This window comes from Artemia sp. Qi Xiang Cuo, chromosome 15 (assembly GCF_049724085.1).
Source record: "Artemia sp. Qi Xiang Cuo chromosome 15, ASM4972408v1, whole genome shotgun sequence".
NCBI lineage: Eukaryota > Metazoa > Arthropoda > Branchiopoda > Anostraca > Artemiidae > Artemia > Artemia sp. Qi Xiang Cuo.
The window spans coordinates 30,427,346-30,493,826 of NC_142808.1; the positions used below are offsets into that span (position 1 = coordinate 30,427,346).

General features: G+C 34.8%; 3 protein-coding genes across 4 annotated transcripts in view; 1 reads left to right on the forward strand and 2 right to left on the reverse strand.

The window, feature by feature from the left end:
- The window catches only part of Vps16A (vacuolar protein sorting 16), a 156,473-nt gene extending 143,065 nt beyond the window's left edge, over window positions 1–13,408 (reverse strand). The window contains exon 1 of one of the 2 annotated variants that reach the window (XM_089101677.1): window positions 13,330–13,408. In XM_089101677.1, coding sequence (XP_088957803.1) covers window positions 13,330–13,379 — 50 coding nt within the window. In that variant the 5' untranslated portion in view covers window positions 13,380–13,408. The remainder of the gene's footprint in view (window positions 1–13,329) is intronic. The other variant, XM_089101676.1, reaches the window with a different exon arrangement.
- A 4,077-nt stretch (window positions 13,409–17,485) lies between these two features.
- ND-B14.7 (NADH dehydrogenase (ubiquinone) B14.7 subunit) lies at window positions 17,486–49,038 on the reverse strand. Its single transcript, XM_089101441.1, has 3 exons — window positions 48,882–49,038; window positions 28,919–29,134; window positions 17,486–17,747 (listed from the first exon to the last, which is right to left on the reverse strand). The coding sequence occupies exons 1-3, from the start codon at window positions 49,003–49,005 to the stop codon at window positions 17,536–17,538; spliced, it is 552 nt and encodes a 183-aa protein (XP_088957567.1). The 5' UTR covers window positions 49,006–49,038; the 3' UTR covers window positions 17,486–17,535.
- A 15,429-nt stretch (window positions 49,039–64,467) lies between these two features.
- Window positions 64,468–66,481, forward strand: part of LOC148943541 (transforming growth factor-beta receptor-associated protein 1-like) — a 29,299-nt gene continuing 27,285 nt past the window's right edge. Inside the window, exons 1-2 of the mRNA XM_089101163.1 lie at window positions 64,468–64,533; window positions 64,565–64,575. Of these exons, the coding sequence (XP_088957289.1) occupies window positions 64,468–64,533; window positions 64,565–64,575 (77 nt within the window). The remainder of the gene's footprint in view (window positions 64,534–64,564; window positions 64,576–66,481) is intronic.

Here is a 66,481-nt window from a genome sequence, read left to right on the forward strand (position 1 = left end):
TTCACTCGAATGAGCCCCCTTTGAAGTTTATAAGACGACCCCTTCCATATGAAGTGCTTATGAAAAAAAACATTCAAGCCTTATAGCCTTTACTATAGGCAACGCTATAGTGTTGCCTCTGATTCCAAATGTATAAAATCCATAAAGTTGAATGTTACCAATCAAAAGTTATGAGCCAGAATCAGTTTGCCTGATTTTTGAAAAAGGGGTGAAACATCCACAGAAAGTCAAGGATTATTAATGGAAATCGTACAGTCAGATTCAGTATGTCAGAGAACCCTACTTCAGAGGTTTCAAGCTCCTATTTCAAAAATCTGGAATTTTGTATTTCTTGCCAGAAAGAAGTTCATGGATGAGGATTTATTTTTTTTTTTTCTTGTGACTGTATGAAACCAATGGTAATAGAAGATCAGGAGAGGGCTCATTTGAATGGAAATTAAAAGTTCTATTTCCCTTTTTAAATGACCAAAAAATTGGAAGGCAACTAGCCCACTCCCATCCCTCTTTTTTACCTAACGCCATATGATCAAAATTTTGAGATTTTGTTCAGCATAGTTAAAAGGTTCAATAACTATGCCTCTGGGAATAACATGACCCCAACAGCCCCAGAGGAAAAGGGCTGTGAGTTATGAAATTTGTCATTGAATGAACTATACTAGGTGGCTTTGTTAGATTTTTTAAAGAATGCTAGATGGCAGATAAGTACCGTGTCCCGCCTTATACCCCTTACCCCTAATTGTTATTGGGAACTACAGAGACATTTTACAGGGGAGCAGCAAATTTTCTGTGGAAGGGGGTTTTCCATGAGAAAAATTGTCTGTGGGAAGGGGAATTTTCCAGGGGTGAACTTTCCAGGAGAAATTTTACACAGGGAGAACTTGCCAGAGTTCTTACATGAAATTCATTTTAACTGTCTTAATTTCTCTTTGGTAACTCAATTTTACATGTGGAGATGTTAAAGAGGAAATTTTCAGTGGGGCTGGAATTGTCTGGGAGATATTTCTGTGAGGGATGAATTTTCCGTGAGAGAAATTCTCCGTGAACAGAAATTATTCCACATTTGAGGGAGACTGCCCCCTCCTCAATACCTTGACCTTTACACTTAAGTTTGACTTTTTGTCCCAATTCTTTAAGAACAACTCCTGAAGCACAAATGCCATCGAATTAGAATAAGAAGGATTTTAAGTACACAAAAATTTTAACGTGAAGAAGAAGGTATTGAGGAGGGGACAGCCCCCCTCATTAGAGGATAATTTCTATTCATTTTACTTTTTAATGTTGTTCCTTACTTTCAGTTGAAAAGACTTGTTGTTATGAACTTAATACAGTCAGGCTCAAACAAAATATTGCATACTAGATGGTATATATGTTCTTTGCTTTTTTCTTCTTAAACCAAATTGATGATCATCTGTGTAACAAGCCAATTAATTTTGTCCAGAACTAGAATTCAAAAATCTTACATAATACCAAAGCAACAGCAATTGGTTAATGGGAAGCCCACTGCAAGGGATCTTTGCCTAATTTCAAAACAGGGTTAATGAGCCCAACACTAAAAAAAACCTAGCACTAGACTAGTAGCAAATATTGTTTGTTAAAATAAAGTTAAATGCTCCATCAAATATACTACTAGCAATGAATCTGTGTTGATGAGCTTTGGCCAAGGATGCTACAAGACAAAAACTTTCAGCAGATTCTTTTCATATCAAATTCAGATTCATAGTTAGTATCAACTTGCAGATTGTGGAGGGGGGTAAGAACTCAGAAGATAGATATTCAATCAGATTGACTAAGTATTCTTCAGAGGGACTAAGAAGCAAAAGGTTATCGGATAATTTATTATATAATATTCCAAATATCGCTGGGTTTGTTTTCTAAGCAAGCATTGAATTCTTCTGTAATACAGTTTGAATGCTTCTGAAGACACTTGGAAAATTGTTGCATAGTAAGCACAAAAAAGGACCAGACCTTGGCTTCCCATTACCATGCTACAGCTTAAATCCAAATTTAGAAAAACATCTGGATTCAACAGGTTACATATTTTGATTCCATTTTGGGGCCTTAGCTTCAATTCAAAATTGTTGCCTAGGCACAGCAGCAGCCTCAGCAGGATTCAAGGCATCCATAATTTTAGCCCAATATGCATTAAGTGAAATCTGCATATCTTGTCAATTTTGGTTGGAACCAGCCAGATGGAAGTGATTATGAACTTTAATTTTTGATAGTACAGATTCAGAAACTGACTGGTGAGCAGGTAGATTAACTTTCTCCTAATCAAGTCTTCCATACCCAACTTTTACTATTACTTGAAACACTGCTTGGAGGTTACAAGATTTCAAGACCATTTGAAACAGGGAAGTGGTCATAAAAACTGATGGAAATATCAACATAAATTCAAGAGATCCATAAAATAATTTCTTAAGTTAAGCAAATGCAATTTGAGTTGAATTGATTTGTTACCATCAATTGTTATCTAAATGATTGGTTTGAAAACAATTCAGTTGCCACAAGATAACAGGTACTTGGTAGTTTAGTAGAAGATGTAAGGAATAGAACGAAAATAATATCAGCCTGCTGGCTGATATAAAGGCAAACCAAGGATTTGCTTTGCCACTGACTTATTTTACAAGCTTCCTTTATGCCTTGATTTAAGCTTACAGCAAGGCATAAGCTGGATACCAAACAGGCATGAAGAAAACTTATTTTAAGCTTTTTGCTTGACTTTGGTTTGCTATTGATGACTTGGGTATTAGTGCAGCGGTCACCCTCAATCAGAAAGAAATACAATAAAGTTCTGAAAATTATTTCATGGATTTTCCAATTGCTTGACGTTCTCAATTATACTTGTTTGCCATTTGATCTATTTGAAGAACATCCTCAATGGGAAATTCATGGAGAATATATATAGAAAGAAATAAAGAAAAACGAGCAAAAATGGGGTTTTTAAAGGCAAAATGAAAATACTGAAAAAAAAAACACAACAAAGCAAACATTTTGAGAGGACAAACGCCTCTCTTCTTCAGCGTGAAAAACAAAATAATGTATCCAAGGAAAGTGCCGAAGAAAAAAAAAATAATAAAAACAATAAAAAACAAACGCGGAAAGTCAATGTGAAAAGAACCAAAAAAACAAAGAAAAAAACAAAAACTTAAAAGATGAATAAAATTGAATAAAAGCCAAAAATTATAAGAATTAAAACCAAATACCTAACAACTATAAAAGCGAGTTATTCGCCAATATCCGCGATTTGCACAAAATCCAAAAAATTATGAACTGCCATCGACGGATACTAGCGAACATCTAAAGAATAAAAGAGAACAATTCATTCACTCAAAAACAAAACGAGCCAGCAATTAAATAAGTTGGAGAACTATGTCATCTGATTTCGGATCTTAATTATTGCATTTCTTGCAGACACTCTTTGAGACCTAAGAGGTTGTTCACGTGTTTGATTATATGACAGGGAAAGGGGTTCAAGGTTTATTTTAGGGATTACTAAAGTATCGGCTTCTCTTTTGAGAAAACCGAAATATGACTCGTTTATTCTTAAATCACCGGAATCCCTGTTCAAAGCTAAACCTGAATGTTGGCATTTATAAATTACAACAGCTTTTATGTAGTGCTGGACAATACCTTTGTCATGCGAAATTAGGCTAGCTTGATTAAACAAAATAGTATGGTCTGGGTTTTCAAAAAAGTGCTCTGCAACAGCGGAGCCAAAATTTTCTGTTGTTTTCCGCTTTTTAAGTGTATTATTAATTGAAGTAGAGTGCTGAGTTAATCTATCCGTGAGTCGCTGATCAGTTCTTCCGGTATACCAAAGACCACACAAACAAGGAATTTTGTAGACACCAGAGTTTTCACCTATCGGGATAGGGTCTTTACCTTGATAAATTGGGACCTGATAGTTTTTCTGGGTCTATAGTAAGTGTAAATGTTATTTTTTCTTAGATTTTTTTGAAATGTGGTCTGAAACCCCTTTAACGTATGGGAGACCAAGATAAACTGAATTTTCCGTTTGATTTGTGTTTTCTGTATAACTATCTGATAATCTTTTAATGCGTTTTGCAATTACCGAATTTATTAAACTAATTGGATAACCATTCCCAAATAAAATATCTCTAAGGTGGTTGAGCTCTAAATCCAAGAAGAAGGTTGAACAAACCAACTAGAGAAGTGACAACTACTCTTTTCACAGCAACAGAATGATTTGAGGAGTATTTTAAGTAGTGGTCACTATGTGTAGGTTTTCTATGGACACCAAACTCGAAACAGTCATCATCTCGGTGCACCAGAACATCTAAGAAAGGAAGACGCTTTTCTACCTCTGATTCCTGAGTAAATTTAAGTTTTGGATCCAAGGAGTTGAGCAAGTGAAGAAAAGAACCCAGAGACTCGTCATCATGTTCCCACAAATAAAAAATATCATCTTTAAAACGAACCCAAAATTCAGGTTTACAAAAACTTTACAAAATAGCCCTTTCTTCAAGGTCTTCCATGAAGGTATCAGCCTGTATTAGAGAAAAAGGGGCACCCATGGAAAGCCCATATTTCTGTCTATAAAAAATACCTCTATGATGGAAGTAAAAAGAATTTCTGTTACAAAGGGCTGTAAGTGAAAGAAGTGTCTGATTCGAAAGAGTAGATTTTTCTGATATAGATGGGTTAGAATTAAGTTTATGCTCTGAAATCAGTTCGGCCTTTTGAGGATCACAATTGGTATACATTGAATCTGCATCAAAACTGCCAATTTTTGTATTTGGTTTAACCGAAACTTGCTTTACCTTGGAAACGAAATCAGCGGAATTTTTAATACAGGATTTTTGAGCCTGAATTAGTGGGCGAAATACAACTGATAAGAAGTTCCCTATTTTTGCTGTAGGAGAATTAAAAGAAAAAACAATGGGTCGAAGTGGATTACCGGGCTTATGAACTTTAGGAAGACCTTAAAAGCAAGGGAACGTGCATCTGCATGGGTAAAACCTTTTGTACAACTGATCTGTGATTTCACCTTTTCCTTTTAGATAAGAAAGCTCTTTTCGGACTTCCTGGACGAATTTTTCTGTGGGATCGGTAGCTAATTGTTCATATGTGTTAGAATCATTTAAAATTTCTCTGACTTTTTTGTCGTAATCATCTGAATCTAATACAACAACAGTATCGCCTATATCGGCTTTCGTAATAACCCTAGAATGATCTTTATGTAGTGCGTGTCAGACCAAGTGTTCATTTTTACAAAAAAAAAAAAAATTAAATTTGGATTATTAACAGAAGGCGAATCTAACAAGGTTTCAACAAGTGTGCTCTAACCTCAGCAATCTCTCCAATCTCCGCACGAGAGTCATGAAATGCCCCCTCTGTGTTCGCGATAATTTCATTATAAGGTATTTTCGAAGGGGCTATCTTTGAAAACCCAGACCATACTATTTTGTTTAATCAAGCTAGCCTAATTTCACATGAAAAAGGTATTGTCCAGCACTACAGAGAAGCTGTTGAAATTTATAAATACCAACATTTAAGTCCCCCTTTAAACAGAGATTCTGGTGATTTAAGAATAAACGAATCATATTTCGGTTTTCTCAAAAGAAAAGCCGATACTTTAGTAACCCCTGAAATAAACCTTGAACCACTTTCCCTGTCATATAATCAAACACGTGAACAACCCCTTAGGTCTCAAAGGGTGTCTACAAGAAATGCAATAATTAAAATCCGAAATCAGATGACATAGTTCTCCAACTTATTTAATTACTAACTCGTTTTGTTTTTGAGTGAATGAATTGTTTTCTTTTCTTTTATTCCTCAGTTGTTTGCTAGTATTCATTGATGGCAGTTCATAATTTTTTGGATTTTGTACAAATCGCGGATACTGGCGAATAACTCGCTTTTATGGTTGTTAGGTATTTGGTTTTAATTCTTATAATTTTTGGCTTTTATTCAATTTTATTCATCCTCTAAGTTTTTGGTTTTTTCTTTGGTTTTTGGTTCATTTCACATTGACTTTCCGTGTTTGTTTTTTTGTTGCTGTTTTTTTTTTTTTTTTTTTTATTCGGCACTTTCCTTGGATACATTATTTCGTTTCGTGCTGAAGAAGAGAGGCGTTTGTCCTCTCGAAATATTCGCTTTGTTGTGTTTTTTCAGTATTTTCATTTGGCCTTTAAAAACCCCATTTTTGCTCGTTTTCCAATCTTTATGTGATGTCAGGCCAATATGGTTTAAGAAATTATCATAGAAAGAAATATACATAACACAAGAAACACATACATATACATATAATATACATATACATAAAGAAAGAAAAAACGATCCCAATTTTATTTTGTTGGTTTTTTTCTTTGGCACTCTCATTGAATATATTTTTTCGCTTCTTGCTGTAGAAGAGAGGTGTTTGTCCCCTCGAAATATTTGCTTTGTTGTGTTCTGTCAATATTTTCATTTGGCCTTTAGAAACCCCATTTTCTTCATGATAAAGGGGGATGGAAGCAAAGTAAAGAGAAGTTACTTTTAGAAATGTTTTCAAAATGTTACAAAGTTTTTTTTCTGATGGCAACCACTGCACTACTACCATGGCTTGTTGCAAGCTAATTAGCCTTTGATAAAACCTTGAATTAAGGTTGATTTAATAGAACTTCAAGTTAAATAATTGCAGCCATTACAACTGCATCCCAGCACTCTTTAATGGGGCCAGATATAGCCCTGGGCTACACACAAAAGTTCCTAATTGTGTTTGTCTGAAATAATCTCTTGTACTTATTTTGGTAAAATTCTAGTTTAGTGGCTTCTTATTATCTTTAAAAGTAGTCAAGTTAGGGGAGTGAAACTTCCAGGAATGAATCCACAGCCCAGGAAGGTATTGTCAAGCAACTATGTCTGCTCTTTTCTGATTTCTAGGGCTTAGAAGATTGTATATACAATAAATCTAAATTAACCTATCATATATGCAGAGCCTGTTTGAATTCAAACAAAAAACATTATGTAATAATCTTACTATCCTTTCTAGGTGCTGTTAACATGAGTTTCCAATATAAATCTTGAATTACTTACACGGTGTCAGAAGTATTAAAAATGGAAACTGCCATACCATACCCCAAAATGGACAGGGGAAGTCCTAATAAAAAAAGAAGCATGGGCCCATTTTAAGAACCTGATCAATTAGCACATTCACCCTTAGAGACAATAAGATAATATAGAAGCCTGTATGAAGAAATTTAGTGGCTATTTCAACCCAATGGAGGATATTTTTCACCAGCACAACACTGTCCTGCAAATGGGAAAATATGCAGCAACTGCAAAAAAAACAAACAATCATTTTGCTAGGGTATGTAAAAGTGTAAAGAAAGCTGTTAACACCACCTACCAGGTCCAACATTCAGACCCTTCACAATGTGAAGAACTTCTTATTGATACTGTAAATGCAGTTTGATCAGGCAAATGACCATTCATAAAGATACTTATCAACAATCAGCAGTAGATTGAATTCAAAGCTGATACTGGATATCAAACCAATATCCTACCAAAAGATCTATTCACAAAACTATGACCAATTCCAGAATGGCACCCCACAGCCCAAATCCTAATGAGCTTTTGTGGGCAGCGGATTCCAGCCACAAGCATATGCAACCTGATCTGCTCCCACCACAATGAAAGTACCAAGTCTGAATGTTTCTTCATTATGAAAGATACTTCATCTTCAATCCTAGGACTTAAAACAAGCTAACAATTGAATCTTGTCAACCTTATCCTTGAAATAAAAGAAATCAATCCATCATTGCTGCAATCAGAACATGAATGAATGGAAGATACTCAACCAAAAGCAGTTCCAGCAAGACAGATCCCCATTTTGCTCAAACAACAATTCAGAGAAGAGTTGGACATTGCCCTATGCCAAAATCTGAAGAGGCCATTCTAAGACAATCAGGTGCCAAGTGTTTCACCCAACTAGATGCATGCCATGGCTATTGGTCACTGGTACTATCCAATGTGTCACCTGATTTAACAACATTCAATACCCCATTTTGCCCACAACAAATTCCAATGCGGAATGGAGGAAGCATTCTCAGCATTTGCCCCACTGGTTTACACCATTATTACATTACATTATTACATTACACCAGCATTTACACCATTATTGTTGATGAAATTATCATTTTTAGGCAAAACACTTGAAGAGTATGAAGAGAATAAACAAACAGTACTTCAGAAAGCTAGCGAGAGGCATTTATGTCTGAACAAATCTAAGAGTATATTCAGGTGCACTAGCATACCATACTTTGGGCAGATCTTCTCATACAATGGCATGCATTCTGATCCTGAAAAGGTAATAAAGCAAATGAGAGCCCCAGCAAACAAAGAAGAGCTCCAGACCTTACATGGCATAACAAATTACCTATCAAGATACATCAATAACTTATAAACAGCAAATCACCCACTGAGGGAACTTACCAAACAAAAGACTTTTGTATAGAAGCCTGAACATCAGAAGGCCCTTGACACATCAAGAGCTCACTTTGCCAGTCATTGTGATTTTTTATCCAGAAAACAATGAAGTGGAAACACAGGTAGGTGCCTCAAAGTTGGGTCTGGGATCAACTCTTCTCCAAAAAGGAAACATCAATGTCTTTGCCTGATCACTGAATGCTATGGAACAAAATTACTCACAAATAGAAAAGGAGATGTATGCTATAGCATATGGGTGTAAGCAGTACCACCAGTACCTTTATGGATGGATAGTCGCTGTCATATCAGGTCAGAAGCCCCTTAAATTAGTCCTAAATTGTCCAATTGCAAAGTCATTTCCAAGGCTAAAGAGAATCACCCTGCAAATCCAACCATATGATTTCTGTATCACTATTTGGCAATGCAAGGACATTCCCATTAAAGACACCCTATTCTTCTTACACATCCCAGGAGATAAGCCTCTACTCAAAAATAAAATTGGATCTTTATGTACATATATTCATGAGGCTGCTACCAATCAGTGGTGAGAAGTAAATTCAAATAAGAAATGAGACAAAATCTGACCAGAGTCTTTTAGCAATATTATAGATCATCCAGAACTGCTGGCTGCAACTGCTGGAGAGTAAAGACCAAGTTCCTTTGAAAGTAAGCTTAGGCTTCCTGTTGTTGACTCAGTCATCCTTAAATACAATTTACTGCTCATACCCACTAGCCTGCAAAGTGACATGTTAAGAAACCTCTATGTTCTTCACAAAGCTTAGAGCCAGATCAGTTGTTTACTGGCCTAGGATGACAAAGGCCAGCAAGTGCAGCCTTAGTTTGGGCATTATTATTGCCCCAACAAGGTATTAATAATTTTGCTTGTTTTAAGTTTTAATGTTGCTCCTTACTTTCAGTTAAAAAAAACTTGTTTCTTTTATTTAATTTCTTATCTTTTTTATATAATGCCAGGAAATATGGCTCTACTTCCATAGAAATATCCTTTAGACAATTCAATACCAGTGAAAATTTACCCCAGACAATTACCCTAACAACCCCATATGTAAAATTGAGTTGGAAAAGAAAAGGCAATGCACATAAAAAAGGGAGAAGGACTGGAGGTAGGCACTTCAAAATACCTTCCTGGAACATACTCATGGGCGCCCAAAAGGGGGGGGGCAGCCCCCTCCCCTGGCTGAATGACGGTGTCATATATTTGTTTTAATTTAAAAAAATTCCACAGAATAAGTTTTCAAAGAAAAGTAAAGAGCTCTGTTAAGCCAAAAATGGGCAGAAATAAAGTAAAATAGACTTCCAAGTGTAAAGCTACCACAAATCACCATCAATAATTCAATGAAACTCAAAACAAGCAACAATTAACATTATTAGGGCTGACAACACCCATGCCTTCTCAAGACCAGAACATAACTTTGGTTTTACTGAAAAAAAAATGACTGTGGATTGTCAGTTTAATATACTTATACTGATATTTATTCCTTAAAATAAAAAGTGGGTAAAAAGTTTTTTACTTATTTAAGTAAAAAAGAAAAAACATTTAAACAAATTGTTTTCAGTAAAGTACAAATTGTGTTATGGTCTTAAGAAGGCATGGGGGTTATCACCCCTACTAATGGTAATTTTTGCTTCTTTCAAGTTTGACTTGGCTATTTATTCTAATTTCTGTTCATTGTTGAGTCATGTGTTGAGTTTCCTTTATTTATTGATAGTGATTTGTGGTACTGTAGTTTCATGCTTTGATGATTACTTGACTTCATTTCTGCCCATTTTTTGCTTAATAGAGCTCTTTACTTTACTTTGAAAAGCTAGTTTTGTGGAAAAAGTTTTTTAGATGAATTTCTGTTCACTTTTTATTGACAAAGTCATTTTCATAAAAAAAATTGCCCAATGTTTTTTATTGACACAGTCATTTTCATAAAAAAATTGCCCAATGGTTTAACATGCCCAATATCCCTAAGGACATAGTTGCTGGACCATTCTACTATGCTGAACAAAATAGTTGTCTCAAAATTTTCTCTAGATGGGTTTGGGAAATAAATTGGCTTGAGAGACAGGCTGATTGCCCTCCAATATCTTTTTACTCTTAGAGAGGACACCAGAACTTTTCATTTTGAATCAAATTAGCTTCTTTAAATGTTTCAATGATATTTCTAGCTATAGTAGAGTGGTGCTGTCTATGATATTATATGCCTTTTTGAAAACCTACATGTATACAGTTTTTTTTCATTGAATTGGATTACCCCCTAAACACTTCCTAGAAGTTTCACCTTAATACTCTTAGCATCATTAGTAACAGTAACTGTAGTTGTAGTATATAATTTGGAAGACCACACTGCCTTTCCATGACAATGAAATAGAAGTTCAAAATAGGGATAAAATCCTTTTTAATAGACAGTGTATAGAAATTCACAAAAATACCAGATATTTTGGTCACATATACAGTGACTGTCATCAGTAGTAAAAGAGTCACTGTATATGTGACCAAAATATCTGGTATTTTTGTGAATTTCTATACACTGTCTATTAAAAAGGATTTTATCCCTATTTTGAACTTTTATTTTGTAGTTATAGTACTAAAAGTATACACATAGTGCCTTCTGGCTAGTTCAAAAACCAAATATTTCTTATATTTGATTACTGAAGACATTGTTATATTCTCTTTGGAGTATTGGCTACAAAATGGCTGTCTTACATTTTTGATTGAATGTATTTGGGGAAAAGATGATATCAGGGAGAGAGAGGGGGGGCTATTTTCTATCCATCACACTTGACTCTTAAAATAGAACTAGAATCAAACCAAATGAGTCTCCTCTCAAGTTCACAAGACCACCTCTTCATAAAAACCTTTCATCACCCAGGGCATAAATTAAAGCCCTTATCCCCATACTTTTTTTTTGGGGGGGGCAGGTTGTGTCAACCCCAAAGGCTTTGTTATGAGATCTTTGGACTATTTTTGAGCAAATGGCTATCTTAAAATTTCTATCAGATGCATTGGGGGAAAATATGGTACTGTTCTATTAACCAGACTCTTTTATATAGTGCTAGTTTCATTAATGCTAATGAAATAAAATAGAATGACTATATAATAGCTTAGAAACAAATTTGAGCTATATATTTGCACATTAGGAGGGGTGAGGGCAAAGCATAACCCATATTAAATACATAACCTAACCTAGGTACCTCCCCCCCCCCCAAAAAAAAAACAACAACACTTTAAATATTGTATATGCAATAAAAACCATGCTATACATTGTATTTCTCTACAGTTGTGTCTTGTATTGTCCTGTTGAAAAATGGGTTTTTCAATACATCTTGAGTTTGAGATATAAAAAGAGTCTGGTTAATAGAACAGTACCAAAAATATGACATGGAGGGGGGTGTATAGCTGCCCTCTGATAAATTTGACTCTTAAAAATGACTCTTCAAGTTCTGATTTCCAATCCAATGAGCCCCCTCCAAAGTTTATGCAACCACTATTTCTATAAAAACCTTATACACCCCCAAGGCATAACTTACAACCCTTGACCTAAGGGCTGTATGGGGAGAGGGAGTTATCCTCAAAGACATAATTTCTGGACCTTTCAATTACACTGAACAAAATGGCTATCTAAAAAAATTATGCTTGAATGTGTTTAAAGAAATGATTGGTATATGGGGGGGCTAGATGACCTCTAATCACTTTTGGCTGTTAAAAAGGCCAGTAGAACTTCTGACTACCAATCAAATCAATCCCCTCTGAGGTTTATACAACCACTTTTTCTATAAAAAAAAAACTTTACATCCCCACAGGGCATAACTTACAACCCTTGCTCCGAGGGTTGTGGGGGGCTGTCATTCTCAAAGTCATAATTTCCAGACCTTTAAACTACACTGAACAAAATGGCTATCTCAACATTTTGATTGGATGTGTCTGGGGAAGTGATTGATGTGAGGGAGGGGGAGTTGGTTGCCCTCCATGAACTCTTTTGAGGTTCCTATGATATTTTTTTCTATAAGAAGTGCCTATGATATTTCTCTCTATAAGAAGTGCCCTGGTCTAAAAAATATATATATTGTGCCCACATTGCTCTTTACTTAGGCAGCATGATACATGCTGCCTATGATATTTTGTCTTGAGATTTCAATTATACAGCATTGGAAGTGCCAATTATACCAGGTAAGCCCCCCCCTAAAATTCAGCCTATGGGCACCCATGAACATACTTTAGCCTGTAGACCCATCCCTGAAAGTTTCATTTTCTTTTCAACACCTTCCATAGATAGTTAAAAGTAGCAAAAGTAGAATTTGGTAAATATCTACCAAATCATATTATTGACTTAGGCCTATGCATAAAGTGAATATACAACTTAATGCCTTTTTTTATGCCGATTACAAATATAATAATCATTTCTATTAGATAAGAATATCAGCCCCCCCCCCTATACATGCCAATTCAGGGTATATATTTCTACATTAGGGGGTGGGGGTAAAGTTTAAACTTACCTCCCATTTACATCAGAAACAAAATTTGCCCCCACCCCCCCTAATGTAGAAATATATACCCTGAATTGGCATATATAAGGGGGGGGCTGAAATTCATTTCCAATAGAAATGATTTATTATATTCATAATCAGCATAAAAAAAGGCATCAAGTGGTATATTCACTTTATGCGTAAGTCAATAATATGATTTGGTAGATATTTACCTAGAATTTTACCAGCTTTAGTTTAGAATTTAACACAAACGCTACTAGCGTCCCTTTTGATTTATATAAAAGTTAGCAAATTCCTGCAGCCCAGAGTTGTTATCCTTCATTCATTTTGTTTGACCTTTTTTTAGTTTAAATCAGTTATGGCGATTTATTTTTTCCACATTATCATGTATTATAGTAATATCAAAACCTATAAAAATGACTTCTTTCAAGCTGAACCCAATCCGCAGTATGTAACATCACATAAAAAATGCAACTTCTCAATTTTTCAAAATTTTCGCGAAATACTTACCATCTAAGTTAATAAAGAATAGATAACGCTTAGTACATTTTAATAGCTATTTTTACAAAAATATTGTCTTGAAGCTTTGTGAAAAAGTCTTCGGAGTATGACGATTGGCACAAATTTTGAGGACAAGCTTAATATTAGACTATAATACATCTATAAATTCATGATACCCATAGAAAATTGCTAATACATTTTCTGTCTCTTTTAATTCCAAAAAATTATGTCGTAAATTTCACTTTGCTTGTGGCACAGTTTATATAATTATCCAGTATGATCTTTCCCTATCTCACCCATTATAAAAACCCGGACCGAGGTGCGAGTGCTCCAGATAACGTTTTTGCAGATATAAATATAAGCGGCATTAGATCTTTTCACGGGTAGACAAAGAATATTCACCTACGGAACAAGTACTGACAAAACCACATGGCCGGCTCAACCAATAAATGGACAATAAGTGCAGAAATAAGTGGGAGGAGCTTTTTGTTCGCACCGAGAATGAAGAGCCAGAAATCATTTGCGGTAAACTTACTGGATAATTTTATAAACTGTGGCTTGTGGTCAGCGTAAAAATTACATTGAATATATCCCATCCCAGCAAATTACGCACAGGATACAATATTGACACAGAAGTCGTGCTTAATTTGGTCTTGATCCACAATTGTTACTACAGCGCGGATTGGGCGTTAGGAGGGACAGATCTTTGCATGCAATAAAATGAAAAATTTGTCTGCCGCCTCCATCAAATTCCCAAAATATCAGAGTTTCGTTTGCACTCTAATAGAATAAATTGCTTCAAACTTTGTCAGTGGATCTTTTAATTTTTTATTTAGCTATCAAAACCCTATATATACAATTTGAATGAATTTAACCAAGTAATGGTACAGTTGATTGATATTTGTTTGGCCACACTAGGCCTGGGTTCGATCCCAGCTACAGCAATGCCTGAAATTGCAAATAAACTATGCACTAGCGTCTCAAAATAATCAAACAAGAAGAGGGAAATGATATAATAGATATAAAAAGACGATGAAAATAAATGTCTTTTCCAAATAGCGAAGCTAAATTAATAGTATGTCACAGGTAATTATTTGGTAAAAAGAAAAAAAAAGAAGTGTCTTCCTAATTTAGTAACTGAGATAATTAACACTTGCTTTACAGTAAACGCAATGGTTTTAAATGGGTTTACATCGAAAAATCTTGTAATGTTAATTAGTTTACATACTTCAGTTAATATTAAATAAATACCATTAGTAGCACCTAACTAAAACCTATATGGTTTTGATTCAGAGGAGGCGTAGCATACACGAGGTTTGACGAAAATGTATCCACTGGCAACTTCTAAGCTATGGAATTTATAAATCATTGCACAATTCTGATTCCAGCGAGCTGGGCGAGGAGGAGACCAAGGAAAATATAATTTAATCTTTATCTTAATTGACATAATAATTAATAGTCAAATATATTTAAGAAGTATTTTTTATATCTAAGCAATATTTCCCCAAATCTATTTAACTTATGCACCAATGACATGCAAGATCTTTTTTTAAGAGGCTGGTCTATCCTCTATTTTCCTTGATAGTTTCAACTTGTCTTTGGTTCTATTTGCTGATGATCGGGTACTTATGGCTGAGCTGGTGCAAGAACTAGAAGTTTTTTTTTAATATTAAAAAAATGTAGAAGTATCAACACTTTTTGTTTAACATAAAATAACAGAACAGTTATGTTTAGTAACAGAATATTCCTTTTTCTGAAGATATTAATAAGTTTGCCTTCGAAACTAGACTCAGAGCATTGTAGCCAATTTAAAAATTTGGATATCTTTTTGACAAATAATGAGAGCTAAAAGATCATATGAAGGATGTGGTACAATGAGCCAATGTGTCCTTGCAGGTAATATTAGATAACATGCCAGTTTTTAAAAACAGTTATTTACTTTAGAACCTTACTTACTATGGTTTATGGATCGTAACTATGGAGCCCGGCGCCTCACCTTGAACCAATACAGCACCAGCGTTTTGAAAGGTTTATAGGTCTACATGTTACTACCCGCACACCTAGCATTTGAAGCCATCTTGGTACCTTCACCGATAGTACTTATTGAAAATTTCTGGCTAGAGTTGGCAAATTTGCCCAACCTAGGTACGCTAAATTGACCTGAACTCAGACCTTAAAGACTAAAAAGCCTAAACCTTTAGTGCTTCATAAACATAAGTGGTGGGCAAGCTTGGATTTCCAAATGTATGGAATATTGAACTTGACCCATCTGAAAAAACTAATATGAGTAACAATATGTGCAAACGCAAATTGAGGATCAAGAAATTCAGTTGTGGCATAGTCTAATTAATAATTCTGAACTCTTAAATAATGCCGAAATATGACAAGTATTTTCTTTAGAGTTTTACGTTAAGGTTTATGTTCCCTGTGAATCACAGGGTTTTCCGATAAGCTTGCAGCAATAAAATTTTGGTATTTCTTAGATTTTCTTAAAGATTGATTGAAACTTGCAAAAAAAACAAATGTCCCTATTTTTTACATGTTTCTGGTGTATTTTTCAAAAAGAGAAAAATAAATAAAAATGTTAAGTTAAACTTAGCTCCTATTCCTTTAGGGACGTGGTTTCAAGTCCCAGTGTACTCTATTTCGATAAGTTTCGGGAGTAACGTTTACAAGAAAGAAAATAAGGTACCAGTAGGAGATTATTCTTGCCTGTGGCGTGGGGCAGGAAGGGGGCTGAATATATTTCAAGTAAGTGGGGTAGTCAGATACTTCCTTTAGAAAGAATCACTTATTTTTTGTTTCCCGCACGTTGCCAAGCTGTTCAATTTCTTTCTTCTTCTGTATGACCCTTTTGGCTAAATATACAAGTCCATCATCTATCTATAGCAATGCTATTTTATTACCTTTTCCATAAAAGATAGTAAACGCTTATGAGCAAATATTTTACGTATTATGCCAACCCGGTATGGAAATTGCGCTAAGTGAATTTTAGCGTAAGGTTCGAAAATTTGGTCTAAAATATAAACACCTCCAATGATCAGATTTTATTTAGTTTTGGTGACTATGGCCCGATTCGACTTTTATCCTAACAATCTTATTATATTTGTTTTTTACTGCTGTGTTTATTTTTTCCCTTAAGATCAAATGTGGCCTATTTCGGCACGAGTTAGCCATTTTTCGAAAATAAATCTTATATTGTGTCTTTTACCATTTTAGGCTATTGATCTGTACGTTTAGACAGTTTCCACATACAAATTCAAGCCTGAGAGACATTACGTTTTAAGGCAGAATCTAAGTTCTTTCTTGATTTTTTAGGTAAAATGTAATGCATTCTCTTGAAAAGATTGACTTAACTTAAAAAAAATGCATAAGAATGATACGCATTAGACTTATAAGTCCAGAGCTAATCAAGTGCTTTGACTTTAAAATATGGAAACATGAAAAACTGGAGTCAATGAATTTAGTTTTTGAGGGGCTTGTATATTTCATACTTCTTTTTTCTTTGGCGGCATCATTTGAATGGATGGGGACTGGCAACATGTGCCCACCCTCAAATTTTTTACCTACCTAGATTAAAAAAAAACCTTTTATGGTGGAATTTTCATTGAAATGGGGCCTTTTTTGGTATTTCAGCTGACAAAAATAAAAAGCGACTTCTTCTTACATCGGATGCCTTTGAACCTAATTCTCTCAGTTCAAGCTTCATGTTGATTCAGTGCTCTCTGTATAAGTATGTACTCTCGGTATAATCACTTGCCGCAACATAGCAAACAACAGATACTTGCTATGTCATACCTAGTATCAGCGGGACTCAAAACCACGATCTACTGCGTACTGCGCAAACGTGATACTACTCAACTATGAGGAAATTTGAAAAAAAAGAATGGCATAAAGTCAAACAACAAGAACAGGGTCTCCATCTATTTATGTTCCCCACGGGAAATTTCTTTTTAACATGACTTTGGTGCACTATCACAAGTTGAAAGAAAACTCGTTTTTAATGACTACGGGAACTCTATATAAGGGGTTAAGGAATCCTTCCTAAAATACTTGCATACAGTACGTCAAATCGATTTTATTGATGAACCATATTTACAAAAACAACACTAACTACTCCTTTTTTCCTTCCAGACCTTTGTGTGCAAAGCTGAAATCGTACTGGGAAGGATGATTTCCATAAAAGAAAAGACGATCGTTGCCTACTGCAGTGCCGTCGCAAAATATTTTTCCGCCCATGTAATTATGCTCAATTGACTTCCTTTTCATTATCACACCACCAAATATTAACAGAAATGACATATAGCCCAATCGAAAGTTTTTACCTGGAAAATATTAAATAAAATTATAATATTGCTGTCAAGCCTAAAAGTTCTGTAGACGAAGGATGAAAGATTGCCAAAGATTGTCTTTGTTAGCCAACCATCTAGGTCCAAGTGAAAAACAGGTCGTCCCCGAGTAGGATGAAAAATCACAAGGGAAGATTTAAGGTTAATTGCAACTTCCTGTGAGGGTAAAAAGAGGGAGGATTTGAAAAGATTGTATGGAAGAGAAGCGTTCGTAGTTGTGCTGGCCTCAGGCGGCTTGGTGCTGCAGTGAGTTGTTAGTACCAGTAGTAGTCATATATATATATATATATATATATATATATATATATATATATATATATATATATATATATATATATATATATATATATATATATATATATATATATATATATATATATATATATGATGAGAGAGAGAGAGAGAGAGAGAGAGAGAGAGAGAGAGAGAGAGAGAGAGAGAGAGAGAGAGAGAGAGAGAGAGAGGAAAACAAGAAATTTTCCCAGTTATATCTCAGCAAAAACAAAGGTAATGGCAGCAATTGACCACGCCCCCAGGTAATTTACAGCTATTCTCAAGATACCTTCCCATCGTTATCTCCTAAAGTGTGTTGCCATTGATAAGAACGCCTTGGTTTAGTCTATTTACATTGGAAGTTTCACGCCGATCAGAGAAAAACAATATTTACCGATTTTGAAGTTACATGAATTGATACTACCCAGTTGTTTTTCAAAATATTTGTTTCTTCTTAGGTTTGTTTGGACTAGTATGCCCAGTAATTTTCGCATTGAAACTACCTCAACAGGTAAGCTCCAAAATTGTTAGAAACTAGGTCGTATTACTCCTGTGAAAAAGGAAAGTATCAGGGACGATTTTTACGGTATCTGAATGATTAAAAATTACTCCAGTTTTCACCAAGTTATATGATAGCTATCCAAATCACTATTGAATAGCTATTCTTCTTTGATCACTCAGCTAAAAAGCCAGTAAGAAAAGTCAGGCTTTTTTTTCCTCCGTCGAATTGTAAGCTAATATAGGCAACTTCAAATTTTCTGAAAGTCAGTAGAAACACAAATTTTGCCCAAGAAAAATTGTTAGCTTAATGACTTCCAAAACATATATTTGGACAATAATGCAAAAAAAGAAGAAGAAAAAATACAAACTAAAAACAAATTCAACGCCAAAAGCCAAATAAGCTATCCTTCCCCCGAAGGTCTTTTTAAGAAACTAGACTTACAGAATCCTACAAAAAGAAATCTTATGAATGTAATGAAATTAGGATTTTATTTTACATTAGTTTTTAGTTAGAAAAGAAATCTTGCATCAATGTTATCAAAAGCAGTAGGCCATTGTAGCAATAAAGTAGCATAATCTTCTTTTTGGCAAACAAGAAGTATGTAATCTGACCAACCTATATCTGGAGCCAAACCTCCACTCCACCTCCCAGCAAAATTTGCGAAATCTCTAGCTACAAACGTACCCAGAAAAATAATTGAAAGAGAAACTACAAAGTAGTTGCAAACAGTCCAACTTGAACAATAAACTTGGGTGCCACTGTTTGTAATAGATAACTTTCAGAAAACATTCTGGTAGCAGCGATATCTGGAACGTAGTACAGAAGGAACCATAGCCCATAGATACGAGTTTAAAAAAAAAAGAGTTATAGCCCCTCACCTTGAACAGCAAGGAAAATTTATTTTACATAGGAGGCACTGATGTGTCTCTTTCCCTCTTTTTATCTTTTTTTTTTGCTCGCCAAAAAATCTGGAACATCATGAAGACCTATTTAAAGGCTCATTTGAAAACTAAATTTTATATCTACGTGCTTTTTATAGATTTGAATTGATAATGTTATTATAAAATGTGAGATGGTACCCAAAATGGCAGTTTGGGTCCTGTCGTAACAACCGTATCGCCCCAGGTCCTGTCTTAGTCAAATTTGCTAGTTAAGCTGATTCTGAGCTTGTCATGCAGTGCGGCGGTAAACTAAGGGGTTCGACCATTCGGGGTTGCACAGATTCGCCGCCCACGCTGAATTCCATACGAAATGAACTTTTGGCAAAAGCTAGGCACATGAAGGATCTTGGCACGATAGTAAAATCGCGAGTTAAGCACCGTGGTATGGAAGTATGGGTTGAAGTGAAAAATGCGGATTCTTCGCCCTGGGCGAGAGATCACGATAAAGTTTAGTTATTTGAGTTTCGGGTTATTTTTCTTATTTTTTTTTGTTTTGTTCTGCAATAGCTAAAAGAAATTGAAGAAATGTTTCTCTTATTTTTTACCTTCATTCATTTATTCTCGTCTTCATTTTTCTTTCTTTTTCTTCTTTGTGTGCTTCAAAAAGAAAAAAAAGGTTCAGTTTTGCTGCTGTTTTCTTGTCTCTTACAGTTATGTCATTCATTCAACTGCTGCGACGTCTACCACCTTTATTGCTTATTTACATGTCGGATCGGAGACTCATCCAAAGATAATTTTGGTTGGCAAGTTTTAAATAAGAATTTAAATATGGGTGGGGTTCAGACCAGCCGGCTGGATGCTTCTCCATTGAATTTGAAAACCTTTTATTTGATTATAGTAATGATGTTGATAATTATGATAATGCGTTGAATCTTCTTCCGCGAACATTTTATTCAAGTCCTAGTAAAATTAAGCAAAAAATGAATATATCTGATCTGAGGTTGGCAGCGATCAACTGTCAAGGTCTACTAAGCAGTTTAGATTATCTATCATCGTTTTTGCCTTCGGCGGAGTTTGATTTGGTAGGTATATCAGAAACGTTTCTTGATCATATTTCTAGTTCATTTGTATCTATGAGTGGATATAAATTTTTTAGTAGGGTCCGTACTGGTAGGAAACGTGGAGGTCTTGCTTTATTTGTAAATAGTAGTATACCAGTTCGATTAATTAGTGAATTTGATTTGTTTTATGAAGAAATGGTTTTTGAATTTTTGCCTGTGGAGATAAATTTAAATTTTAAGTCAGTCCTGTGTTGCGTAATTTATCGTCCACTTAGTTCTTCTGTAAGTGGATTTGTCCAAAAACTAGATGCATTTATTCCACAGCTGAAATTGAAATATAGGAATCTTATATTCATGGGTGACTTCAACATCGATCTGTATCCAAACCGTGATGGTGACCTGTGGGATGGTTTGCAGTCAGTGCAATTTTTATCTACTATCCTAGCCTCTGATTTACTTCCTTCGTGCAGTATCCCCACGAGAGTTACAGAATTGTCAGCATCGCTCATTGATAATATTTTCACGGATTTTAAGGTAATTGAAAGCAGTGTTGTTGTCGACGATATTTCTGATCATTTTCTTGTTTTAACAAGTGTTGATATTGGACGGTCGAAAAATCAAACAAAAAAGAAAAAATGTAGGAAGCTGGATGAATCGTCTATTCAGAAGCTGAGAGTTACACTGGAAGAACGGGGTTTTTCTGAGGGTTTTTTCTTGTTCAAATGCTAATGAGGCAGGGCAGGTTTTTGTCCAAAGATATAAGGCAGTTCCGGATGAAATGTGCCCGCTGAAACCGTTAACGTGCCGGAAGCATAAAGTCCCGTTTAAACCGTGGATTACGAATGGATTTTTAAAGACAGTAAAGACAAAAATTAAGCTATATAAGCGTTTTCTCCAGTATCCTTCTGATGAAAATAAAGATATTTATAAATTATAAGAATACTTTCCTCCGATCTGCAAAGAAGATTTATTACTTGAAAACTTTCGACAATACGCAGGGATGCCCAAAAAAGACATGGGATATCAAATACTCCTGATTTGGAAAAAATAATGACAATTCACTTCCACATGAGATGATGTCTCCGGATGGGGTAAACAGAGTTTCAGGCAAACAGGAGGTTATTAGCTTGCTTAACAGCCATTTCACGACTATTGGCGAGAGAACTGCTCCACGCGGCCCACCTTCACCCTCTTCTAATTCTACAAATACAGAATCACATAATTTTTCAACTTACCTACCTTCCCCCAGTCAAGACTCGATGTTTCTTTCCCCGGTAACAGAACAGGAACTTATTGGCATAACAAAGTTACAAAAAAATGGAGCTTCCGAAGGAAAGGATTGGTCATCAACAAAGCTGCTGAAGGCAATAATTTCCGAGGTTGCAGATGCACTGACACACGTGATAAATCTATGTTTTACCACTGGATCATTCCCCAGGATTTTTAAGTCGGACAAGGTCATAGCCTTACAAAAAGGAGATGACCTCCTAGATCCTACTAATTACCGCCCAATATCTATCTTGTCAGCATTTTCAAAGTTGATTGAGCGGTGTCTATACAACAGGATAGTATCTTATCTGTCGGAGAAGGAATTTTTCTCCCGTCCCAGTTCAGATTTCGGAAAAACCACTCGACTGAGCATGCAGTTTTAATTATTACCCAATTAATCATGATGCTCTCGATAATAATGAAATCTCTGCTACTATTTTTCTTCATATAAAGAAGGCATTTGACACCATTTCACACTTTATTTTACAGTGTAAACTTGATAACTGTGGAATCAGAGGCCCAGTGAAGGATTTAATCATGTGTACCTAACAGACCGGTCTCAATTTATGAGTGATCGCAATATTGTTTTCTGTGAAGTGACCCAGTCGAATGTAGTTGCTATGCCCCAGGGCTCAATTTTGGGTCCTCTTTTATTTCTCATTTACGTGAAGGATATTTCTAGTGCTTTAAAAGACCTTGGATTAACTGTGTTGTTTGCTGATGACACTGCTTGCAGTGTTAAAGTTAATGATGAATCGCAACTACACACGAATATCGTAAGTGCTTTGAAGTGTCTACTACAGTGGTTCCAAGAAGACAGGCTAATGGTTACTTGTTCTAAGTCAAATTTTGTGATTTCCCCTCGAGTTGGAGTTTGCCTGCCAAGCCTGCGGTTTGTGGTCATTGACTATCTTAATAGTGTTTCTAGAGCTGAGAACATTAGGTATCTCGGTATCCAGCTAGATAGTAATTTGTCATTTAAATCTCATACAGATAAAGTGAAACTAAAGATAAGCCGAAATGTTGGAATGATGTATCGCTTTCAATTTCTCCTATCTTATCATGCTAATCGTTCTGTATATTTCTCCCTTAGTCACTCATACCTTAGTTATTACTTGAACATCGTTCAAGTTCGTTTACTTGAACACCTTCACTAGTCATCTGACTCTTCTATAGAGGCTTCAGAATAAGGGAATCCATGTTCTAAAAGAGTTTGGTTCATCACCCTCGTCACAGCCAGATTCATATCCCGTAAAGAGTGTCTGATAATTTCTGAACATCTTGCCTCTCTCTCAATTTCTTTAGTTATTTTAGATAGTTTTGTAGCGATACTTCTTCAAAATTATTCTGCTTTAAATAATGTATTCTCTCGATCTGCTTCCTACTAACCGTGTCCATCATCATAACACTCGTTTTGGTTCTAATCCTCGTCAGCCTCTGATCAGATATGAGAGACCTAGATTCAGTTTACGTAATTACCTTACTAAATTTTTTTTATCATTGGATGGTAAAGAAATTGTTCGCCTTTCCCTCCCCTTGTTAAAAAAAAGTTTGAAGCGTCCTCGCTGCCGGGCAAGTTTATATATTTAGTTGTGCTTTATTTTGAAGATTAAACCCTTGAACCCTGAACCTTCATAATATAGATGACCGAAAACCCTAGCCCCTAGATTTACAATTCTCCCTAAATAATTTCTGAGACCGCACTGGCTAACCATGACAAAACGAAAAAAAAAACATATTAAAGAAGAGAAAAACAAGGATCATAAAAGCCAGTGACAAACATGTACACTGCAAATATTTCAGTCAAGACTTCTGCTTGACCGTCCTCAGTGTACGATAACAAAATAAAGCATTACTGATAAAAATCCAAAGATAATATGGAAAACGAAACCTTAAAACAAACACAAAAACTAAAATATAAAGACCCTCTCAAAGTAACGGTGAAAGGATAACTGAATTAAAATACAATACTGAATGGCAATTCAATTTTTCAATTAATGCAGAAGATTTTTAAAAGCCAATCGCTTCCCAGGTAAGACACCATCACAGATTCAGTTAGGTTGCAAAATAGGATTTTGCTGATTTATATAAAAACAGTCAAAATCAACTAGTTCATTATAATAAACTGTGATCCTGTGGTAGAAAAGTGGGTTGATGTTCTGCTTAGCAATACGGGGCTTAGGGATTGATCGCTATGGCAGGGTTGGGCAACATGTTAGCTATTGTCCCAGTAAAAAAGACCGAGCAAAAGAAACGTCGATTCAGCGTTCTATTTGCCAGCAATGACTCTGGAGGATCTTTAGCCTTTTTTAATAAGAGTGATGGACAACAAAAAAAGGTATAGAACAAACACTATTAAACATGATGTAGTGGTCTAGTAGTTAGGACCCTACGTTATGGCCGTGGTAACCTCGTTCTGAAATTTTTTTTGGAACAGGTACTCATTTTTTAGCGCCCCACTAGTGGCGAAGAAAAAAAGAAAGAAGAATGCAAGGAGATACTTCAGTGCTTCCCATGCAAAAAAGTTATCTTCCTCGTTGTTCGGGTGAGGAACTGTTATTATCCTGTATAGGTTATGCAAAGGTACAATTTTAATTCTAATGATCAATTCTTCTTCAATGTAAAAATTCAAGAAGCAAAAATAATGACAGTATACTTTCTTGTGAGAAGTTCAAAATTATTTGTAGCATTACGGCAGAAAACTTGCAATAATAATAACACAAATTTCTGTAAATTATATTAGCTACAAATCTTTTAACATCCTTAAGTTTTACAAAATCTGTATATATTTATATTTCATGTGGGCAATATTACGTAAAAAAATGTTTTTTTTATCTACAACCCCCAAAGACGCCAAGGATAATATTTCCCACGGATTCTTTATGAGATAAAATTGCAGATTTTTTTAAGGCGAAATTTAAGAAAGATGCGAAGCAAATTCTATATTTAATGTCCTATTTTAACAAAACTCATGTCAAATTTTATAATTTCTTCACCATATTTGGACCAAGATCTTTTTGCAAGGTTTATTGTTTATAATTTAAAAAACCTGAAAAAGACAGAAAATAAAAATAAATCAAGGTTTTTCAGACGAAAATAGAGAGCAACTTGAAACTTGAACAAACAAAAATTACTGCTTCGCAGTTTTATGCAACATATTTTTGAAAATCTATTTCAAATAAACTGGCTCGTAACATTTCTATTTATAGACCCCTGAAAAACCAGCATTTTACACAAAACTAAGCTAGCTTGTGTTTTTTTTTAGTAGAACTTTTTGATTTCATTAGTAGAACTTTATGAGATAAAATTGCAGATAAAAAAGGCGAAATTTAAGAAAGATGCGAAGCAAATTCTATATTTAATGTCCTATTTTAACAAAACTCATGTCGAATTTTATAGTTTCTTCACCATAGTTGGACCAAGATCTTTTTGCAAGGTTTATTGTTTATAATTTAAAAAACCTGAAAAAAAACAGAAAAATAAAAATAAATCAAGGTTTTCAGACGAAAATAGAGAGCAACTTGAAACTTGAACAAACAAAAATTACTGCTTCGCAGTTTTATGCAACATATTTTTGAAAATCTATTTCAAATAAACTGGCTCGTAAAATTTCTATTTATAGACCTCTGAAAAACCAGCATTTTACACAAAACTAAGCTAGCTTGTGTTTTTTTTTTAGTAGAACTTTTTGATTTCACGCTTGATAGAAGACTATTCAGATTTGTATAAATTAATCTTTTATTTATAGGCTACTTAAGCATTTTCTGCTCCTAATCCCATTTTCTAATGTCAATTTTGTGCTTTCAGTAAACAGCTAATTTTTTAGAATTCAAATAATAATTTTTTATTATTTGAAACAATTTTTCAAACATATGCTGCAAAAACTGTGAATCAGAAATCTTTGGAAATTTTATTTAAGCTTCATTTGGTTGAGTTGATACATTCGAGTTTGAGGCTCCATATAACTATTTACAGAAATGTATACCAGCTGTATATTAGTTTTCTATACTTCTGAATAAAACAAGAATAAAAGGAAAAGATTTAAGGGAAATGGGAACTTCTTGGGAGCGTGTAAAGAGAGGCTTTAACTAGATTGGGATGGAGGAGGAGCGTGCGTAGCTGTGTTGGCCACATGCGGCTTGGTGCTGCAGAAAGTTGTGAGTTGCAGTAATAGTAGCAAACCAAACTTATCATCAAAAAATACCTACATTAAGACATTTCTTTTCCTCTTGGACGAAATTATATAAACATATAAAACAAAAGAATATTCAGAAGGGGCGGTAGCCTATTTCTTATCTCCAGTCATTTCTGTCTGTTTTGTTTGACTTGACTATTCATTTTAATTTTTGTTCCTTTAGGTTTTAATATTACTCTCTGATTTTTCTTTAGTTAACACTTTTTTCCGAAAAACGCTGTTTCATCTCGTTTGAGACAACACATCCTGTTTTCACACACTTACTTTTTTTTTAGTTTTAATTAATGTAGTTCAGCCCTTTTCCTATTTGGTTTGACCAGTACCAGGTCTGACTTAAGACTATTTTAAAGTCGTTTCGAACTAAAATTTTGCATCAGTGTTTCGAATTTTCAAGAGAAAAATTATTTTTATTTGATCAAAAGCAAGGATAACAAATCTGAAAGTCTTAATAATCAATGTAAATAAAGTACACAGTTTGTAATGACAGGCAGCACGTAGCTTACGAACGCTTCTCAAAAGGAAAAAGAAGATATTCCCTTTGACGATAGTTCGCAAGGTATGCATGCGACAACCATGGTACGGTTATCTAAAACATATTAGAAACAAAAGAAAAGCAAACATATATAACTGACAAAAAAAAAAAAAAAAAAAAAAAAAAAAAAAGACAACGAAAATACGGCATTAAAATGTCACAAAGAAGCCTGTGGTATATCTAATCTACAAGTAATCCTAAGAAATTAACGAAGGCCCATAAAGCTACTTTGTAAGTTTCTCAGTTGCATAATCAAAGCAAAACTGACCAGAAGGAGAGGCTATATAGCAAGAGTTACAAGACTGAACACTGGTCAGTAATCATAAATTAAATAAAAAGAACTTTTATATTATAATAAAATTTAATCCAAATATATTGTTTTGGTATAAATAAAGAGAGCATGCCCCTCATCTTCTCATTTCTATTCCTTTTTCTCTTTTCTATTCTCTATAAGGAATTTTCTATTCCTTCTCATTCCTTTTTCTCTTCTCAACAAAAGTATGTAATTACAGTATCTCTTTGCGTAGAAAAATAAAGCCCCCATGCAAAAGTCCTCCATCTTACAATCTAAACTCATGTCCATCCGAAGGGAAAAATATTTGCATCCAAAACTTATCCCCCTTCTTTTAACACTGAAATTATGCATATTTTTGGGAATTGGGCGGACATAAGGGTTAAAATTATCCCCCATACCCTCTAGAAAAGTGGGCATAAAATACAATTTTTGAAGCACCAAATTCTCCCCTTTGCCAAAAACTATAGCCTCTTTCCAACTTTTGATGGTATTGTGTAAACATGCAATACCACAATTAGCCACAAAAGAAAAAAAATATTTTTAAAGTCATCATCCATACAAAAAAATTATGTTTACATAGACTGCATAATACATTTAGGAGCAAAATACACAACTGTTTGGCAATGTGTTCTTAACTTAGAGCTTCTTTTAGACACGGTTCTTGGATACTTATAAATAGTTCAGACAGCTATGACCGTCCAAGATCTCCAAAGACAGGCAGACGTGATCGCTCATACAATAAAGCTGTTTAGTATGCAGATTAATGAAAAAAAACTAAAGTCACAATTACATCATGCCAGAACACCTTCAACCCCATTCTATAATGATCGATGGGGAACAAGTATAAAAAGTAGACCAATTTCTCTGCCATGACATGTTTCTAACAGCTAATAATCACCAAACTGCTGACCTTAAATGTTGTCCAGTCCTTACCAGGTCTAGTTTCAGAGGATTCAAAATCCAGCTGCCTTTAGAACAATTTGAAAGTTACCTTTTCAATAGCCTAAACTTAACTTTTGCTCTGGATGGATGTGAGTGATAGATAGTAAGAGAGAAAAATGAGTGCAACTTTATCGAATTTGAAACGCGATTCCCTACACTAGATAATGAAGATTAGACACACTGACCATATCATGAATAAAAAGGTCACAAGAAGACTAAAATCACCAAACACAGTTCTAAACTAAGTTAGAAGACAGCAGCTGAGCTGGTTTGTGCACGTCAATAGAATGAATCTTGTTCACGTCTGAAAGATATCCCTTGAAAGAAAAGTTGAGGGACATTGATCACAAGGGAGACCTCAAGAGAGGTAGTTAGATAACTTTGGCAGGCAGCATATTATTCAACTATCCAGAAGTTACCTGAAAGGGCAGCATATTGAGCACTAATATTTGAAATTTTAAAGTAGCCCCAAAACGTCTCATAGGGTGGATAGAACTTAAGTAAGCAATCAGTGTTAGGTTTAAACAGTTCAGGACAGCAATGTTATCATCGCAGCATTAGATAAGGAGTTGGATTTAAAGAAAAAGAAGATGGACAATTTGTACAGTATAAAACCTATTCATAAACAACAAAAACAAGAAGAACAATAGGGAATTCTTTTCGTAAGACAGTGAAGATAATTTGAATGAATATTTCGGCCCTATGTCCAAGGACCGTGCTCAGCAAAACAAAAATACATAAAAGAAGAAAAACTCACAACAATATGCGACCAATAAAACTAACAAGTATGAATTTTCAAAACAGTCCCAGCATCCTTACTTCAAAAAGGTTCAACCAGGACTGATAAAAATCATATTGTTGTGAGTTTTTCTTCTTTTATATATTTTTATCTTGCTGAGGACGGCCGTAGGACATAGGGCCGAAATAATCATTCAAATTATCTTCACGGTCTTACGAAAAGAATTTCCTATTGTTCTTCTTGTTTGTGATGGAAAGGCAGTGTGGTCTTCGTCGCTATTTTAAACCTTTTCATCACAAGAAAGAAGAGGAAGAAAATATTTGGCTTAAATTACTTTAGGGTAGGCTCAAGCTTAAGGGGTCTAAAACCTGTCAAAAGGACTTGATTTCATAAAAAAAAGTAGATACTCCCTTTATGCCCCCCCTAAAAAAACGGAAAAAATAAGATGAGAGACATACCAAGGGTGCCAATCAAACTAGCAGATATCCCTGCTCCAATGGCATTGTTCCAATAATCATCTTTGCGTCTTAAAGAGGTACTTATAAAAGTGGTAATACCATATGCGGCAGCTATCCCTACAACAGGGACTGTCCATTTTGCAATATAAAATAAATGGCTTGGGATTCCTTTGATGTGTTTATTCAGTACTGCAACATAAACACTGCCAGCAAAACCTGAAAGTTAAAATCAAACTTGTTAATTTTTTTTGTTTTACAAAGTTCAGAATTGTAACCTCACTAAAGTGAAAAAAAGCAAACCGACCGTTATTTTGCATCTTTTGTATCCTCAATTCACCAAGACTGATTTGAAGGAATGCCAATTAAAGAATTTAGCCTTGAAATTACGTGGAAGCATTAGAAGATTCATTCTTGGGAGTGGGCGAGGAGTCAAAATCATGAGAAATCTAAGCTTTTATGCGGCAATTTTCGATGATACTATACAGGTGTCTTTTAGAGTTTCTACCAATCTTGGAAGGGGGCAACCGTTCCCTGACTTGGGTGCAGTCTAGTTTTCATACAATACAACAGTGCCATGAACCAAAGGAATATTTTCAGTCAGGGAACAGACAAAACACTTTTGACTGAGATCAGTGAGCTGCTAAGATCTTATCATTTTGATCTAGAAAAAAGAAGAAGCACAAAACACCACTATTTCAAGATATATGGCCAATTAGGGCAAATATGCTGGTGGAAATAAGTGATGTAAAAGCATTAAAAGAAGATTAGTCTCAGTTGTTAAAGAACAAAAATGACATAATTTCAATAGCAACATGACCTAAACATGTTGGTAAAATTGACCAGCCAGAAAGTAAAATCCACGCCCTCTCCCCAAACATTTTGGCTAGTGATGCGTATGATCAGTACCAGACTAAGTTCACAGGAAGTTATAACTAGTATTTCTTAGTTCCAACCTGTTATCCCTGTGCAATTCTGTTAATGGACAACTTTTCTACAATTAACACTAATTTCATATTTTCATATTACTTTCTCTTCAAGCTTTATCTTGCTCAGTTATGATAAACCAACCCCAAAAAATATGAAACAAGAATAAAAAAAAAAAAAAAATACTATAGGATATTCAACACCATACATTCTGCCTATATTTTGGAATATGTGTAGAATATTCTGAAACTGCCTCTTTTCATTATTATTTCTATTTGTCATACTTTCTCTTTGGCTACTTAAATTTGCATGTGAGTGGAATTTCCTGCAGGGGGAGTCTTTGTGGAAATATGCCTAGCACAGGGCATTTGAATATTCTGTGAAATTGGCAGACATAAGGGTAATCCTTAAGAGCAGCAAGCTCCTATTGTCTGTCACAAGAACTGCAGAACTACTATATTGACTTTGTTTTCTGTGGAGGTCAACAGCAGCATATCACCTTTGTCCTCTGGAAACTCAAGGAATCCATTGCCTGACAAGAGTTGACTTGTTATCATCAAAGTTTGCTGAAACTTGGCCTCCTCAACAGGCATGTTTGCAGCTTGTTCCTTTCAACCACATTATATAAATAATAGACAGTATCCTCGTTCCCTATCTCACCCATTATATTAACCCGGACCGAGGTGCGAGTGCTCCGGAGAATGTAAAAACATAAGCGACATTAGATCTTTTCACGGGTATACAATTCAGATTTCTCTTGAATGCGAAACATGGCTTCAACGTTGTAACACTAAATCTTAAAGAAACTAAATTTTAAATTAATATATTTCAATACATATATGAAAATCGGTAATTAGAAGTGCAACGTTATTATTTGATGTTTTTAGGAATTACAAGTAGGTTTCGAAGTCTCGAGTTGATTTCAAAGGCATTTTGAGAAAGTTTCCGCCAAATACGTGTTCTAAGGTAATTGGACCGCTGACACATACTAACATTAGTAACCCGCTAATGAAAGAGTATATAGGAGGAGCTGTTTGTACGCACTGAGAATGAAGAGCCAGAAATCGTCTGCAGTGAACTTACTGTTAGTTATCTTTATACAGTACTTTCAACTATCAGAAAACATTGTGTTCCTGAACACAGATGTACTATATATTGAGAGAGCATGGTCTTTGCAGGTCTAGTGAAAAGTGGGAAACCTCATAAATTTAAATTGTCGCTACACAATGTAGCATAACACTTACCAACAGTGCAGTATACTTCACAGACTGTCTAATCTTTATCCAACTGCCCATAGGTTCTTAACTGTAGGATAAATACTTCAAAAGAAGCATTTTTCTTCAGCTTGAAACATTCCAACACAATTACAGGAGGCCCCATTGCAGGCATATACTCCTCCATAAACTGAATTTTGTTTACTTTAAAGTTTGGCTTTTTTTTATCTTTTATAAACAGCATCAGAAAGTGCAGCTTTAGAATCAGCTGAGGAAAGCTAAGTTTAGCATGTGGCTGCTACACCAAAAGTGTTGCGGTAAGTAAAAGGGTGGTTTAACATAGTTACTGGATGCATCCATTCCATGAGCTTTGCTAAACTTATTCAGTAAACTCTGTCTTTCATCTAGCAGCATACATAGATCTGAAAGTTAAACTTAACCTTCTTCCTGCTCTTCCTTCTTACAAAAACTTTTTAATTGCTTCTTATGAGTCTAAATATTTCTTCTTGCTATTAAGTATTTTTAAGTTCAAGATTAGTCTTATTTGGACTTTCAAACCAGTTTCTTTACTCTCAATTCTCTAAGGAGAATATATTTAGTAGTTTTTCAGAAAACAGCAATGTTACCATCAAATATTGAAAATTTCAGTATTCTGACTCAAATGTTTTGGGATGAAGAAGTTAAAATAGGCAAAAAAAAAAAAAAACCAACAACCAAAGGTTTAATTTCGCAGTAGCATGATCCCCTTTCCAATCGGTCAAATTTATCAGAAAACTCTCTTTTGAGCTTCATCAAGAGTAGCTGAAAATCATCTTAAAAGAAAATCCAGTGTGTCATTGTCAAAATTAAAAAAAAAAAAAAAAAAAATCAACAATGTATGACTCTATGACAGTAAAGAAAGCAGTCTTCTGTGCTGTGCTGACAAAACTCTCTATGCCGACGACTCCAAGCTTTTCGGACCTACAAATCAAAAAAGTCTGCAGTGTGACCTTCGTAAAATCCAAACATGGGCATAAGATTGGCTACTCGAATTCAACACAACAAAGTGCAGTGTCCTTCACTTTGGAAGCAACAACCCCCATCACCAGTACAACATGTCCAATCCCAATTCACTGGCTGACTTAGTACTAATGACAAGACCCAAAGAAAGAGATCTAGAAGTGCTGATAGATGAACAATTGAAGTTCCACAGCCACTGGCAACAAGCAGTTTCAAAAGCAAATTCAAGCCTTGGTCTCCTCAAATGCACCATAACCAGCTGTTCCCGTACAGTCTTTCTAAGGCTCTATAAGGATATAGTTAGGCCTGTTTTGGATTTTGGTACATGTCTCACCTCCCCTTCCTATAAGAATGATACCAGTCTAATCGAAGGAGTTCAGAGGCGTGCTACGAAGCACATAGCTGGCCTACGAGATCTCCCATACAACAAGAGACTGGAACGCATGCAGTTGCCAACACTCGTCTTCAGACGCCGCCGTTGTGATATGATGCTGACCTACAAGTATAACGCACAACCAAATAACCCCCTTTTTACCAATCATTCAAGTCAGCACCATACAAGAGGACACTCACAAAAGCTGTCAAAACGTTCTGTCAATACACGAACGCGGCAACACTTCTTCTCCGAGCGTGTTGTCAACGAATGGAATAACCTTCAAGCTGAAACGGCTACTGCACCCAGGGCTGCGTCCTTCAAGTCCAGACTGGACAATGAATGGAATGACAAGCCATGGAAATATGAGTGGGACTGCCCGTCCCACTCAACTACCGACTGATGCCAACTTCTTCGTCATAATGAGTGTCTTGCTAGAAGAATGGTGCTGCTTTGGGCTTAAATTTCATCTCTCCAAATTCTATTCATAGCCTTCAGTACCAATCTTTAATTTCATAACCACCATATCTAAAAAAAGAACTCATTTACAATACTAATTAGCACCTAGGGTCTTATTATTTTCTTAATTCTTTCAGTACTGTCATTAATTCTTCCTCACAAAATAAACCTTCATTCACACCCAAAGTGTCACAATCTTTTTCATTCTTTTTGTGTAACTCTATCCTGGTTTAGCATATTCTTAACATGTTCTAGCCATCTCTCTTTAACTCTTTCCTCACAACTAATTGCAGCCCTGTTCCTATCTTTAACTGAGAGAAGTCTATATAAAAAAAAATCCCATCTCAATTTATTAACATGCCAGTACAATATTTACTATAATACCATCTGGTTGCTTCTTCCAGCTTCAGAAATTTTATCCATGGCCTCCACTTCACACCTCATTAATTCAATACAAAGGCTTTCTCTGCTTTCTTTAGATTACTCTTATTTTCATATGATACATCACATAAATATTGCCTGTACAAGCCCCCCCCCTTCTCTCTACTAAGCATAGAGCATTTTAACTAATATTCCCAGATACATTTCTAACTTTCTTCCATATGACACCCGCAGCAACAACACAATCTATTTTCCTAAAATTATTCCAACCATCTTCTACATTGACTCATTTTAAACTCTTCAGTTTAGTATTCAACTGCTCCTTTGAAGTTTCTCTCTCTCTCTCTCTCTATATATATATATATATATATATATATATATATATATATATATATATATATATATATATATATATATATATATATATATATATATATATATATATATATATATATATATATATATATATATATACAAATCAGATCACAGATACAGAAGCAGGGAAATGTTTTTGCCAAATTATATATATATATATATATATATATATATATATATATATATATATATATATATATATATATATACAAATCAGATCACAGATACAGAAGCAGGGAAATGTTTTTGCCAAATTATATATATATATATATATATATATATATATATATATATATATATATATATATATATATATATATATATATATATAGCCTATATATAAATCAGTGTGAACCAAGGGTTACCAAAAATGTTGTTGGGCTATATTGATAAATAACCATATGAAGAATTCTCTGTCTCTAAAAGGTTAAAATGCAGCTAATTGAGCTCTGAATCACAATATGCTAGTTAGATTAATTGTAATATATTTCAATAAGATATGAATACAATTCAATAATTGCAATAGGCTACTAAATGCCCAAAATTACAAAGTCAGCTTACTGAATATAGAGCAAATCTTGCATGTTCATATTTTTAAGCAAATATTGCTATTGATTTTGTAGAGATTTTTCTAAATTTAGTATAAGTTTATAGCTTGTATGAGAGTTAACTATCTCCTAATTAAGCATTTTTATAATTGTTCTCACAGAATAATTGACTTTAAGGCATTTATTGAATAGGAAATGTAAAGATGTAAGTTTTCATATTGTAATGAAACTTGACACACTGACAAAACTGGCTGGTAATGCCTAGATTAACAAACAGAGTAAGTATTTTTTACAGCAATATAGATTATTAACTCCTCTAGATAAAATGTTATAATGGCAACATTCTTGCTTTAATACCTTCAGAAAAAATTCTACTGACCAATTCTGATTCTTTTTCTTCAGTTCTAATAATACTTTTTTTTCACTCTATCATTACAAGACAGAATTGTATAAATCTAAAATTAGGGGCACTACAAAGGAAACATGGTAAGAAAACAATTGTTATCTTATAATATGCAAAATATTTGTAGTTAACACATTTTAACTGCAATTCCATTTACTTTAGTCAACCCCCCTCCTAATGTGAAATATATAATCCAAATTATATTTTTCCAAAACATTTTACTACATATCACTCTTTTTTCAACGAATGTACCCATAAATTGAACCAGCTCAGACAAAGTCAATAAATGGAAAAAATGCGAAATATGTAATTTGAGCCTTATATTTGCATGTTAGGGGGAAGGAAGGTTGGGATAAAGTATAGGAGAATCAACAGTCAAAATGTGTTACCATCAATTATTCTGCATACTATGAAGTAAGAATTGTTTTCTTCTCAACAGCCCCAGTATTAAGCTCATGCCCACAGAATTTGTCCACCATGCAAATAGAAAAGATTAGACCAAAACTCTTTATTTAGCAATGCTTAAAAAATTTGAAACACACTGTTCCATCTGCAACAGTGGCAATTGTCCAAGTTTAGACTTTCAAAAGTAGATAAGCCTCAGCAAAATTGTATATTAGGTCTTGCCAAGATCTATCTTGATAACAGTTTTATTCTGTTAGTTGATCTTGTGGTATGACACTATTATTATGTGCATTTAAGCATTGTCTTGAATTGTTCTTATGTTATTGTGCCACCACTCATGTTTTTATGTTACCATGTTTGCAATTAATAAATTTATACATAATTGGGATTACAAACAACTAACTAAGAGTGCTATTTGGAGAATTTTACTTTCTCGTACCTAAAGTTTTTCCTTTAGAAGAGCCCAAGTGACTAGCTTATATTGCTAATCAGGTAGTTTGAGAATGCTAAAAAGTGTGCTTCCAAAATTCTGGATAGTTTGTATTTTGAAACATCTTGCCTGAAACAAGGACGAATTTCTACTAAGATATAAAAGTTTATTTTACACACTAGTTTTACTTACTTTTTTTTATAACAAAAAAAGTTATTTCTTTCAAAATAAAAAATTTTATTTGCATTTTAACAAAAATGCAAATACACAATTTTCTTTTGTAAATACCCACCCCCTGAAAAAAATAACCCCTCACAAACATAAATTTCAGATATGCCCTTGCATGCATACGGTCAAATAACATCTGCTATCCTTAGTAATGTTAGATGATTTTGAGGTACTTATATTTAAGCTTTGAGAAACAAGGATGTATAAAGTCAAGTTGCATCTGTTATCCTTGGCAATGTTAGATGATTTTTAGGTACTAAGCTTCTAGTTTTCAGAAAAAAGGTCCCCCAGACCACTCAGCATGTCCCCAGGTGGCGATAGGGGAACGGCCTACAGATACATAGGGCCCCTCCATACAAGGCACAGACCAAGAGTTTGTCCTGGTGGGTCCTTAATAGAAACTGAGGCACCATTGCCTGGGGCCATAAATACAGGTGGAGGAGGAAGATGCACCTCAAATGTACACTCAACAAGGGCCACCAGCATGTCAGAACGTCCCATGAGCTACAAACCTTCTCCCAATAATGAGTTAAATTGCATGGTGATGCAGAACACCATTATGGGAGGATCTTCTATAAGAGGAAAACTGTGACAGGGTGTAAGATCTAAATCTATGGACAATGGCCTCTGCAAAGGGCTGCTTCAACCCTTTTGGGGTACCTGCAAGACTGGGGACCTTGAAGTCATCTCTATTCCCACTTGAGGAGTGGCACCCCTTGAGAAAATTATAGCCTAGTAAACATCACGGGATTCTAATTAATTGATAATTCTTCTGGGCTTGGTCTGTTTTGATGGGCGTTTTTGCACTGAAAAACCTCTTCCTAGCTAATTTATCTACTATGGGTTTTCCTCCCTGTAGTAGAATAATATTTGTAGGCATGAATATATAATGAGTTGGAGATAAAAGGCTTGGAACTGTCTGTGCAGGATTTTGACTCTTGTTGATAGAAGAGCATTACCTTTTGCTGAAAACCATGCTGTAACCATGATGGGCCCAGGATTGTCAAAGCCTCCATTCATACTGGAGGTCCCAGGGACTTCTTGCTGTCTGGTTCTAAGCTGGATTAAGTGCTTTGGCGTAGACTTGAGAAGATATGTTGATCCCTGTCCTGCACTGGTATCTGGGATCATTTCTTTTCCTCAGGCCAAAATAATTTCAATGATTTAAAGAACATGAAAATTGGACCTTGGAATGTTACAATGTTAAAAAATGACTATCATATCAACATTTTGACTGACAAATTCAGATGATTTGAACTGGACTTATTAGGAGTTTCAGAAACTCATATCCCAGGGGTAGGAAGCATGAAATTAGGCAATACAGAATTTGTTTACTTAGGCAGGAATGATGGGGGGGAGTAGGGCTCATGATGAATAAGGAAAATGCTAAGTCTTGTTTAGGCTGGGAAGGTATTAATAATAGAATACTAATTGCTCGTTTTATGAATAAAAGGTTCAGGGTATCAGTTATAGTAGTATATGCCCCTGTTGAACCGACTGATGGAGATACTAGTGACCCAGATAAATTTTACTTACAGTTACAGGAACAAATAGACAGGGTCCCAGGTAAAAATATGGTATTTTTACTAGGAGATTTTAACACCCAGGTTGGCAGAATTAGGGATAGAGGGTATCTTAGCCTAGGTAAATTTGGTGTAGGAAAAGAAAACAGTAATGGCTATAGATTTTTGCAATTTTGTAGGTATAACAATCTAGTTATAACCAATATAGTGTTTGGTCATAAAATGGCCCATAAGTCAACATGGTATTCACATGATGGCAAGACAGCAAACCTTATTGATTATGATATAGTAAACTGAAGACTGGCAAGATCAATACAAGATACTAGGGGGTACTTGTCTATTATATGAAACATACTCAAGAAGTGAAGTTTGGTGAATGCTAATGAAATAAAACAAAATATGATGAAAATACAATGCTTTACTAACAAAATTATGAAAACTAGAACTAAAATTATGGAAAGGGGGGCACCCAGAGTGCATAACCTAACCAAAATACCACCTAAATAGTTAATTAAAAAATCTATAATGAGGTTTCTCAACAAGCCACAGGTTATTATCTGGTATAAACAGCATGAAAAACTGGGTATTTGCAATACAAGTTCTTGAGTGTGTTTTATATTTTAGACAAGTACCTACTAGGGTATGTAGGAGTGCTGTTATTGATGTTAAAAGTAAAGATCATCATCTAGTAGTGTCTAGGGTTAATTTAAAGGTGAAATTTCAGAAGGATAACAACCTCCCAGGAAATAATGATGTTGGTTGACTCCAGGATGAGAATTTGATAGAAACTTTTGAAGAACAGTTGAATACTAAACTTGAGAGTTTAAAATTTGACAATGTGGAAGATGGTTGGAATAATTTTAAGAAAACAATCTTTGAAGTTGCAAATGGTGTCTTAGGGAAGAAAGTTAAGACTGTAGCTAGGAATATTAGCGAAAAGGCTTTATGTTTAGTAAAAAGGAAAAAGGGTTTGTAAAAGAATTATCAGATTGTTAGATCATATGAAAACAAAAGTAATGTAAAGAAAGTGGAGAAAGCATTACAACATGAACTAAGGAGGTTTGAAGTGGAGGCCACTGATAAAATTGCCAAGGATTTGGAAGATGCAGCTAGTTGGCATAATAGTAAAATATTGTACTGGCATGTTAAACTGAGATACAGTTGCAGGAAAAGATATAGAGGGAAATAAAAAAAAGTTTTTTATACCTTGAATATGAAGGGAGATTTGTTTTATGAGAAAGAATTAGTGACAATACTAAAAGGATTAAAAAATAAAAAACTTCCAGGTGCTGATAGTATGGTAAATGAGTTTCTTAAATATGGTGGCTCTCAGGTTAGAAATAAGTTACTGAAGATTATGAATATGATTTGTGAAAAAGGGGAAGTACCTAATGATTTTAGGAAAAGCTTAACTAAACAACTGTATAAAAAAGGTGATACAAATGAGTGTTGTAATTATTGTGGCATTAGTCTGGTCTCTGTAGGTAGCAAATTAATTAGTAATGTGACACTTTTTAGACTGAGAGATGCTGTAGACAAAGATTTAAGAGAATAACAGTGCAGTTTTAGAAAAGGTAGAGGATGCGTTGACCAAATTTTCACTCTTAGGTTATTAATTTAGAAGTTCCTTAGTTGTCAAACACCTTTGGTCCTCAGTTTTATAGATTATGAGCAAGCATATGATTCTGTTGATAGAAGAGCTTCACCAGAAGCTCTTCAGAAGCTCTGGTTTTGTATTAAATCAGGAGTTAAGCACCATATATCCCCATTTATATGGATCATTTTGATGAACTTTGTCTTAAGGAGCACAGGAAAGGCAATGGGAGACCACAGAACCAAATAGGGAGGAAAAACTCTACTGGATTTGTTAATGAATAACACTGATTATTTAAGCATCCTAGATGAAAGTGTGAGCAAAATGAATGAAGTTTTAGAGGTTTTGGAAGTTCAGGATGCTAAAATAGGTTTGAAAATTAATGTTAAGAAGACTAAGTCACTAAGGCTAGGAATAAGTGAAGATGAAAAGGTGACGTTTAGTAATGAAAAGATTGATCAGGTGGGCAGCATCACTTATTTTGGTAGTATTATTAGTAAATATGGTGGACACACTGACGATGTTAAAAGTACAATAGCCAATAGATTGGGAAGGAGGACAAGCTTGCATAGCTGTGTTGGCCTCGGGCAGCTTGGTGCTGTGGTGAGTTGTTAGTAGTAGCATTTTGAGAAAGGTGTCAATAGAGGTTGGTTCAATGTCAGCTAGCTTGTTCTAATGGGATGCCTAAACAAGAAGGTAATCAATATTCAAATTTATATCCAGAAAGATTTTCTATACAATTGCTTATCCACCTTATCTTACTGAAGAGAAGTTAAGGTAAGTTAGGGTACCAAGGTATAAATTCATTGAAATAAGATAGGTAAAAGTCTAGACAGCTGCTTTTCACTATCTTAGAAAGTGGTTAGGAAAATATTAAACAGTTTGTGGTAACAAACTGTAAGTAAGGAGCAACCCAGCTCAATAGTAACCAAAACTCTAGAAAACAGGATTTTTGATACCAATATATAATCAAAATTATATTTTTCCAAAACATTTTACTACATATCACTCTTTTTTCAACAAATGTACCCATAAATTGAACCAGCTCAGACAAAGTCAATAAATGGAAAAAATGCGAAATATGTAATTTGAGCCTTATATTTGCATGTTAGGGGGAAGGAAGGTTGGGATAAAGTATAGGAGAATCAACAGTCAAAATGTGTTACCATCAATTATTCTGCATACTATGAAGTAAGAATTGTTTTCTTCTCAACAGCCCCAGTATTAAGCTCATGCCCACAGAATTTGTCCACCATGCAAATAGAAAAGATTAGACCAAAACTCTTTATTTAGCAATGCTTAAAAAATTTGAAACACACTTCCATCTGCAACAGTGGCAATTGTCCAAGTTTAGACTTTCAAAAGTAGATAAGCCTCAGAAAAATTGCATATTAGGTCTTGCCAAGATCTGTCTTGATAACAATTTTATTCTGTTAGTTGATCTTGTGGTATGACGCTATCATTATGTGCATTTAAGCATTGTCTTGAATTGTTCTTATGTTATTGTGCCACCACTCATGTTTTTATGTTACCATGTTTGCAATTAATAAATTTATACATAATTGGGATTACAAACAACTAACTAAGAGTGCTATTTGGAGAATTTTACTTTCTCGTACCTAAAGTTTTTCCTTTAGAAGAGCCCAAGTGACTAGCTTATATTGCTAATCAGGTAGTTTGAGAATGCTAAAAAGTGTGCTTCCAAAATTCTGAATAGTTTGCATTTTGAAACATCTTGCCTGAAACAAGGACGAATTTCTACTAAGATATAAAAGTTTATTTTACACACTAGTTTTACTTACTTTTTTTATAACAAAAAAAGTTATTTCTTTCAAAATAACAAATTTTATTTGCATTTTAACAAAAATGCAAATACACAATTTTCTTTTGTAAATACCCACCCCCTGAAAAAAATAACCCCTCACAAACATAAATTTCGGATATGCCCTTGCATGCATATGGTCAAATAACATCTGCTATCCTTAGTAATGTTAGATGATTTTGAGGTACTTATATTTAAGCTTTGAGAAACAAGGATGTATAAAGTCAAGTTGCATCTGTTATCCTTGGCAATGTTAGATGATTTTTAGGTACTAAGCTTCTAGTTTTGAGAAAAAAAGGTCCCCCAGACCACTCAGCATGTCCCCAGGTGGCGATAGGGGAACGGCCTACAGATACATAGGGCCCCTCCATACAAGGCACAGACCAAGAGTTTGTCCTGGTGGGTCCTTAATAGAAACTGAGGCACCATTGCCTGGGGCCATAAATACAGGTGGAGGAGGAAAATGCACCTCAAATGTGCACTCAACAAGGGCCACCAGCATGTCAGAACGTCCCATGAGCAACAAACCTTCTCCCAGTAATGGGTTAAATTGCATGGTGATGCAGAACACTGTCATGGGAGGATCCTCTATAAGAGGAAAACTATGACAGGGTGTAAGATCTAGATCTATGGACAATGGCCTCTGCAAAGGGCTGCTTCAACCCTTTTGGGGTACCTGCAAGACTGGGGACCTTGCAGTCATCTCTATTCCCACTTGAGGAGTGGCACCCCTTGAGAAAATTATAGCCTAGTAAACAACACGGGATTCTAATTAATGGATAATTCTTCTGGGCTTGGTCTGTTTTGATGGGCGTTTTTGCACTGAAAAACCTCTTCCTAGCTAATTTATCTACTATGGGTTTTCCTCCCTGTAGTAGAATAATATTTGTAGGCATGAATATATAATGAGTTGGAGCTAATAGGCTTGGAACTGTCTGTGCAGGATTTTGACTCTTGTTGATAGAAGAACATTACCTTTTGCTGAAAACCATGCTGTAACCATGATGGGCCCAGGATTGTACAAAGCCTCCATTCATACTGGAGGTCCCAGGGACTTCTTGCTGTCTGGTTCTAAGCTGGCTTAAGTGCTTTGGCGTAGACTTGAGAGGATATGTTGATCCCTGTCCTGCACTGGTATCTGGGATCATTTCTTTTCCTCAGGCCAAAATAATTTCAATGATTTAAAGAACATGAAAATTGGACCTTGGAATGTTACAATGTTAAAAAATGACCATCATATCAACATTTTGACTGACGAATTCAGACGATTTGAACTGGACTTATTAGGAGTTTCAGAAACTCATATCCCAGGGGTAGGAAGCATGAAATTAGGCAATACAGAATTTGTTTACTTAGGCAGGAATGATGGGGGGGAGTAGGGCTCATGATGAATAAGGAAAATGCTAAGTCTTGTTTAGGCTGGGAAGGTATTAATAATAGAATACTAATTGCTCGTTTTATGAATAAAAGGTTCAGGGTATCAGTTATAGTAGTATATGCCCCTGTTGAACCGACTGATGGAGATACTAGTGACCCAGATAAATTTTACTTACAGTTACAGGAACAAATAGACAGGGTCCCAGGTAAAAATATGGTGTTTTTACTAGGAGATTCTAACACCCAGGTTGGCAGAATTAGGGATAGATGGTATCTTAGCCTAGGTAAACTTGGTGTAGGAAAAGAAAACAGTAATGGCTACAGACTTTTGCAATTTTGTAGGTATAACAATATAGTTATAACCAATATGGTGTTTGGTCATTAAATGGCCCATAAGTCAACATGGTATTCACATGATGGTAAGACAGCAAACCTTATTGGTTATGTTATAGCAAACTGAAGACCGGCAAGATCAATACAAGATACTAGGGGGTACTTGTCTATTATATGAAACATACTCAAGAAGTGAAGTTTGGTGAATGCTAATGAAATAAAACAAAATATGATGAAAATACAATGCTTTACTAACAAAATTATGAAAACTAGAACTAAAATTATGGAAAGGGGGGCACCCAGAGTGCATAACCTAACCAAAATACCACCTAAATAGTTAATTAAAAAATCTATAATGAGGTTTCTCAACAAGCCACAGGTTATTATCTGGTATAAACAGCATGAAAAACTGGGTATTTGCAATACAAGTTCTTGAGTGTGTTTCATATTTTAGACAAGTACCTACTAGGGTATGTAGGAGTGCTGTTATTAATGTTAAAAGTAAAGATCATCATCTAGTAGTGTCTAGGGTTAATTTAAAGGTGAAATTTCAGAAGGATAACAACCTCCCAGGAAATAATGATGTTGGTTGACTCCAGGATGAGAATTTGATAGAAACTTTTGAAGAACAGTTGAATACTAAACTTCAGAGTTTAAAATTTGACAATATGGAAGATGGTTGGAATAATTTTAGAAAAACAATTTGTGCAGTTGCTGATGGTCTTAGGGAAGAAAGTTAAGACTGTAGCTAGGAATATAAGTGAAAAGGCTTTATGTTTAGTAAAAAGGAAAAAGGGTTTGTAAAAGAATTATCAGATTGTTAGATCATATGAAAACAAAAGTAATGTAAAGAAAGTGGAGAAAGCATTACAACATGAACTAAGGAGGTTTGAAGTGGAGGCCACTGATAAAATTGCCAAGGATTTGGAAGATGCAGCTAGTTGGCATAATAGTAAAATATTGTACTGGCATGTTAAACTGAGATACAGTTGCAGGAAAAGATATAGAGGGAAATAAAAAAAAGTTTTTTATACCTTGAATATGAAGGGAGATTTGTTTTATGAGAAAGAATTAGTGACAATACTAAAAGGATTAAAAAATAAAAAAACTTCCAGGTGCTGATAGTATGGTAAATGAGTTTCTTAAATATGGTGGCTCTCAGGTTAGAAATAAGTTACTGAAGATTATGAATATGATTTGTGAAAAAGGGGAAGTACCTAATGATTTTAGGAAAAGCTTAACTAGACAACTGTATAAGAAAGGTGATACAAATGAGTGTTGTAATTATTGTGGCATTAGTCTGGTCTCTGTACGTAGCAAATTACTTAGTAATGTGACACTTTTTAGACTGAGAGATGCTGTAGACAAAGATTTAAGAGAATAAAAGTTTAGTTTTAGAAAAGGTAGAGGATGCATTGACCAAATTTTCACTCTTAGGTTATTAATTTAGAAGTTCCTTAGTTGTCAAACACCTTTGGTCCTCAGTTTTATAGATTAAGAGCAAGCATATGATTCTGTTGATAGAAGAGCTTCACCAGAAGCTCTGGTTTTGTATTAAATCAGGAGTTAAGCACCATATATCCCCATTTATATGGATCATTTTGATGGACTTTGTCTTAAGGAGCACAGGAAAGGCAATGGGAGACCACAGAACCAAATAGGGAGGAAAAACTATACTGGATTTGTTAATGAATAACACTGATGATTTAAGAATCCTAGATGAAAGTTTGAGCAAAATGAATGAACTTTTAGAGGTTTTGCGAATACAGGGTGCTAGAATAGGTTTGAAAATTAATGTTAAGAAGACTAAGTCATTTAGGCTAGGAATAAGTGAAGATGAAAAGGTGATGTTTAGTAATGAAAAGATTGATCAGGTGGGCAGCATCACTTATTTTGGTAGTATTATTAGTAAATATGGTGGACACACTGACGATGTTAAAAGTACAATAGCCAATAGATTGGGAAGGAGGACAAGCTTGCATAGCTGTGTTGGCCTTGGGCAGCTTGGTGCTGTGGTGAGTTGTTAGTAGTAGCATTTTGAGAAAGGTGTCAATAGAGGTTGGTTCAATGTCAGCTAGCTTGTTCTAATGGGATGCCTAAACAAGAAGGTAATCAATATTCAAATTTATATCCAGAAAGATTTTCTATACAATTGCTTATCCACCTTATCTTACTGAAGAGAAGTTAAGGTAAGTTAGGGTACCAAGGTATAAATTCATTGAAATAAGATTGGTAAAAGTCTAGACAAACTGCTTTTCCCTATCTTAGAAAGTGGTTAGGAAAATATCAAACAGTTTGTGGTAACAAACTGTAAGTAAGGAGCAACCCAGCTCAATAGTAACCAAAACTCTAAAAAACAGGATTTTTGATACCAATAGCTAGATCAAAAGAATTGGACTTTTATGCTGATCTTAAATATATAAGTTTCATTAAGTTTAGTCCTACCCATCAAAAGTTACAAACCTGAGAAAATGTGCCTTATTTTGGAAAAAAAAGGGAAAAACATCCCCTAAAAGTAATAGAATCTTAATGAAAATCATGCCATCAGATTCAGTATATCAGAGAACCATACTGTAGAGGTTTCAAGCTCCTATCTGCAAAAATGTGGAATTTGTATTTTTTTTTTGCCAGAAGAAAGATCACAGGTGCATGTTTATTTATTTTTTCCCCTCAAGGGTGATTGTATTGACCCAGTGCTCCTAGAATATCATGAGAGGGCCCATTTGAGTGGAAAATAAAAGTTCTAGTGCTCTTTTTAAGTGACCAAAAAGATTGGAGGGCAACCTGGCCCCCTTCCTTGCCCCAATCAAAATTCTATGATAGGCATTTTGTTCAGCATGGTCAAAAAAATATAATAACTATGTCTTTGAGGATGACTTAATCCCCTGCAGTCCCTGGGGGCTGCAATTAAAGAACTTTGCCACAGTATTGTTTATTGCAGGGGGAATTTTTCTAGTAGTTGGGGAGGGGCAATGTGGGAGGATCATCCCATGGAGGAAGTTTTCATGTAGGAAGGGATATTGCAATGAAATCACCAGATTTCCTTGCATTATTTAAAAAATAATCAGAAATTAAATAACAAAACACGATTTCTCAACTGAAAGTAAGGAGCAACATCAAAACTTAAAGTGAACAGAAATTATTAGGTACATGAGGGGTTTTGCCCCCTAGTCAATACTTCACTCTTTATGCTAAAGTTTTTTTAGTACTTTCATAAGAGCTGTTTATTCTAATTAAACAGCCTTTGGGATTACAGGGTCATTCTTAGAGAATTGGAACAAAATTCAAACTTTAGCATGAAGAGCAAGGTATTGACTAGGGGGAAAATCCTTTACATAATAAAATATACAAATATTGAAGTTTGATATGCAAGTTAATACGTATATAATGTATATTTGTTACAAATAAAGATGTTTGTAAATAAATTTAAAAGTTCTAGTGCCCTTTTTAAGTAATAAAAAAATTGGAGGGCAACTAGGCCCTCTCCTCTGGCCCCTTTTCTCAAAATCACTGATCAAAATTTTGAAAAAGCCATTTAGCTGAACAAAAAAAATGTAAAATTAACATGCAAATTTTTTTTTATTTATTCATGTATGGTGAGCCAGAAGCAAAACCTGCATTAATTAAAAAATGTTCAGAAATTAAACTAAAAAAACAAGTTTTTTAGCTGAAAGTAAGGAGCAGCACTAAAACTTAAAACAAACAGAAATTATTCCATAAATGAAAGGGTTGTCTACTCCTAAACACCTTATTCTTTACACTAAAGTTTGACTCTTTCTCACAACTCTATTTTTTAAAACAATAAAAAACTTTACTGTAAAAAGCAAGGCGTTGAGGAGGGGCCAGTCCCTTTCATATATGGAATAATTTCTGTTTGTTTTAAGTTTTAATGTTGCTCCTTACTATTGGTTAGAAAAACTTTTTTTTATTTAATAGCTTTCAATGATGAATCCAGGTCCAAAATAATATTCTGAGAATGTATTGCCAATCTACTATGTTAACCCTCTCTTCTGATTTCTATGCCCTAGAAATTTGCCTGATTTCTATGCCCAAGGAATTTATTTCTCATGCAAAAGAAAGTTAAGTTTGAACTTTATCCCTACCCCCCCCCTAATGTGCAAATATATACCCCAAATTGGCATATATAGGGGTGGGGGTAAAACTCATTTGTGACAAAAATGATAATTATATTTGGAAAGAGCATAGAAAAGGCATCCAGAGATATGTTTACTTTAGTTGTAAGTCAATAATATGAAGTGTGAAACATTTACTAAGCTCTCAGATCTAATTCTTAGGAGAAATTAAATAAAAAAAACAAGTTTTTCTAACTGAAAGTAAGGAACACCATTAAAACTTAAAACAAACAGAAATTATTCTGTATATGAAGGGGGCTGTCCCCTCCTCAACACCTCACTCTTTACGCTAAAGTTTTTTTATTAAAAAAAAATAGAGTTGTGAGAAAGTCAAACTTTAGCATAAAGAGCAAGGCATTGAGGAGGGGACAGCCCCCTTTATATACGGAATAATTTCTGTTTGTTTTAAGTTTTAATGTTGTTCCTTACTTTCAGTTAGAAAAACTTGTTTTTTTTTTATTTAATTCTTGACATTTTTGAATTAATGCAGGTTTTGATTTTGGCTCACCATACATGAATAATTAAAACAAAATTTGCATAACAATTTTACTTTTATTTGGTTAAATGGCTTTCTTTAAACTTTTTTAACTTTATTTACAAACATTTTTATTAGTAATAAATATATGTAACTTACAAATTAACTTATGTAATGAACTTCTATATTCATAGATTTTTAATACAGTATGTATATTAGGGGGTTTGCCCCCTAGTCAATACCTTGCTCTTTAAGCTAAACTTAAAATTTTTTTCCAATTCTTTAAAAATGACCACTTAATCACAATCAGTTGAAAAACTTGTTTTTTTTTTATTTAATTTCTGATCTTTTTCTTTAGTAATGCTGGGAAATCTGGCGCCCCTTCACAGCAATGTCCCATCCCCCATGAAAACTTCCTTAATGGAAAGATTCTCCTATATAACCCCCGACCCCCACCTACCAGAAAAAATCCCCCCTGAAAATGTCTGTATACTTCCCAATAACCAATACTATATGTTAACATTGAGTAAAGTTCATAACTTTCAGCCCTCTCCCTAGGAACTTTGGCGGATTAAGTCATCCTAAAAGACATTTTTATCATATTTTTGACCATGCTGAACAAAATTGCTATCTCAAAATTTTGATTGGGTAACTTTGAGGAAAAAATTGGTAAATATATACCAAATCATATTATTGAGTTTCAAATAAAGTGAATATACCATTCGATGCCTTTTTTATGCTGATTACGAATACAACAATCATCTCTATTGGAAATGAATTTTAGCCCCCCCCCCCTATATATGTCAATTCAGGATATATATTTGCACATATGGGGGTGGGGGTTAGGTTGGGGTGGGGGGCTGAAAATCATTTCTGATAGAAATGATTATTATATTTGTAATCAGCATAAAAAAGGCATCAAATGGTGTATTCACTTTATTTGAAACTCAACAATATGATTTGGTATATATTTACCAAAAAATGAGCATGGGAGGGGACCTAGTTGCCCTCCATTTTTTTTGGGCACTTAAAAAGGGCACTAGAACTTTTAATTTCCATTCCAATGAGCCCTCCCACAATATTCTAGGACCACTGGGTTGATACAATCACCCCTGGGAAAAAAAAAAACAAAAAAAAATAAATGAACATGCATCTGTGGTCTTTCTTTGGGCAAAAAATACAAAATTCCGCATTTTTGCAGATAGGAGCTTGAAACCTCTACAGTAGCCTAGGGTTCTCTGATACACTGAATATGATGGTGTGATTTTCATTAAGGTTCTATAACTTTTAGGGGATCTCTCCCCTTTTTTCTAAAATCAGCCAAATTTTCTTGGGTGCATAACTTTTGATGGGTAAGACTAAACTGATGAAACTTACATATTTGAAATCAGCATTAAAATCTGATTTGTTTGATGTATCTATTGGCATCAAAATTCCATTTTTTTAGAGTTTCAGTTACCATTGAGCTGGGTTTCACTTCAGTTACCATTGCAAGGTTTCACTTCTAGAACTAACATATTTTGAAAGGTCATCAAAGGTCAGGATCCTCTAGTGGGAGGAGTGGAGGTAGGTACTTCAAAATGCCTTCCTGGGACATAGTTTAGCCTTTAGACCCATCCTTGAAAGTTTCATTTTCCTAACCTAGTCTAACCCCTTTCCAAGATAGCCAAAAGTAGCTACAGTAGAATTTTACCAAAAGATTGCTCAAAGATAACTTATTGGACCCCCTTGGGACTGTGTACTGCTAGGCCTAGTTGGCCTATTGGCAAATCCTGGCCTACAGATCCATCCATGAAAGTTTCATTTTTCTAACCTAATCACATTTCCAAGATAGCAAAAAGTAGCTCATCTAGAATTTTACCATAAGATCTACCATTACTGTTTTAAAAAAGTATCCTGAATTCTAAAACAAAGAAAATTCTTGGGTAGCCCCAACCATTACACTAGCAATGCATGGGCTGCCCTACCAACATATGCTCCTCTGGAAACTAAGTACAATAGCTTTTTGTCACAGTCTTCTCCTTCAGGTGTGTCATAATACTGGTATTTTAGTGGTTCGTAATTAAATATATTTTTCAGCTGAAGGAACATTATAAGATATTTTCTCAAGATTCTTCATGAAAACGGTTGAAACACTGTTAAACCAGTGTTTGTACTCAGCAAGGTCCAGAAAAAGTAGATTAGAAGTAGAAACGGTTTCAAATATAACAAAAAAAAAACAATTTTATAAAAATTTTTTTAAAGAACTTGGATATATACATATGGCACATATGGCTTTACTCTGATTTGTGACTTTAATTGTCAAACCGGCACAAAAGTAAAAAGGGATAATGTCAGCTACAATACTGGCAAGCTAAGCCAAATGTGATCGGACCAAAAAACATTTCAAACGCTTCCGACAGCTGATTTTGGGAACTGATTTCCAAATCAGGGCCGATTTTTAAAAAAAATCAGCATCGATTTGAGGTCGAAAAAGTCTCTAGTTCTCGGCGCCGATTTACAAAATCAGCTCCGCTATTCTTCATGATCATCACAAAAAATAGGGATATAAATAAATAGTCAGCCAGAAATGTCTATGGTGAAAGACCCCGCTACTGAGCTGAGAACTAAACTGAGAACTAAGTTGAGATCCAATCTGCAACTATTAATAAACTCCAGTTTCATTATTAGTGTCCGTGATTCTTTGTTTTGAAAATCTCGCGCAATAAAATTTTCTTCAATCGCAATCGTTTGTCCACTGATGTTGAAATCGGTTCCCGAAATCAGTTACGTGTGTCGAACCCTTCAGTGCCAATTTTAAAAGAAATCGGCGTCAATTTGAACTTGAAAAAATGAAATGTTCTAGTTTTCGGTGCAGATTTAAAGCCAGTCTCCATTTGGCAGATTCTGCAAATCTGCACCACCAATCTTCAAATTTTATTTCAATGGAGACTTGTTTTCCGGCTCCCTATTGGCAGTTTGCAAATATTGCAACCTTCGACATTGCTTTTTCTGCAGGATGGCAGATTTGCAGAATCTGCGAAATGGAGACTAGCTTTTCCAAAGTCAGCGCCGATTTCCATCATGATCACAAAAAACAGGGATACAAATAAATAGTCAGCCAGAGGTGTCTGTGGTGAAAGACCCCGCTACTGAGCTGAGAACTAAAACTGAGAACAAGGCTGAGATCAACCATGCAACTATTAATAAACTCCAGTTGACTATTTGTGTCCATCCTTTTTTGTTTTGAAAATCTCGCACCATAAATTTTTCTTTCATCTAATTTTTCTTACCGCTATCGTTTGTCCTCTGATGCTGAAATGAGTTCCCGAAATCAGCTACGTGTACCCAGCCCTTAAACGCGGAATTTACTTCAAAATCTGAATTCTGAAGCTCTCGCGTTATATTCAACCCGCTTCAAACGTTTTTTGAGCGAATCGTCAACGACCATGTGGCTATGGCCACTTGCTCATTTTAGTCCGTACTTTGTCTGAAGAATGATGCAAAGGGTTAAACTGGCTAGCGATTGTACTTTTTAGTCTTGATCGATATAAAGAGAATAAGAGTCTTTCTACTATGAGATTTGAAAATTGCAAGCAGAAGAGAAATTTGACTACTTTCAAAACGTTTATGAACTTCTTACGGCCAGTAGGCATTTTTACACTTGCGACATACTTCCAGAACAAGACTGGGTCAACATTTTCACAGTCCATTTCATCTGAGGGGAAAACTAAAGCAAATTCTAAAGCCCCATAAGCTCTGTAGCTTAACCTATTTAAGCTCCGTAATGTAAGCCAATTACAAAGTTGAAAACGTTTCAACTTAACATGCGTAACGTAACCAAATTAGAGGAACAGTGATTTGAATTGGTCATGGATCAATTATTCTAATGGATAAAAAACTTGTTTACATAGCCGAATGACACTCGGATATCCAATCTTTTTCATTAACATTTTAAGAAAGGAAGCCAGACATCTGTATCATAGTGTGTAACACAGGAATAACAAAGTCTATTAATTTGGAAAATTCAGGAAATGGTAAGGGGTTCGATCAAAAAGACAATGTTTGCATGCTACCAAATACTATTACAATTACCGCCGCTACTACTAACAGACTAGTCCATTTAGAGTATTGAGGAAAAATCTGAACTAAATCAAAAGACGCTATGTGTATGCAAATTGTCAAAATAGCGCATATCAAGAGTTGATTTGGGTATTAAGTTTGATCTTCCAGAGAATAATTAAAGGTGATGATAATCATAGGCATATTATTTTCTATCATTCAGGGAATGATAAAGGATATGATCAAAAAGACAATATTTATATGTTGCCAATGCTACTACAACTACCACCACTACTACTACCAGCCTAGTCCTTTTACGGTATTGAGGGGAAATTCGAACTAAATCAAAAGATGCTATATGCATGCAAATTGCTTTCAGTAAAGCACAATTTATGTTCCGGTCTTGAGAATGCATGGGGGTTGTCAGCCGCACTCGTATGAGATAGCCATTTTTTTCAGCGTAGTTAAACGGTCCCGAAGTTATGTCTTTGAGGATGACACCCCCGCCCCCAGAGCCCTCACGTTAAGGACTGTAAGTAAGGCCATTCGTTCATTTTTTTTCATATAGTATATGTCATTGAGAAAGGTTTGCATGTTTGAACTTTATCAAAGGCAGCGCAATGGATTTCAAGAAACATTAAATCAGCGCTTGAATTTAGAATAAGGTTTCATTTGAAAAAATTGTCATATCGGTATTACCGAATTTTCCCAAAAACGACTTAACGTTGTAAGTAGTTAAATTATAAACTAGTAGTTTATAAGTAGTTTTGAGTCTTCAACGGAAAAGTGAACACAAAATAGATATTTTTGTTAATAGCAATTTGTATGTATGATAAAAAGACACTAAAACATTTAAGATTTCTGATGAAAGACTTTGACAATAAAAGTAGTAAACTATCGTAGACAATTAAAATATCTCAGAAGGGCTTTTGAGTTATTTTTTAAATGTCACCCTGCAGAAACGTACTGGGCATATAAAGAGAAAAAAAGACAAAAAAGAGTTTTTTTTACATTTCGCTTTACTGAAAAGAAAATACATTTTAAACACTTTCACTTTTTTTACTTTCATAAAAAAATTAACAAAACTTTAAGGAATAAATATCAGTATATGTCAGTTAAACTGACAATCCACGGTCATTTTTTTTCTCTTAGTAAAGCGCAAATTGTGTTCTCGTCTTAAGAAGGCATAGGGGTTATCAGCCCTACTCATGGTAATTTCTGCTCGTTTTGAGTTTGGCTTGGCTTTCTATAGTAATTTCTGTTGATTTTGAGTTTCATTTATTTATTAATAGTGGTTTGTGGTAGTGTTGCGCTTGGAAGATTATTTGAATTTATTTAAGCTCATTTTTGGCTAAATATAGCTCTTCACTTTTCTTTAAAAAGCCTGTTTTACGGAAAAAGTGTTCAAAAGTAATTAATAGGAATAGCGGTAGTACTTTTGATCTGACGTGTTTGGGAAAAAAAAGTTGTCAGGTAGAAAGCGCAAGCTGCGCTCCATTACTTTTGACTCTTAAAAGAGAACTAGAACTTTAAATTCCGAGTCAAATGAGTCTACTCTAAAGTTCACACAACCACCCCTTCCATAAAAAGCTTATACACACCAAGGGTATAACTTATAAACCCTTGCCCCCAGACTCTGGGAAATTGTGTCAACTCCAAATGCGTTGTTATGTGATCTTTCGACTATTTCTGAGCAAATGGCTATCTCAAAATTTCAATCGGATGCATTTAGTGAAAATAGACCGTAAGATCTAATACAACAAGATTGGATTCAATGCTAGCTTTTAGAATCTGAAGGCTTGACAAAATACTTTTCAGATGCGCAATATTAATATCTAAAACTAGTACCCAGATGTATTAGAGGAAGATCAGATAGGATACTGGAAAAACAATATTTGATGATCACGATTCACGAGTTGACAAAAAAATGTTTTTAAAGATCCAAAACTGCTATTGGAGAAATCTTACTCTATTATGACGCTACTATTGTTTCCTCTCCCTTCAATTTGCAACCGAAGCAAAAAAAATCAACCACATCCTGACCAAAAATTACCAAAAAGGCAGACAAATCGCCAAAAATTATTTTGGTATTGTTCTAGTAAAATTGCGTGTCTTTATTATTTTCAGCAACTTTCGAATTGCGGAGAGAATGTTTGGAAAACTTGAAAAGTGTCAAGTCCTCAAACCTTAACTCTGCCCTTTAATCTCCACCTTCTTGTTTCCCTCCAATCTTAATGGTTGACGCCTAGGTTGTTCAGGGGGAGCTTAAAGCTCACGTAGAATTTACCTCCTATTTTTCAAATATGAAAAAACTATTGCTTCTTCAGTAAGCTCGAGTCTTTCTAAGCTTGATTTAAGATTCTGTCTTGGCTGAACTTCCTTGAAATTGATAGTCCTGGAGCGTGTTACTAAGGCTCATATGCTAAACTTGTTAATGGGTTAAAAGTTTCAGTACTTATATTCCTAAGTGTATACCATCATGGTAATATTATTATTTTTTTTTCAATTTTCTCTCCCTTGACAAGGCTTGTAAATATATCTTTTGAGAATGGAGTTTTTACCAGTTCACTTGTGCTCGATTAATTATTGTATAGACAGATAGACCTAAAAACTTGGAGGGGTCCTGAAAATTTTTGACCGAAATATCTATTTTCCGTATTAAGCAAAATTTTTTAAAAGGCTACGCTTTCCAGTCAACTTTCCTTTTTAGAAGTTAAGGATTTTTTTTTCATAAATTTTAGTTTGGCTATTGAGTAAAGCACTCAACTGAATATTTTTTAGCTTCTCTTTTCAACTTCTTATTGGCTCATGATTCAGGTCTGCCTCCTGCAACTATATTAGGCTTTTGATTCATGGAGTCACCAAATTCTACTCTTTAAATTATATCAGTACTGTCTAAGAGGGAAGGTTAGCGCTTGGCTTTGATCTTGTTTGTGAGGACGCCTTTAATTGGTCCTCATTGCTTTCCCTAGATCCTATTTTTGTTCACCATCTCAGGTTGAGTGTAGGGTCTTAAATGGCTCAGTCCTAGGGCCAGTTCTATTCTTAATTTATGTTAATGATCTTATTTTTACGGTTATGAAGCAAAGAGAAACAGTTTGCTGTGTTCTGTGTCACCCCAAAACTTCTCATACCAACAAATGTAGATATCCACCATCCTATGATAGTATTCTAGGTTCTAGATTCTAGGTTAACTGTATTATTGGAAAGAGCAATTCCGTGGTTCAATGGTAAGTTCCTGGTCTTAAATGTTGCTAAGTATAGCTTCCAGATTTTCTTGCAAAGTTTTTCAGAAATGGCTAAGGGAATTTAATCAATACTTTCAGGGCATGTTCTTTTCAGGGCATTGGGCTTTCTTATTTTCTCGCAAATTTTTCCATCTGGAACATCTCAGGAACGGCTAAAGGAACTATGTCAATACTTTCAGGTCACGACGAATTGGCTACAAAGGAGGAAGGTTGGTAAATACTTGTTTATGCCCTTTGTCGCAACACAATGAGGGTCAAAATGACTTCATCCCTATAGAAGCCAAAAATCATTCAGATTCTTCAATTCATTTACTTGTTTAATATTTGCCGTACTCATATCCGAAAATTATATGGAACAAACCTGAGTAAAAATTTGGTGATAAATTACCTCCAAAAAATAAATACTGAGCCAAGTTCTTAATTCTTACAGAGACAAACTAGAAAAATCTTCAAAAATATCTTTTTTTATGAATCAATAGAAGAAAAAATACTTCAATTAAAAATGGACAGAAACTAATTAAGAAAGACTTTTTCTCAAAAGAGGTTTTTCAAAGGAAGTCAAATAATAATTCAAGCGTAAAATGAGCCTAAATCACTATCAATAAGTAAATCAAACCCAAAATTAAACACGAATTGCAATAGATAGTCAATTCAAGCTTAACGCGAATACAAAATACCATATAGGGAAATTAAACTAACGCCCAACACGCCTTCTAAAGATCAGAAGGTCATTTGCGGTCATTTGCGCTCTAGAGTAAACAAAATACAGTTTAAACGTTCTCCCTTTAATAAATTTAATACATTGAAACTTTGATGAGACTTTCATGAATAGGCATATTAAGATGTCACTCGACATTTCCTTAGTTATTTTCAATAGTCTTGGTTATTATGGTGATATTCCTTTTTTTATATTGTGACAGACTAAACATACAACACGCGATAAAATTGTGTTCAGTAAATCCCAAATGACACTCTTGTCTTTAGAAGGTATAGCCCAACTCCCCTTTGCTGTAATTTCAATTTGCTTTAAATCTGATTATTTGTCTATCTAATTTATCTTATCTATTTAATTTAATTGTTAACTTGGTTTTGTATTTAATTTATATTCGTTTTAGTATATCTCTTGATATACTTTTATTCTTTGGTAATAATATATTTTGTTTTATACTTGAATTATTATTTGGATTTATTACTGCTTGTCTTTGGTTTTACGTATGGGTTTGCAAGATTTTGGGTTCTTTTTTTCTTTTTATTGTAAGAAATTAATTTTTATGTTTAAATGAATGTAATTAGAGCAAAATGTATACGATTATTCAAATAGAGATTGTGATTAACAGCAATCAATTTCAATAGGCTCTGTTAAGCCCAAGGAGCTTGCCAATATAATTTTTTTGCTAATATCAGTTCTGCGTCATAAAATTTTCAGAAATTAACTCTTACTCGTCTGAATATTGATGTTCTACGTTTACAAGAAAATTGAAAATGTCACATTCTAGTTGGTGGTTGAATTAAAGATGGGTGGTAAATTAAAAGTCTGTGAGGAATAGAAAGTTGATAAATGCTATGTACAGACTATTGCGACTGTTTTTTCATAGATTCTTCCAAAATACTTTCACTTCCAAATTTATAATTAACTAGGTTTGATTATCTTTTTGACTACAAAAGTCCTTGCATTGGATCGTTTTCAGATAAGCATATTATTACAAAAATTTAGATTTTTCAAGTTATATACATTAACAGGAAATTCCACTTCCAGAACGTAATTAATGGGCTTGACCACAAAATGTACTTGAATTGTCATACGTAGTGTATTCGAGCAATCCATGATTACTTATTTGACAAGCTCGATTTGTTACTTCAGTGTTTCAGGAGACTTAAATATCAGTAGTGGATTTAGGATGGGGGAGGGGACATCAAGTACCCAGGGAGTTTTTTCCAGGACCTTCAATCCTTGTTTTTTTCTGCTCTTCACTGTTTTTTGAAAAAAATTTGTCGATTTGGGCAACTATTGGTACCCTTGTCACACCACCCCCAAGATTTTGTTTATTGGTACCCTTGTCACATTGCTTCCCTAAGATTTTCCTCTAGATCCGCCCCGGCTAAATGACGTCAGGTCAGAGGTTAGTAGGAATACTACTTGAAACGGATTGGGCTAGATGTTGGATGTGTATGTTTTACCTGCTAACCTTGAAAATGCAGGATAACTAGTAATAAGTAACGTTATATATTATCAAAAATTCAATCTTTAAAGAAATGAAAAAAAGTATGTGAAATTATATGCAGTGAACAAAAAGGGACAGTAATTAGGAAATATGGTACACCTTTAGGGGGTTTGTAAATATGCTAAAGATTGCAGAGTAGTAAATGTGATAAATGTTGCTATTTGGCTAGCTGCCAATAAGCCAGTTTCAACAAGATCCCCAGAAACACTTTACGGCTTGTTCGCACGTCTTGAAAACCACTCGAAAACGAAAATGGGACAGTGGAAAGCAAAGACTGTTTTTGAAGCACGAAAACTAGTGGAATACGTTCAGGACCATGGCCCTCTTCATCTCAGCCGTACAAATTTATTCGCAAATGAGCCATGGTCTCTTATGTATTGTGGCATGTTTTTAAATTACGCTGGAAATATGCTTTCCCACTCATATTTGGGACTATAATGATTAAATTAATTTTTTTAGTCGGTGAATTTTAGTGTATTAATAAGTGTCTAATCTTTTAGAAAAACGGTTACAAAGTTCTTCTTCTTCTATTTCACAGCAGGCGGGCTTTTCAGCTGATACTATTTAGCCCTTTTTCTTTTGCTTCACTCTGTGGGCTACAGAGCTACTGGCTTGGTTGTCTCTTATTTATTAGATATTCTCAAATATCTTTCAGTAGATCTTTCGACTCAAGGAGTTCAAATATAAGATGATAGATATCGATTTCTGTGCTCTGTGTGCAGGAATAGTCGGCTAGGCGCTTGGCTGATTTTGTGGTGTTTGAAGCAGTTTAACAGTTTACAATGCAAGGTATCCTGTGCAGACGTCAGCATATAACATTCAAATAGGCAGTGGTCAATTGTTTCATTATTCATAATACAATACCTGCAAAGAGGGGACAGGGGAACTGAACCATTTGAATTAGGAAACTGATACGAGAATGCAAGAAAGGTTAGTCCATTTGTTCCAGAACGAATTCTATGATAAATTTTACAAAAGTACTTATTGGGAAACGGGGAAAGAGTAGGATTTTTCTTATCAAACATAATATCTGATAGTCTCCATCGGTAAATATCTCTAATGGGGATTGGTCTCCAACTTGGCTGGTCAATATTTATAGCATTTTTTGCTATTTCATCAACCTGATGATTACCACTTATACCAGAGTGGCTAGGAATATACTGAAAATAAGTACTTATGCCACTTGAAGCATGATTATCTATAATACTAAGACAATGATAAATGTCAATATCCAGCTTATACTGAGGAGCTGAAGACAGCAACTCGAGGCTTGATAAAGAGTCAGAATAAACTATAATATTATTTGAATTAGCAATCAAGGGTTTATTTTCCATAAGGTGTTCTAATGCCATGATTATGGCATTTAACTCTGCAGACATTATATATACATTATTATACAATCTCTCACCCATTGCAATTTTCAGGTGAGGAAGGAAGCACTTGCTACCTTCTCATTCATTTTGGACCCATCAACAAATATTTGGAAATGGTTTTTTATAACAATTTTTTTCTGGACAAAAGCAATGGGGGTTAAATCTTTAGTCTACTTTGAGAAATCAGTATTTATTATGGGGATTGACCAATTCCATGGAGGGGATTGGGGGAAAGTAGGTGCAATAGACTTTGCGGGTACAAGGAACTTCTTCTGAATATTGGCATACTCATCTGCAATGCCTCTATGCATTGCTGGATTTCTTAACCAATTATGTAGGGTATTTGAACTATTTGATTCAATTTTTGCAAGATGTTTTATCAAGAGAGAGCTACGCCTCTCCCTTATTGTTGTGAATCCACTCTCCATAAGCAGAAACTTGGTGCTTGTGGGTTTCCTAAGACCAAATATGAGACGTATTATATCGTTTTGTATTGTTTCAATTTTTTGCATCTGGGTCTTTGCACATGCACCATAGACGATGAGACCAAAGTCAATATGGGGTCTTATAAGGGGTCTTATATGTAAACTGGAGATTTATAAAACTGGAGTAAGGTTTTCTCCTTACATCCCCAGGGTGTAGAAAAAAGTCTTTCTAGTATAATTGTTTTTCTATAGCATTTTTCTAATGTGTTTGAAATGTGGAGGTGGAAATTAAGTTTTTGGTCGAGCATGAGACCTAAGTAATTAATATGATAATCTTCTGAAATAGTTGTTTCATTTAGAATTAGTCTTACATTAACACTATTTTGCTTTCGGTGAAATTGGATTATTTTTGACTTGGTAGGTGCAATGGGTAAATCTGAATGTTGAGAGAATTTTTCAAATTGGGAAAGTGACTTTTGCAGCTTTGACTGCGCAGTCTCAAAGGTGAAGCCAGATGACCATAGCACCAGTTCGTTAGCATATTGTAGATTCAAGTGGGGGAGACTCATGTCCCAGATATATATGGCAAAGAGGAGATAGCTGAGGACTGTTCTCTGAGGAAGGCCTTTGGTTATTTTATTTTGGGGTGAAGAGGCTGAACCTATACAAACAATGAAATTTTGCAATTCTATGAAAGATTTTATGAAAGATACTAGCTTAGGGGGTAGTCCAAGGTTTGAAAGTTTAATTAAAAGGAGTTGGTGGTTCACATTGACATATGCCCCTTCAAAATCTAGGAAAGCTGCAACTAGAACATTATTTTTTGAGAATGATTCATTTATTGCATTTGTTAACAATATGAAAGCATCTGTTGAGGAATGGTGTTTCTGGAAGCCAGTTTGAGTGTGAGGGATCATATTATTTTTTCAACAAATCAGACGAATCGATATTGTATCATTTTCTCCATTATTTTCTGCATTACTTGAGTAATCATTATAGACCTCTAAGACTCAGGGTTATATTGGGGTTTATTTTTCTTTAGGATTGGTAGGAAGGACGGACATTTCCAGATATTGGGGAACATAGAAGATGCCAAAGCATGATTATAACAATTTAAAAGTTTCTGTTTGTATGAATGGGTGACATTCTTTACCCATGTAGGGTGTATATTGTCATAGCTGCCGCTAGTCTTGGTCCTAATATGATGTATTGCATTATTCATTTCCTGGATTGAAAATGAGCTGGTTATATACTCGGATCCTGGGCGTGGTTGGTAACTTGGGTTCATAGGGATTGGGGATATTTTTCTGCAATTATTTTATGTTAGCTTATTAAAAAAAAGAGTGACAAATAGCTTAGCTTTTTCATTATCATCGTCATAATGGGTATTATTATGTATAAGCTCATACAGGAGTGGGTTGGGGGAAGTCTTTTTTCCACAGATGTGGCTTATGACTTTGTGTATAATTGGCTCATGTGTTTCTCTGGAGATATTATTTACAAAATTATTCCAGTAGTTATATTTAGCATTTATTATAGTCCTTTTTAGATTAGATTCTGCTTGTAATTTTTTTTAAATATGTAGCAGGTGATGTTTTTTTTTATGAATGCTCTCCTAGCTGCCTTTTTTGTTCTCCATTTATTTTGACACTCATTTGTCCACCATGCTTTGGGAATGTGTTTAGGGAAGGTTTTCTGGGGTGTTGTCCTTGGGATAGCATGATTAGCTGTGTTTATTAGTAAAGATGCCAGAACTTCTGCATGTGTGTCAACTGTTGTGTTTGAAATGCATGAATTTTTGGTGAAACTTGTAAATTCATCATTTAGCTTATTTAGGAACATAGGCCAATTTGCTTTAGTGTTGACATATCTAAAGATATGTGATAAGGTTTCAGCAAGTTCATTTAGGGAGCAAACAATAGCAAAGTGCTCAGTACACAGACTATCAATTTTATTTATATAAATTTTATTCAAAATATCTAATGACACAATTTGTAGGTCAACTGTAGAGAAGCTGCCACTTTTGGGGTTGAAATATGTATTCAGGTTTGGAGGGGTAGCAACAGCTAGTTCAATATTATTTGAAGTCATACGCTCAATGAACTTACCAACTTTATTTGCTGGTTTATTCCCCCACAAGAGGATGTGGGCATTGAATTCTCCACAAATAATGATATTTTTTAACATCTTAGAATTATTTATATAGTTGAAGAAATCCATGGCATCTGTAGTTTCGCCATTAGGGTTATAAAAGCTTATTATATAAGTTTTTGTATTATTCAGCCAAACACTGATACCAATTGCATCAACATCATTTACAAAATCTGGAAAGTTTATGCCACAGAATTTTATATTATTATTAACTATTAAAGTTACTCCACCTCCTTTTCTCTCTAATGATCTATCCTTTCTCAGGATAGTATATTCCAGAGACTTAATTTGTTGATTTTGGGTTAAATGAGTTTCCTGGAGGCAAGCAATATTCATGGATTTAAAATTCATCTTAGATATCATGTAAGTTAAATTATTTTTTGTAATTGATCTTACGTTATATTGGAGTATTGATATGCTTTAGGATGCGATTTCACTTTCCATATGACTGTGTGCCAATGTTTATCTTTTTTATAATCAAATAACGATCGTTTTTTGCTTGAATGAGTATATCATCAGGGATGTAGATTTTTGCCAATTCTGCAATGATTTTTGTTTTCTATAGTTGATGTATATGCATGGCCTCGATTGCATTACAGTTTAGAATGAATAAACATATATTTAGGGATTGCATGTTTAGTTGTGCATCCTGTTTTTCAGTTAAGGGATTAATTCCTGGTAGTGTTTCTGGTTCGTTTCTTCTTGGGAGGGGGGGCAGGCTGAGCTCATCTCACTAGACAAGGAGGCTTGTTGACTTGGTGATTCTTTCTGATAGGGATGTGAGCTAGGGGGCTTAGAGTATGGTGTTTTATAAGGAGTACTTGATGCATTGGGGGCGTTTGACTTGGGGGTTTTGGTTGGTTTCATAATGGGCGCTATTTGGTATTGTTGGGTAGCATTTGCTTCCATTGCTGCAAAAGGGTATGGAATGGCCTTCTCTGTTGCTATTTGGAGTGTTAGTGCTCTTTTCTTATATGCAGGGCATAGTGATTTATTCGTAGATTCATGTGGGCCTTTGCAATTGATACATGTAGGCTGAGTTTTGTTGCAAGTTGTCAACTCTTTAGAATGGAATGCTTTACAATTACTACACGCTAGGTGAATTTCATTGCATTTGTTTGTTGTGTGTCCCAGTTTGAGACACTTAAGACACTGGATAGGTTTTGGTTTGTATTCCTTGTGCGGTTTGATTTGCCCAAATAGGAATAACTTCTCTGGGATATTAATTTTTTCATTCAGTGTAAATAAGAATGATCTATTTGTTTTTAGGCCATTAGAGTTAGGTTTACCAAGTTGGGTAACATTTTCAACTGGGATTGTGTTTCCAGCCCTATCTGAGAGCCCTTCTTTTAAATCCTGAATGGGTATTTCTGGGGGAACATTATAAACTACTATTTTTGTTGGGGATTGTTTTGGGTTCCATTTAGATGCATTAATTGGGGGTATTCAGAAGGGATTTTAGATTAATTATTGTGTCTGCTGATTTCTGATCTGTGATAGCTAATAGCAGAGATCAATCACGGTGAATATTAAGAGAGAATATTGATTTTAGCAATTTGAAAATTGCAACTCTTATTGCAGTAATCTTTTTTATTTCAAAGGGGGTATTAGGAGAAATTTTAAGGTAAATTCCTAAGTTTCGGGAGGGAGGATCTTGGGAGGGGAGAGGGGAAATGCTTTGGATTGGGGAGATTTTTTTCTTTTTTAGAGCTTCTAGAAAGGACCTCTTGAAACCCATTATCATCATTTATAGTGACATTAGCCCCTACACTGATCATTGTCCTATTCTCAGAATTGGAGCTATCATGTGAAATTTGTGATAATGAGCTTGACCAGCCAAGATGGGTATCAATTTCACTGGTATTGGGAGTATGGCCCTGAGGAGGATTTTGAGCACGATTAGTTCGGATTGGTTCTGTACAACTACTGATAAATCGAGATAATAATTCACAAGAAATTCATTTTAAAATGTTGCTGCTGTCCTTTTAGCACCGGTTTCTATTTAAAGCGTATCTCCGTTTTCTTCTCTTTGAAAAGACAAAAATGATTAAAAATAAAATCAAATAATCTACCAAGCGTGAAACTTCCACAAATCAGCATCAATAAATAAATGAAACCCAAAACGAACAGAAATGACAATAAATAACCGAGTCAAACTCAAAACGAGCAGAAATTAACATAAGTTGGGCTCAAAACCCTAATGCCTTCCCAAGACCAGAACATATTTTGCACTTTACTCAAAAAATACAAATGAATGTGCATTGTCAATTTAATATACATATATTAACATTTATTTACCAAAATGTTAATATTATTGGATCTATTAAAGTTGTAAAAGTAAAAATATTTATGTTTTTTTTCAGTAAAGTGCAAATTATGTTCTGGCCTTGGGAATGCATAGGGGTTTTGAGCTTAACTTATGTTAATTTCTGCTTGTTTTGAGTTTGACTCGGTTATCTATTGTAATTTCCTTTCGTTTTGGGTTCCATTATTTATCAATATTGATTTGTGGTAGTTTAATGCTTGGTAGACTATTTGATTTTATTTTTGCTCATTTTTTGTTTAATGGAGTTTTTTACTTTTCTTTGAAAAACTTATTTTGAGGAAAACATTTTTTTAATTAATTTCATGCAGAAGACAACCAAACTCATCTTGTGTATAATCGTTTTTCTGAAGTGCAAAAGGCAATAGCATCCCTTTTTTTATTGCCTAGTTATATCAAAGAAAGTGATTCCCGCCTCCTAAACTCACATGACACCAACTAATACGTCGTGGCATAATATTAATAAAACTGTGGCTTGGAATGTGGGGGCCGAGTGGAAGTGATTTTTGCCAAAGAAAAGGTATATCTATCTGCAGCAGTTAAGTTTAAAAAAGAGCGTAGGAAATTTTTGATTGTGCTCTGTGATGAGATGAGAAAGCGTTTTTTCAAATCCAGGTGTTCATCTGTAAGAATCTCTGATAGGCTTCATCCGCGGTATACTATGGGAGTAGAGTAAAATCAGCCAAACCTGGCACCGCTTCTGGCTCAGGTTCTGAATTTACTGAGTGACAATGACCTGGAAGATATCATCCAAGAGGGGAAGAGATTACCCTTATGCTCTGAGCTTAGTGCTTCGATTGACTCAGATCCAGCCGTGTTTTGGACTCGGGTTTACAAGCAAAAAGCTGTTAATGGGTCAAAAAGTTTTCTTCTGCTTAGGCGGGTCGCTTTAAGCCTACTTGTTCTCCCACACGCTTCCGCTGCTGCTGAGGAAACATTCTCAGCTGTCAACCTGAACAAAACCAGCATTAGAAATTGTCTCCGTTTCACCACCTTGAACGGGCTTCTCAGTGTAAAACGGATCGTCTCATTGAATTGGAAACCACCCTTGAAAATGGTTCTTCATCCAAGGGGAAAAAATTGAAAAGCTGGGCTAGAAGAAGAAACTGCAGAAAAATTTACCAACTAGCACAAATGTTCCTCTTTTTTTAATGTTACTGTTTTTTTACCTTTGTATGGTTTAACCTGATTTTTTTGTGCAATATAGTCGAAATCCTTCTGTTAAATTAATTTAGTTCTCATTAGTAGAATCATTCAAGAACGTATTTAGAATGACCTGTGAGTCATTGTGGGAATCTGTGGTGATAGCCACTTTCATGGCGTGATTGCTGAAAGGTTTTTTTATATAGCTTCGGGCGCTTGTAACTCATCCTATTGGTGGATTATAAGTTATTGGAACTACGTTATTGGCTTTCTTACTTTATCCATTATTCGCTTTAGTGCCCAAAATTTCGAAAGAAAGGATTAGTCCCAACAATCAGCTTCGAGAACGCTTTCAGAAAATTTTATTGAAACCCTCTTTCTAAATCGGTTTTAGGGGCTTGCGATTGCTATTTTGTTAAGTTGAGAAAGTCTATAGAAGCTTTCTTCATATTTATATATAGCGACACGAGCGACGAATTTTATACTTACTGTTTGGATGGCACAAATTATTCTATTGTGGTACAAATTTGGTGGTAAAACTGGGACAATTTATCTCAAATTATTGGCAGTATTGCTCAATATCGACATTTCAAATTCAATAAACGTGGTAAACTATTGTGGATAATTATGCCACCCCCTTTAGGACTCTTTGAAGAAAACATAGCTTTAGAGTTCGAATACTATCATTATGAGGTAGGATAATAGATTTTCTTCCATCATTTAGGTGACTATCAGGTTAGATATATTAAGTTAGGCCTACTAGTTCTAGATGGTATTAAGCTAGTCTATGTCTCAACTCAGTCAGGAGTGGCATCCTGTGTTCCAATCCTAGATGCGTAACCCTGGATGATGGCTGTAGAAGTAGGCCTTTCAAAATTTGGTAATGCTAGGGAGTATCAAGTCTTCTGAAGGAAACTGTACAGAACAAAAATTCTAGGCTACTAGGGTAGGCCATGGGCATAGGGAAGGGGGGGCAGCTCTCCCTCCTAGAACTTCAAATTTACGATAGATATTAGCAAGAAGGGTAAAATTCTACTTTAGTTACTTTTGGCTACCTTGGAAAGGAGTTGGGTTAGGAAAATGAAACTTTCAGGGATGGATGTACATGCTAAAGTTTGTCCCGGGAAGGTACTTTGAAGTACCTACCTCCACTCATCCCCCCCTCTATATAATGGTAAATTAGGGTAAGACACCCAGTAGTCGGACACTTTAATCACTTTGAAAACTTTTTGACATTTAAACTACTCTAATTACTGTATTATACCACCTAGAAACTTAATTTTTTTACAGTTAAAATTCTTTATCTTTTCTGAACAAGTAGGTTACTAATTCAAATAGTTAAGCCTAGTACAGCGCTGCCTATTTTTGAAATACTAACAAGTGACAATTCCGCCTAAAGTCGGACATACAAACGGCTCATTGTAAATAGTTATGACGCAAAATATTGCCTAGTCCCGACCAGCAATCTCCCTATTCACGGACACCAGCAAAAAAACTGGTTTTCCCAGTCTTGTTTTCTATACACTGTAATCTGGGCCAAGCTCCTTTCGAAATAGCTGAAGTTTGTAAATCACTATTTTGCAAATGAAAAATTAATTTTTAAAGGTTTATTACAAATTTGTATAACAAATTTGATTTTTAGAGAAGATAATAATTCAGATTGGAATTATTGAGAAAAGTGATTATCCTTGTTATTCAATGTGATCATGTGCCGATCAGGGATTTTTTTTTTTTTGGGGGGGGAGTGGGGGGGGGACGAAATAGGTCGATATAATAAAAAAAATTAAGGGGCGCAAAATAGGTTGATCTGATAAATTTGCATTAGGAGTAAGTTTAATTCACGCAAACTTGAGTTAATTAAGTAAATTATGCTCTTTAATGCTCTTTTTTATGCTCTTTAAGAATATAGCAATTATTTTTGTTGGAAATGAATTTTAGCCCCCACCCCTATATATACCAATTCAGGGTATATATTTGCACATTAGGGGGTGGGGTAATTTTATTTCTGTGTAAATGAGAGGTAAGTTTCAACTTCCCCCCCCCACCCCCCTAATGTGCAAATATATACCCTTATTTGTTATTTTTTGGGGTGGGGGCAAAAATTCATTCCCAACAAAAATGGGTAAATATATACCAAATCATATTATTAAGTTAGGAATAAAGTGAAAACACCATTCGACGCCTTTTTTTACGCTTATAAAAAATATAAAAATAATTTCTATCTGAAATTAATTTCAGCCCCCCCCCTATATATACCAATTCAGGTTATATATTTATACATAAGGGGGGGGGGGCAAATTTTTTTTATGATGTAAATCGGAGGTAAGTTTAAACGTAATTTTAAGATAAATATTCATATTGAAATTATTTATAAAAGTGATTTTCCTTGTTATTCAATGGAGACAGGTGCGGATCAAGGATTTTGTTTTTTTTTTGGGGGGGGGGAGGGGAGAATAGGTGGATCCAATAAAAAATTTAGGGGGGCGCAAAATAGGTTTATCCGATAAAATTGCGTCAGGAGTAAGTTTACTTAACCCAAACTTTAGTAAATTAAGTAAATTACACTACTTTAGGCTACACTCAGGGGGCGTGCGCCCCTTCGCCCCCTCCCCGCTGGATCTGCCACTGAATGAGGGGAACT

What these genes read in the sequence shown, in the direction of transcription:
- ND-B14.7 (XM_089101441.1), bottom strand. Translation starts at nt 49,005, where the DNA reads ATGTTCCTTCAGCTGAAAAATATATTTAATTACGAACCACTAAAATAC. An exon ending in TTCCAGAGGAGCATATGTTG is followed by an intron (nt 29,135 to 48,881) that starts GTAGGGCAGCCC and finishes TTTAACTTTCAG; the next exon opens with GTTTTGCTGGCAGTGTTTAT. An exon ending in TAGTTTGATTGGCACCCTTG is followed by an intron (nt 17,748 to 28,918) that starts GTATGTCTCTCA and finishes AATATTTTCCAG; the next exon opens with GTAAAAACTTTCGATTGGGC.